Here is a 72,089-nt window from a genome sequence, read left to right as displayed (position 1 = left end):
ATTAAAAAAGAAAATCCCATGGAATTTAAGGGTACAAAACAAGATGTTCTAAAAGTCTTAGTACAGTTTTAAGCTACCAAGACTTCTAGGACACCCTGTACTGTAAACTTAAGAAATTGATTTCTGGGTCAAAGATAAAAGTGTGACAGTGTTGCACGTTAGAAAGTTCTACTCCTAGAGTATACTTTTCAAAGACAATTTCCAAAGGGTAAAAGCTACAAGGCTGATTTTGATTTGACACAAATAACTAAGATGTTCAAAAATGGAAATCAGTTATATCAGATAATGAAATCTCCCTCTTTGAAGTATTCAAGCAGAGGCTGGATGACCATCTGCCAAATAAAAGATGTAAGATTAAAAGGGTGGCTTAAGAGTCCCCAATCTAGTATACCTGCCTTCATTTCACAGGTGAAAAATGGAAGCCCTAATTCTAAATTATCCATGGTTAGAGAGGCCCTAACTCAGCACTTTTTAACTAACAACCATGATTTCAGCACAACTCAGCAGAATGGGGATTCCCATTATAATCTTTTCCAAAATTAGGCTAGTCCAGTCATCAAGAGCTCATGGACACCACAATTTTCTCTTCTAAACTAATATCAATGGTTAGAAATATTAAAGAAAAAAAACAAACCTAATTTAGCTTATTCTTTCCTGCTAGAGCCTATTTAGAAGTAACTGGACTATCTATACATAAACATGAAGTTCAATGTTCAAATGATTATATTTAATTTTTTTTTTTACCGTGTAAATATAGCATTGTCCTTCTGATCCAAAACAATGATAATATCTCCTGGCTCAAGTCCTGGTTCCTGGTCACCTTCACCATGGAATGTTATCTTCTGACCATCTTTCATACCTAAAATAATACATTTTATGTTGGTCCTGAAACAATTCTAGAACACCAAAAAAAAAATTTTGGAGGGGGAGTGGAGGTGCAGGGGGAATAGAAGTCCCAAGACTTATCAGCTTACACACAACTATATTTGTAAGTTTCCTAAGGAAAGAAACCAAGTCTCTCTACTTGTTAACTTCATACTGTAATACCGGATACAATACTGGTTTAATTAGAAACTGCCAAAGATGTGGTACAGATTACATAGGACAGTTTCTGCTTCATGTACTGCAATAATAACTTAATATAAAAATGAGAAAATTCATTAATAGTTTTTCAATCTAGTCTAAATGCTTTGTTGTCTATAAATGCCTGATCGTTTCATAAGGTAGCAGTAAACACTTTCTACTATACTTTTAAAGTATCATTGGAAATTACTACCTGGCAATGAATACCTAAACTAATTTTCTAGAGCATTTCAAATTAAGTCTGTTAGAGTCAATCAAAGGTATTTAACTAAATTTCCAATAGCCAATAGGTGAGGTGGGTTGTGAACTCAGATTTTCATTTTTTTTTCCCTTCCTTCTTGGAGGCAATCAGGGTTAAGTGACTTACCAAGAGTCACACAGCTGTTAAGTGTCTGAGGCCAGATTTGAACTCCAGGGTTGGTGTTCTATTCCTGGAACTCAAATTTTTCTGACCAGTTGCCTATCCATGACACCAATGGTGTCAACGAGAAAGGGATTCCTGCAGGATGCATGTGGACTTAGTAAAACACACATGAACATTCTGTTGTATTGTATTTTTACTCGTTTTGTTAAACATTTCCCAATCATATTTTAATCCGATTTGGCTGTGTGAATTTGACACTTCTGCACTAGGCCACATAGGCTTGAGCTGTGTGACACAAAACTGTTACTGCTTTGATTCTAGTAGTACCCCATTCTGGCTACAGAAAAAGCTAGGTGAATAGATCTCCCTCTGTGTCCACATTTTTAATTGTCTAATTACTTAATTACAAAATAAAGCTGAGGAAGAGGCTGAGATCCAATGAACCCCTACTGCAATTCAGTACAGTAAAACCAATCACTTTAACAACTTGCAATTAACAGGACAAAGATATATTTTTGTGCCCTCCACATTTTTAATACACATTAAATCCACAACATTAATTTCTTCTTAAGAAGAAAAAAATAGGTCATATCCTTTTCTATTGAAAACTTGGGCACAAAGGCCAAAAAATGTTTTACTCAATTAAAGGACAATTCTGTAGTATGTCAATGAAAGTTTTTAGGCCTTAAATACTGTAGTAGAATACTACAGAAATCCTTTCCTTGATCTAATTATACGATTTATATGAATTTGAATAAAGGCATACGTTACCTGTTTTAAAGAAATTACAGGTTTGCTTGCCATTCCAGTTTTTCTCCTAGATTCAGGCATTATTAATTTTTAAAAGGCCAAACATACTCAATTCATCCACTTTTAGACTTCCAGATATTTCTTTCTCTGCTTACCAACCAAACCGAAATCTACTGATAAGCATCCTATAAACATCACTCTAACTATAGTATCTATACTTTCAGAATAATATGATTACTATGAGGTATTTATTAAAATGGTTCCTTTCACTCTGAAAAGACTAAGCATATACACTTTGTAAATGATTTATCTATACAGTATATTCACAATCATAAGGTGACTGAATATAATTGGAACATGGGTTTCTTTTTAAAATGTGGCAAGTAATTAAAGGTTAAAATAAAAAAAAATCACTCAAGATACTTACCTTTGTCAATATGAACCTCCAGGATCTTCTTCTCTCTAACAATTTTCCTTCCATTACAGCTTTTACATCTATCTTTAGGGCTGATTCGTTCCCCATGCCCTTGGCATTCCATGCAAACTGATTGAATTTGCTGAACCATTCCAGGTCCTATCTGATGAATTCTTATTTGCATTCCAGTACCTCTGCAATTGGGACAGCATTCTACAGCTCCTTTCTTACCACCCCGTCCTGAACCACAGAAAAATTAAAATTTCAATAACTGAAGTAAGTTTATAATACAGAGTTGAGTATTAAAGGTACATACCAACACACCGCAAAACATCATCTTCTTACAGTGAGCTATCACAAACAGGAATATCTAGAAAGCTGAAGATATAAGTAAGGTACAGGCTTACCTACAAATGAGTGAAAAAGCATTTATTAAGCACTTACTATGTGCTAAGCACCCTGATAAAGACTGGAGTTAAGACAATTCCTTCTGTCAAGACATTCACATTCTAATTGGTGTGAGAAATAGCAAAAATAGTTCAGCTACATAATGAAAAGGCTATTGATAAGAATAGCAATGTCAATGTGGGGGGAGGCTACAGGGTGAAGCAGGAAAGATGGCAAGGCTTAGCTCCACTTACCAGGATTGAAGTTCTATCACCCTATTTATCCAAGCTAATGGGCCTTATCTACCTCTCAGGTCAGAGGGTACAAGGGGAGCCCAGAGCATGTGTTATGAGCACAAGTGCCAGTGCCTACTCCTACTCTTTTCTACCCTGAATTCTTACCTATCTACAAATAGCTTAACTGTAAAAAGGTTTTACAATGACAGACCTAGCCTTCTACCATTTCCTACTTCCTTCCCTCCCTCACTTTCCCTATGCCCCACTTTTCTCCCACCACTGTGCCATCCATATATAATCTGGCTATACTTCATTTTGGAACTAACAGAAAACTGAAGCTTCTCACTTGAATCTTTAAGTTTAATCTGGAGAAATGAGCAGGTGGAAGTGAAATATCTCTTCTCTACCAGGATTCCTATCCCAGCAGGCCTTCCTAGATGTAAGGATGATAAAACAATCTCATCTAATCCTCCACAAGTCCTTTCATCTAAGCCAACTCCTCCTTCTCAGAAGAGTCTCAATCTGTTTATTTCAATTTCCTGCTCGTACCCTCTAAAAATTTCTGTTGATTAGATGCACTATCTCTGATGCGAGATGGCAAACATCTTGGTACTGCACCCAAGCCTAGAAGTCCTGTAATTCTCTGAGAGTAACACAACTGAGGATCTCAAAGTGAAAATAAGGTTTTTAAAATAGGAATTTGTAATTATGTTGTAAGACTATACAGAAAGATTTTTAAACATACCTTCACATTTATCACAAATTACATTCTTTTGCAAAGCCAGTTTTCTTGTTGCACCATTATATAAATCTTCTAAGGTCACCGACAACTGATGAACAACATTTTTACCTGCAATCAAGTAGTGAACAGCTTTATTCAAGTATCTATACGTATCAGTTATAAATTCCAGTTTGTGCTATGTAACTTAATATAACCAATCTTTAAAAGTTGATTCCATTGTGTATCCTCTGTATATTATTAATACTGGACACCTTCACCCTACAAGTACTATTTTCTTCAAAACTGGGAATCTGTGGGGGAAGAGCTGATATTGTAAGAAAGCCAGTTTCAAACAACTGTTTTAAGAGGGCACAAAGGAAGCAGCACATTACTTTCAACCTCTTACTTCCTGGACTCCAGTCTCTTTTTTAGCTTTTAAGATTTGTCACATGTGAAAGGGGATACAACATGTGGGATTACATATTTGAAAGTTCAAGCCAAAGCTAGGAACACATTTAACAATAAAATTCCTTTTTACTAGCACATTTGAAAATTTTTAATCCCATCCTGAACTTTATTTATTACAGATAATCTTTTGTCTCTTGAATTTTTAAGGTGGTACACAGAGTTACCAGACTTCTAATTAGGAAGAGGAAAATCTGAATTCTACCTCAGACACTTACTGGTTATATGGCCCCTCATTTGAACTCTTAAAGACAGCTTCTTCTATAAAACAGTGATAAAATAACTTTTTCACAGGGTTGTGAGGATAAGAATATAGGCAAAGCACTTCACAAACCTATATAAACATTATATTTTAAGTCAAGGTATTCCATGGACAAGTTAGTTTGGGAAAAGCTGCTCTATGTTGGAGACCACTGTTCAAATCAACATACATCATGTATTTTTATTTTATAGCATTTACAACACATTTTTATTTTAAATAATTATAAAGTTGCATATTTTCTTCTGATACAAGGTTGGGAAAATAATTCACATGAAAAAGACATACTTCCAGGAAGCCACTATTTGGTAACTTCTAAAGTAAGTGTTAATAACCTTAAACAGAAGTAGAATGCCCAAATTACTAACTGTTGAGCTTAACTCTGCTCCCAGCCACCCCACCCTCCCCCCACCCCTTACCTTATAACTATTTGTCTTCTTTCTGCATTCTGAAGACAAAACATACTGACATTTATACGCTAGAGAGAGCTCTCAAATATCGTACAGACTAGGCCTATTCTTCCCCTAGGCTCTAGAGATTCATTTTCATATGATATTGTTTTACTACAGAGATCACAATGAGTGCTAATTTATTTTTATTTAGATGCTCTTCAAATGTGGTTTCCGGAACTAGAGAATGTTCAAGCTGTGATCTGACTAGCATCAAGACCAAGACTATCTTTCCAGTGAACTAGAGACTATGCTTCTAATTAATACAGCCCAAAGTTAACTTGGCATATCACATGTTTATTAAACTGTGTCCAAAATCTCATGGGCTTTTTCCCCCCCAAGAAAAACTGCTCTCAAACCAAATCTCCCCATTCCTCACTTAACTGGAGTTTTGAGTCTTACACTTAATCACTGTTACATTTCATCCTGTCTCAATGTCACCCCCTAATACTAAATTAGAATGTATTTTGCTTTTTTAAAATGGAGTACACAAGCGCAGCAAGGTGTCGAAGTGAATAGAGCACTGGCCCTGGAGTCAGGAGGATCCAAGTTCAAATCCTGTCTTCAACCAGACACTTGACACTTACTAGCTATGTGACCCTGGGCAAGTCACTTAACCCTAACTGCCTTGCCAAAGGGGGGATATATATATATATAGATATAGATATATATATATAGAGATATATATATAGATATATATATATATACATACACACACACACACACACACACACATATATATGACTAGAATAATGAAATAAGAGACAAAAGAAATAATGGATCATAGAACACTGAACCTAAAGATGTTAACATCTAGAACAATCCCCTTACTTTACCAAGGAAAGTGAGTTTTAACTAGCCAAAGGCTACAGTTTTAAACTAGCCAAAGGCCCCACCAGACTCAACACTAGATTTTCCATAAATTTAAACAATGAACTACAACTTTCTGGAAAAATCCATTTAGAACTCACAGTTCATCACAACTAAAATCTGCACCTTCCATGATAATTTAATTTAAGAGATAAAAGTAATGAGGTCAACTGCTGTTTTTGATCAGTAAGAATTAACTAAACAGAAAAACAAAAAATCCTGTGAGAAAATTACCAGGCCACCTTAAGAGTCAACAGCTTAGATTAGGTGACTTGCCCATTACCAAGTATGAGGTGGAATCTGAATGTAGGTCTTCCTGACTACAAAAATCCAGCTCTACATATCACAATACCCTGGTCTCTACAAGCCTATTTCCCAAGTATAAAATGAGAGAGATGGATTAAATGAACCTAGGTCCCTTTCAAATCTAAATTCTACTAAGCTCCAAAGAGTTATACTGTAAGTGTGAAGAGCAAGTTAAAAGAGCCTAAAAGAGAACCAATACCCAAATAAGTGAGGCTATAAGAACTTACTCAAGCTCAATGAGTTCTTCAAGTCACCAGGCCTGGAAAAAATACACATCAACGTACTGAAAATACATAAGAGATAGAATACTGAACAATCTTCCATGATCTTTGAAAAATAAATCAAGATAATGGAGAGTGGGAGATACTAAAAATACTGAATACTCCAATTTTCAATGAGGACCTTTAATTCTTCCAATTTTAAGTCATAGTGATTTAATAATTTGTTTTAAATTGGAGTAAAGACATGGTTTCTGAGCATTTATAAAAGGAATTTGTTATCACCCAAGTGTCAACAGTTTTGTCAACAAACTACATTAGATGACAACTACCCTTTTCAAAAGGGTTTTAATAGATTTTTATCAAGGTGATGTCTACGAAATTATCCTCATCTATTATTTCTGGATTTCAGCAAGGCATTTTGACAAAAATTGCTCCATATTTCATTGTGGACAAATTGTGAGATGAGCTATATGGCAAATAATTGGGTAGAATTTACATTCAATGATATGGGCTAAATAAGAAATATGAATATAATAGAATATTACTGATATGAGAAATAGTTGAAATGGGACAGCTTGGGAAGAAACTGGAAAGACCGAGAACTGACGCAAAGTAATTTGAGCTTAGAACTAGAAAAATTTATACAACAGCCACAACACTCAGTATAGGGAAAAATGAAGACTTTTAGAACTCTGATTGATACAATGAAAATAGAACTCTGATTGATACAATGAAAATGAATGATAAGCTCCCAAATCCAGAGGACTGAGGATGACTCCTACTCCTACCCTCCCTACTATAGGGGATGCAAACGCAGCAAGACACAGACACACGTTTTACACATGGACAATGCTAGGAATTTCTTTTGGTGGACTATGCGTGTTTTGAGGGGTTTTTTTTTCCTTTTTAAAAAAAATTAATCAATGAAGGGCAACAATGGGGAGGTAACAGCAAAAGTTTACAAAAAACCTCAATGACTAAACTCAGAGTAGTGATTAATGGATCAGTCAAATTGGAGGGAATTCTCTAGTTAAGTAAGCACCACAACAGCATTTTCTTTTGCCTTGTTCTATTCAAAATATTGTCAATGGCTTAAAAATGGTATGCTTTTCAAATTGCAGATGACATAAAGCCAACAGAAAGGGTAATTCAAGTCAAGTAACATCAGGAATCCCTCAAAAGTATAGACAAAGCCAGTAAGACTGGATACCAAGGATCAACCACCACGGAGGTTTGTTTTTTTTAACCTACAAATATGCACAGGGTAGGTGAGGAGTGCCTATTTATCAAGTTAAAGTGTTCATTTTTTTTTAAAGGCAATTGGGGTTAAGTGACCCAGGGTCACATAGCTAGTAAGTGTCAAGTGTTTGCTTTGACGCCACATTTGAATTCAGATCCTCCTGACTTAAGGGCTGGTGCTCTATCCACTTAGCCACCTAGCTGCCCCAAAGTGTTCATGTTTTAATGAGCTTCAAGTACAACAAAGTCGGTGTAACATTGCAATCACACACTGCTATACTTATAAACTTCTGAAGCTTAACAATCAGCTCTCCCAATTAGTGCCACCTTGTTCTTATCCTTGTTTTAGATTGGCAAAACCTTACCTCTCCGTTCCCTTTGCATTCTTCCACCTCCTCCAAAAAACATATCAAAGATATCCATTGGAGAACCAAAGCCACCACCAGAACCACCCTCTTTGATGGCTTGTTCTCCACCTTTGTCATATAAATCTCTCTTCTTTGCATCAGAAAGCACTTCATAAGCTTGAGAAATCTGCTTGAACTATTAAAAAAAGAAAAAAGGCCATATTGTAAAGTAAGTTCTTTTAAGAAGATTTAGCCAACATATTGAAAATCTAAGTTCTATTCATTTCACATTTAATACATATTTATGTAAAACTATCTACAGCTATGTAAACAACAGCAAAACATAAATAAGTTCAGACTAGGACCTGCAATATAAACAGGACAATTGTTATCAAAGTTAATTATCAAAGGATTTTTTCTTTCATTCTATCTTTAGTATTAAATAGTAAGAATTTTTAAAAAGTAAAAAATACTTGCCTTTTCTCCTTCATTTGGATTCTTATCTGGGTGATATTTTAAGGCTAATTTTCTATATGCCTTTTTTAGTTCTTCCTGGGAGGCATTGGGCTTTACCCCCAAAACATCATAATAAGTAGTTTCCTTCACCATTTTTTATAGCCTGCAATTAAAAACACAACTTTAAGGTACCTTTCAATTTGAAGTTTCACCTTAAAATCAATTGAGACCACCAAATCAGATTATACATTTCAGAATGTTATAACCAAGCCAACATCCAACCTTTGAACTAAAAATCTGGCCACATATTATAAACTTACATAATGGAAAATATCGATTTAATCTAACACATAGGCAAAACCCAAAGGCTTTTAACTATCATTCCAATCTTCCTATCCTATTATTTCACTCTTACCAAAGCTTTCTCACTTTTTTTTCTATCCCACACCCTGAGGAAATGTGTGGTTATAAAGTAAAAAGTGAGGTGTAAATAAACTGGAGGCTTTGAACAATCGAGGGCTTGCTACACGACCTCATATTACCCAATATCCACTAAAAAAAAAAATCTTGTCCCTCATAGATTTGTTTTCTTACACCTTTGTCCTCCCTCTCCCTTCAGGTATCCAGTGAAACTAGACTCTTGTCTAAGCCCCGAAGGAGACACAATCACAGGGCTTCACCGTATCCTCCCCCCTCCCCCAATTCTCTTCCTCCTCATCCCCACACCTCCCTGCTTTCCTTCAAGACCCAGCTAAAATCAATCTTTTATAAGAAGCTTCTTCAGATCCCCTTCAACTATAGTGCCTTTTCTCCATTTATTATCTCAAATTTATCCCGACTGTATCCTATTTATACACAATTTGTATGTTGTCTCCCCCATTACATTTCCATCTCCTTGAGAGCAGGGACCACTCTTTTTCCTTTCTCTGTTTGCACAGTACCAGGCATATAGCAGGTGTTTAATATTGCTGCACTCCTGATGAAAACGGATGTTTAAAGACCAATGGTTTCCGCGGTGGCCACAGTTTAATCTTGTGCAATTTATTCATGTCACCTGACCGCCTTACCTATCAAGCCACGAGGGTTTCGGGGTTTTAAAAAAAAAAAAAACAAAAAACAGCCCCAACGGCAGGAGCACACGGGAGAGTCTTTCCATCTCCCCTCTTGGCAAGGCCCGGGGGAGGCGGAGGCGAGTCCGTATCCCTTCGGATCTTCTCCTCCTCCACCTCCCAAGACTTCCCAGCAGAAGCCCTTCCAGGAGCGCCCTCCCTGAGATGATCATCTCCACGTAGCTATCCATGTGTGTGCCGTCTCCCCCATGTGAACGGGAGCTCCCGGGGGAGCAGGGATTTGCGGGTTTTTTCCTCCATTCTCGGTATCCCCGGCGCTCAGCGCTGTGCACGGCACATAGTAGGGCCTAAATCAACGCGTTGCTGACCCGACTGGGGGTCACCGCCTCTCTAGGGTGTTCTGGAGCCTGGGGGAGAGGGGGGCTGGGAGGAGATGAAGCGTTCACCCCCCCCCCCACCACAACGGAGGATTCCTCCAAGGGGAGGCTGGGGGGGCGGGGACGCGCCCGCAGAGGGGAGCGCGCACGCAGCGCCCCCGTACCCCGGCAAATAGGTGCGCTGGCCCCTCCCCCCCGCACGAACCGAGGAGACCGGGGTGGGGGGAGGGGAAGGAGAGGATGGAGGAAAGCGAACGACATCGCGGAAAGATGGAGGAGGGTCGGAGGGTCGGGGGAGGCGGAGGAGACGCGAGGGAGGACGCCAAGCCCATTGTCTAGCGCTCAGGCTGCAGAGCGGGGGCGACACCCCTCGGAAATCTGGGGCACCGGCCCCCGCTCCCTCGAGAGGGGTGCCAACGGCCTCCCCGGGTCTCGAAGGCGCTACGGCTGCTCACCTCCGACGGGGCTGGGGGTGGGGAGCTGGGGTGAGGGAGAAGGGATGGACTTACCGGGGAGCGACGCTCGCGGTACACCCGGTGTCGAAATGCCCGTCCGGGGTGGGGTGAGAGAGGACTGCCCAGCAGCCGGTTGGGATGTTGGGGGATGGAGTGGAAAAAGAGAGGACTGGGGGAGGGGGGCGCGAGTTCTAGTGCGTTGAGCTCGGGCAGTGCCAGCAGCTGCCCTCCGCTTCTCGCCGAGTTTTCTGGAAAGTTCCGCTCGCGGCGTCGCATCCGGCGAGTTTTGTAGCGGAGCGGGGGTGCGTCATCCCAGGAAGTCCCGCCCCTCGCTGCTCCTCCTCCTCTCCGCTTCTCCCCCTCCCTGTCGGCGGTTTCCTGGGTAACCAGGAGGGGCGGGGGCTGGACTCCGGAATATTCTAACCCGGGGAGGAGATGGAGGCGATGTTGGAGGTTGCGCGGCTGCGGGCGCTGGGGAGGCCCCTGCTCAGTCATGCTGTCTAGGGCCCCAGGAGACCGAAAGTTCTCGGCCCCATCACTCCCCCACCTCTTGGGGCCCGGGGAGCCTCGCTGGGGACTGGTTGAACCAATGAATGGCGGCAAGAGCGCCTGGCCCGGAGAGAGCGGGCTGGGGATCCCCGGGGCCGCGGTCCAGGGTGGTCGTGGGTCCTCTGCCCCTGGGCAGCTCTCCAGCTCGGGACGCTAGAGGTTGAATAATGGCTTCCAGATCCTTCCATAAGCTTCCCCATTTCTTCTGATTTTATCATGCCAAAGCCTCCAGGTCTCTAGGTCTTAGTAAGGATTCTCATTCCCTTATTTTTCAGTCGGGAAAATTGATATTAAGGGAGATCCGAACATTTCTGCTAAAGAGATAGAAGTATGTTAGAAAAATTGTATAAATTTGAAAAAGTGAGATTAGCAAGCAAATTTCAGTAGACAAGAAACACCTACTGGGGCAAAGCACCAGGGAATTTTGGCGTTAATAGGGATGGGATTCCAGATTTGTGGTCTCATAAGTTTGGAAACTCCTGATGTAGAAACTCTTTCCACCTACTATATATTTTGAGTGAGTTCACGTGGGATGTTTGCCTTCTCAACGGATGGGGGAGGGGCAGGGGAGAATTTGAAACAAATTTTTTTTTAAATGTTACAAAAAATTTAATGGAATTGGGAAATATTTAATGGGATAAATTAAAATGTTTAAAAAAAAAGAGGAAAGAAAGAAATTCTCTCCACTTGGGCGGTTTGGCAGCCTATCTGTAATTTTAAATCTTGGAGGGTTCCCTGGGGGCACTGAGAGGTTAAGTGATCACATGATCACACACTGGTGTTAGAGGTAATATTTGAATACTGGTCCTAAGGATTCCGAGGCTAGTTCATTATTCATTACACTATAAAGCCTTTTGGACATTTGAAAGAAAAAAAAATTTTAAAAACATAGCTAAGCACAGCTTCCCTGCTGATGTGTTGGCCATGCTGTTGTGCTGGTCAAGCCTGACAGCTACTCCTGTCCCCTTCTTGGCTTTTGTACTTAAGCCATCGGGTAGCTAAGTCAATGAGTTAGCCAAAGATACTGAAGAAATTGAGCTAAGTTCTCCCAGCCAATTAATTCTAAGGCTGCTTTTAAGGAAAAATTAGCCTAAACTACAAGGCAGATTGCTCCTACCAGGCCACTTCTTAGAGGTCCCAATGTCCTAAAGGTCTTGACCTTCAACCACCTAAATGGCTTTAGGACTCCTACTAGACAAACTAATCTCAAAGATGTGAAAGGCCTGGTGTAGGAAAGTTACCAGAGGGAAACCTTGGGTAAATAAAAACTAAAAAAGAGAAAAAAAGACAAACAAAAAGTCCTGTGTAAGTAAGGAGTAAGTCCCAATTCTTAATGAATTGGTTTGTGGGGAGGATAATGTAAATCTTTGCATTTCAGTGTGTCCATTGATCATAGACAGGAAAAGTGGAAAAGTAACAGGAACATCTAGGCCACAGCATGGATATTTCTAATACATTCACTGATCCTCCTCACAGTTCTGGGTCATTTGTAGGAAAGTAGCTAACTCTTCCAGTGCAAACTTAGTGCTAGTGTTGATAATGAAATCATCTCTGTACCACTACCCTCTCAGTTCCCCAGGTCATTATGTCATCTTCCTCCCTGGGACACTGTTGTATAGGGCAAGGGGGCAGAATACCAAATCTATGCACCTTTTGGGGCCTATGCTGAGGAGCTGCTCTCTTCTTCCTTGATGGCTGGATAAAAACTCCCTTTTTGCCATTCCAGGATTGCTAACTCAAGAATGCCCTTTCTTCCAGGCAAATTACACATTCACCTTCATGTGGTTCAAAAGAAAGGCACTTCCCAACAATATCACTTCTTCATCTCCCAAGGACTTTCCAAGAAGGATTTGTCTGAACTGTCCCTGGGAAAAGAAGACTTGCAAATTGAGGGGGAGTTGGAGGTAAATGGAGCCTTTTGAGGGGGTAGGAACTTTGAGAGTAGGGACTCTGAGCTGGGGATGGAATAAGGAAAGGTCAGAGAGGGTCAACCAGAACTATATCCAAATGTTATCTGTCCTCGTCTTCCTGGAAGCTAAATCTGAGAAACTTCTGGACTTTAGAACCCCTTCCTTCCTAAGATGACAGTGATTTGATAACTTCTGAGAAGTATGGCACTCAGCTCTCTTAGGTTATGATGATAAAGTTGTACAATGCTCACTGGACTCTTACCATCCCTTCAAGCTATTATCCTATGTCTCTCCTCCCTTTTTCAGACACAGTTCTTCAAAAAGCCTTGCACATAGAGGTACTATTCCTGGCAAGCCGAAGGGTTACCTTATTATCAGAGACTTATTGAAGGAGGAAATAATGGGGCAAGATGAAGGAAGATGAGGGTTGAAGAAAAGGAGTTGTTGTTGAATAACCTTAATTTTTTCAGTGATGATGAGTTGAGATCCTCAGCAAAGAAGGTGGAGATGGAGGAAGGCACCAGAAGATATGAGGGTTTAGTACAGCTGCTGTGGAGAGTGGGATGGAGAGTTGATTAGGGAGGGGTAGAATGATCACCTTGCTGCAGTGAGGGTCTAGTTGAGATTATATAACACATTTATATTGGAACTGATATGGTCTTATGATTTCCTACAGTTCTAGTTAGCAGTACATGAATAGGAGGGAATGAGGAACAATGTAGAAGTGACCCAAGGTTGGGTTTTGGCAAAGTGTTGTCAATGGTAGGACAAAGGGCAAGGGACTCAAGATTATAGAGTTGAATCGTACACTGAGGGGTTTAGATAATGAAAAGAGGAGAAAGTAGCTGATGAAAAGGTAATAATCTGTGAAAGGACTTGGAATTGAGGGAATGAAGGCTATAGTGAGGATAAAAATGTGGAAATACATAGGGAAAAATAGAATATTATGGATTATGATCAGACAGAAGAATTTTGGAGTTAAAGAATTTAGAAGTGGAACACTTGTGGGTGATGGCAAGATCAAGAGCATGATCATTTCTTTGGGCAGGAAGCTCAGGAAGAATGGCAGGAATAAAACATGTGAAGTGAGTAGATTGAAAACAATGGAATTAAGGGTATTTGAGAGACCATCAATATGTATATTAAAGTCCCCTAATAGGAATGTAAGAGTTGGGGTATTGAGAAATTATGAACCAGGAACTGAATTTATTGAAGAAGAAGAATGATGTCCTAGAGTGCATTAGATAACAGCCATCAAGATTTGGATTGGGGGGGATAAATCTGGAAATCATGAACCTCAGAGGAGGAGATCCTGCTGAGTGACAGTGATAGAAGTAGAGTCTAGAACTGGAGAGGGAAACAGAGTCAACAAGTGGAACTCAGGTCTCAGTACCATGAGATGGAAGGAGTAATAAAATCAGAGTTTTATATGAAAGGAAGACTGTTAAATAAGGAGCAAATATGTCAGAGAGCATAGTGCAAAGAGGTGGTAAATATGAAGACACTGTAGCTTACGTTGAGGTGTGTGGGCAAAAGCAAGCAGGCACTTGGGGATAAGTTGCAGGGTTTATATATTGGCAATGTGCTGGAGAAGGCCCTTGGGGGAGGGGTTTGGAGGTTGCTGGAAAAGGTTCTGGAAGCCAAGAAAGCTGGCAGGTCTTTGGTGAAGTCTTGTCCTGGGTGGATTGGCTGAGCCAGGTAATAGGAGAAAGCTCAGAAGAAGGTTAAAAGCCAAAGTCAGGAAGCTGGTGGTGTAATCTTGGGGGGTGCGGGAGGGGATGCTAGCTGCTGCAAGATACATGTTAAGACACAAGGCTCACATACAGTAATAATGATTGTTGTGATAATAACATATTGCCCCAATGGTTTCTCTTACTAGTTGACTGACTGACTAGGTCTAGGAGATGATAATGATTTATATGCTTTTTTTTCCTCTCCCTTGGGAATTCTGGGTTTCCCTTTCCCCCCTTTCACCAAAAGAGAAAAAAAGTCTCCTGTCTCTTTAAAGGCAAAAAACCCTCCCAAACTCTCCATCATTAAATAACACTAGTCAATGATGGTGACTACCATTTTTTAAAATATCAAGGGTAATAAATTCATAAGCAACAAAAAGACAATAATCATTTAAGCAACAATTCATTTGGAATGCCAGTCCCTGCATAGGAAGTGATAGAGAACAGAATAGGCCTTCCCCCTTCATTTTTCTCCTTGAGAAGGGAAAACAGATAGTGAATACTTCCAATACTGAATAGATCATAGAAACCTACCACAGACAGAGGAGGAGAAAAGGAAGGTGAGAGGGATTCAGTGTATGTATATATGGCTTACCAGCTCTCCGCAACCTACCACTTCCTCTGGCTTTGTTTGAAACTGTCCCCATACCTTGGGCTTCCCAACATCCTTGTTGGGTCTCTTTTAGGTCAATGGTAGTGTACATTTATACTATTTTTCTGCCTGAATATTCTGGAGGCAATACCTTCCCTGACAGATTCCCATCATTGTAGTGCTGCCTCTTTGCTCTAACACCTCCAAAGCTTGGCCAAAATAGATTTGTCATTTCCTCCTTCCTAGCATTCTCAACTTACTCCAATATGAAACGTCAGAGGTCCTGTAAACTCTGGCTAAAAGGCCTCTTGGTTGCCATGGTTACTCTCCACATCTTGGGTCCCCCAGGCAACACTGGCTACACTGGCAAAATAAGTAGGAGATAAAAGCTCTCTGTTGAGAGGTAGGGGAGGGGTTGAGATGAAAAGGTTTGAAATGATCTAGGAGAGGATAATGGTAAATCGATCAGTAGGGAATAAAAATATTGACCTGTCACAGTTAAGGACCAAGTGTTGAGATCAGACAGCATAAATTTATAGTGGATTCAACTATGGGGCCCAGGACCAAGGAAATTGTCCAACAGCATTCAGCAGCACAGGAATAGGAACAGAGAAGGAAGGAAGATAGATGATTGACTGATAGATTATAAAATAGAGAATTTATTAAGTATTTTTTATGTACTGGGCACTGTGCTAAGTCCTGGGGATACAAATACAAAAACAGTGCCAGTCCTCAAGAAACTATACTCTAATTGGGGGATGGAGAGATGCATATAATAAAGAGGAGCATGGGTGGGGTACAGGAGATGTCTAGGAAGTAGCTAGAGGGCTTTGTACTGGGTAAAATAAAGTAAAAGCTCACATAGATTGGAGTTCAAAGTTGTAATGGGGGAGTTAAAGACAGTGGCAGGACATTAGATAACAGAAGATGGTCTAGTGATGAGAGTAACTCTGTTAGTTTATTAGATATGAGTGGAAATAGGACAAAGGGATAAGGAACTAAAAGTTAAGAGTTGTAAGAGGCTGATGATAAAATGAAATTGTTATCATGAAGACCTGGGGTCAAATCCCTCCTAAGATGTTTCTAGCAACGTGATCCTAGAGCAGTCAAAGTCTTCATGCTTTCGTTTCCTGACAGTAAAATGAAGGGGCTGACTTCAAAGGCCTCTAAGACCACTCATGGCTTGAAATCAATGATCCTAATAGGCACTATCCCCCTGCCTCCCCTTTTACAAGAGAAAGGCGTAGGAAGACCTAATTTAGCAGATAAAGAAACTGAGGCCCATAATATATGCCTTGTCCAGTCATGCAGATATAGCAACTGGTAGAACTGGGATCCGTGTCCCGGATCCCCCAAGGAAAGATCAGCTCGCTTTCCCACTCCCTCCCCTTTCTGTTTCTGAAGCTGAACACTTGTGTTCACATAAGGAGCGACCGGAAGGCCGGACGCCGCGACCCGTCGGCCATGGGCCCCTCCCGCCCCGGGGGTCCGGCGCGGCTGCGTCTTCAGGGCGTGGCCAACGCCGGGGCGCGGTGGCAGCTTCGGGCTGGCTGCTACAGAGGCGTGGCTGCGAAAAAACAGCCATCGGCCATGCCCTCGTTGTTCACGCGGGAGGGATTTTTAAAACCTCTCCGAAAGTGCCAGGAGCTCGGGCTCGAAGAGAAAAGTGAAGAGCCCGGAAATTAAGGGCTCGGGCTCCGCGGGGCAGCGCCCTGGGCGGGGCCAGCCTCGAGACAAAAACGGCCAATCTCCCCTCGGTCACCCTCCAACCGCTCCGAGGATTGGCCGAGAGCGCAACAAAGGACAAGGGGCGGGACCGCCCTTCCCGGCCAATCCCGTGTGGCGAACGCTGTGATCGCTTCCGCGTGACGTCATTTCAGTGCGCGCGTGCTGGGGGGAGGGGATCCGGAATGACACCCGAAGTGCCTGATGGGGAAGGCTGTGCTGCTTTCCTGGGAACGGTTTCATTTAACATCCGAGAGGTGAACCCCCTGCGCGTCGTGGCCTTGGATGGCAGAGTCTGGGCGGGAGGAGGCCTCGTCTCACGGTGGTCACCCACGTGCGTGGGGGGGCGGGGCGTTCGTTACTTCCTTAGGAGATGGGGGAGGAGGCGCAGGGAGAGTGGTCCTGCTGGTGCAGCCGAGGGCCGGGGCCCTCTTATCTCTGGAGCGCCTGTTACACCAGATCCGTCTGGGGAACACTAAAAAAATATCGCTTGTCTTCCGGCTTTTGCTGGAATAGAACGAACATGATTGCTTCACCTGTGTATAATCAATCAGCCAGTACTTTTAGAATCTTAGAATTGGAATTAAAATCAGCGAACATTTATTGTTAACCTACTCTGTGGCTACCAAAGGGGGGGGGTGAGGAAGACAGTGCATACTATCCAAAGAAGTTTACAATCTTGTACTGCCTGTTTTTTTGTTTGTTTGTTTGTTTTGGCTAGGCAGTGGGGTTAAGTGACTTGCCCAGGGTCACACAGCTAGTACGTGTTATGTGTCTGAGGCCGAATTTGAACTCGAGTCCACCTGAATCCAGGGCCGGTGCTCTATCCACGGCGCCACCTAGCTGCCCCTAGTACTACTGCCTGTTAGGACACATACAAGAGAGGGCAATGATCTAAATTGTTATGTGATAGTTGTATAGGAGAAATACAAACAGTATTAGGAGAAAGCAATCAGCAGATATTTATGAAGCACCTACAGTGCTGAAAAAGGAAGGGCCATGAAGGAAGGAAAAGATTTCAGCAGTTGGAGAAGGAGATTTACATCATTCTAAATATAGGGAGTGGTGAGTTCTAAAGGAGCAAAGAAAGGCAGGATATGATTGAATATCTGCACAACCTGGTTAGGCAAGCGTACTCCCCTTGAATAGTGTGTTTCAAGGATTATAGCCTGAGAAAACTTCAAAGGAACTAGGTTCCTAGCCTAAAGATTTTGTATTTTATTCTGCTAACAAGGGGGAGCTCTTAATATCTTAACAGGAGAGGAACTTGATGGTCATCTAGTTTTTGGAAGTGGTTGCTGTTTGAACAGTTCAAGTGATAGGGAGCTCACTACTTTATAAATAAGTCATTGATCATTTTGAGATAATAGCTGTATTTGTTAATAAGGGCTTTGGGGATATAAAAGGACTGTGATAGCACTGTACAGTAAAGAAATGTTTAAGTAAATGTTAAGTGACCTGGTCTCTACTCCTAAGGAGCTTACACTCTTATTAGGGGAAAAGAGTATTATACTCTGAGAAACAGTTTTAGAAAACAACATGACTATATAGTTAAAAGTAAAATTCATCAGGGAAAGGCTCATAGAACAGATGAGACATAAAGGATCAATAAGATTTGGACAGACATTTCATTTGAGTATGTAGCCAGGATTGATATAGGAAGGATCCATAGAGATCATTACTAAACTCCTTCATTTTACCTTTAAGTAAACCAGTTCCCAAAGTAGTTGAATCATTTGCTCAAGATCACTCACACAAGTAAATTGAAGAGTTTGGATTAGAATCCAGGTTTTCTGACATCAAATTTAGTACTGTATGGGAGCTGAGGTTGGTGAGTCCATATTATGTAGTGTTTTGAGTGCTAAAGTGAGGAGTTTAAACTTAATCAAGAATTGGCTACCTCCTTGGGACACATACTTTGAGAGGACAAGAGTTTTGAAGAGAGAGACTTGCTAATTTTGGAGTTTGGTGGATTTGGAGAGGCCATAAAAAATAAGAAATTAGGGCAGGAAAAGCCAGACAGCTAGTCAGTCTGAGTAGATAACTATTCACGCTGTGTTGCCATTCATCTTGCATGCTCCAGGCCATTAGTTGTGGTAAAGAACTTGAGATTTTGGAAAACCTGAAGGCAGAATAAGAACTCTAGTCTTCTTGAAGATAGGAGATAAAGGGGCAGGATTTAAGAGATGAAAAAAGTGAGAGAGTTTCAAGGATGAATTTTGCAGTTTTGACTGGTACCCTAGGTCCTTCATGCCACAGATACTCAGGCATATCCTTTGCTTGCTTTTGACATCAGTGAGCAATGCTAGTGGAACAGCGGAAGGATAAAATTAATATGATGGCAGTATGCAAGAGAGATTTGAGAAGGTACTAGGTGCAGGAAAATCTATTTAAATGAAATAGCCTGTTGACTAGGGTGGTAGCATTTGAAGTATAGAAAAAGGGAAGACTGAAATAACTTTCAAAAGAAGAATCCACAAAACTTTCTGTGAGATGGAAGATAGCTGAGGGAGGGGAAAAAAAAATCTAGTTTTCAAGCTCAGGTGACTGGAAGAATGTGGTATTTTAACAGAAATAGACAAGTTTAGATTAGGAGCTATTTTGAAGGGAAAGCAGATAATTATGAAGTGAATTTGAGGTAAATGGTTAGGCATTCAAACAAGTATTATGAAAATAGGAATTTGGGAACTCAGAGAAAGGTCTGTGCTCAAGATGTTCAGTCAATTGCTTACCTTCTTTGGAACTCAGTTTCTACAGTCTCAGTTCAAATTCCAGATCCGCCACCTACTACCTTTGCAGGTTTTTGAAGATTATTTTCAAAATTGCCAGTTGAAGGATGAGAATTAATAAAATTTTCTGAAAGAATATAGAGTGGAAAATTGAGGACCTGATTGAATGTCCATGTTTAGGAGATGGAAGGATCATAGATTTAAAACTTGAAGAGAGTTCAGAGGTCATTTGGACCAACTGCCTCATTTAAGAAAATTAAGGCCCAGAGAGAGTAGAGGATTTAGCCAAGGTCATACAGGTGTTAAGGGGAGAGCTGCACTGAGGACCAAGAGAAGGAGGAGAAGAGAGGAGAGGGGATATGGAGAGGAGAACTGAAGGAAGAGAGAATGGTTGAATACAAAAGGAGAGGCGGAAGGATAGCATCATGGTCATATGGTCCAATGAAGTGAAAGAGAGTGAGGACCCACAGAGTTGTTGAAAATTTGGCAGATTGGGGAAAGGGAAAGGAACAAGCATGTATTAAGCGCCTACTATGTGTCAGGCACTTTACTAAACTCATTACAATTATTATTTCATTTGATCCTCACAACAACCCTAGGAGGTAGGCTCTATTATTATCTCCATTTTACAGTTGAGAGAACTGAGGCAGATAGAAATTAAGTGACTTGTCCAGGGTCACTTACCTGGGAAGTATCTGAGACTGGATTTGAACCCAAGTCCTCCTGTCTCCAATCCCAGCACTTCACAGTATCACCTAGCTGTTCTAATTAGAAAGTCTCTGGTGATCTATGCAAGTATTATTTCCAGTAGAGTGGTTGGAAATGACAAAGTGAGGAAGAGTGTCTATGATTTGTTAAATGAACAGATAGAGAAATGAATGCCTAATTTTTGACAGTACTCCTGTAAGGTGTTCAATCATGAAAGGAAGAACAGAAATAGTATGGTTTCTTAGAGGACTACGTAGGGCCAAGTGAAGGTTTTTTGTTTTGTTTTGCTTTTTTAGGGAGGGAAGACCTGTGCATCTTTGAAGACAAAAGAAAGGAGCCTGTGTAGTGAGAAGGATTGGAGATGTGTGACAGAAAAGGCATGATGAAATTAAGGATATAGAACAGGAAGGGCATCTAGTTCAGCCCCCTCATTTTATAATTGAAACTGAGACCCAGAGTGGTTAAGTGACTTGCCCAAATCACAAAGTGGCTAAACTAAGATTTGTATCCAGGGCCTCTAATTTCAAATCCTTTACTCTACTTTATCAGTCTGCATGCATGATTATACCTAGTTTTTCTGGGTAGGTGATTTCTGGCTGTAATCCTAGCTCCTTTGCCTTCCAGAATATCTTATTCCAAGTCTTCTGCTCCTTTAATGTGGAAGCTGCTAAAACTTGTGCGTTATCCTCACTGTGGCTCCATGATATTTGAATTATTTCTTTCTGGCTGCTTTCAATATTTTCTCCTTGACCTGGTTGCTCTGGAATTTAGCTGTATCAATTGACTTTTCCTTTCACTTGAACACTTAAAAGTCCATTGTAGAGTTATTAACTGGCCTAATTTCAATGTTGTGTCTCAGGGAATAGGGAGGCCTCAGAAGGAAAAAGAGGTGGGGAATAGCCAGTCGGAATAGCAGTTAGAACATACATTAATCAATTAAGTTCAATGTCTTATTATATGGGCATACCCCAAAACAACTATAAGAGTAACATCAAAGATCACTGATCATAGATCACTATAACAGATATAATAATAATGAAAAAGTTTGAAATATTGAGAGAATTACCAAAATGTAACAGAGACCCAATAAGAGCACATGCTGTTTGTAAAAATGGTGCCAGGAGACTTGCTCAAGGCAGGGTTACCACAAACCTTTGGTTTGTAAGAAAACACAATTTCTTTAAAGCGCAGTAAAGCAAAGTATAATAAAATAATGTATGTCTATAAGTTAATTTTTTGTCTCTTGATTTATATGCTTTCATTTCCTGTTTTTCAGTAAGGCTGGACTACTTAGCAAAAGGAAGAAGAAAGAGAGGATAAAAACTTGGAATAGTAGCATTGTTCACTTAGTAGTCTGTTTCCTTTTGTAACTGTGAATGGAGAAAATTTTTGTACATAATGAAGGAACAAAAATTTTATCTTTTTGTTGCAATTGATTATGTTTAGATAGGTTTAATTATCAAGCATAACATTATTAAATAGTTAAGTACTTTGATGCCATTATGATACCAGTATGATGAGCATTACATATTCATGTTTTATTGCTGGGCCACTCTTTTTCCAATGAAAATTATTCATTTTACTCCTGCCATTTTTAAAATTTTTAATGCCAATATTTGGATCCCACTTCTTCCTGTTCAACCCCCTCTTGCATCTTATTAACATATTAATCTCCTGTGTAGCTTTAGTCTCTCTACCTTTCCTTCTTCCTTTCTGCCTTTAAATGTATTCTTGTTTTCCCTATCAAGGAAAACCTATACTTAAGTCTTCTATTTCTTGTCTCCCTTTCATATTAAAGTTCTCAAGTTGAGTGCTGAATACTTACAACTTTCATTTCCTTATTGCCAAAACTCTTTATCTTTTGCATCCTGGCTTCCATTTTCAATATCTCATTGATACCACTTTCTCTAAGGGGGTCATCAGTGACTTCTTCCTAGCAAGATCTGATGATTTTTCCTTGTTTCTAGCCAAATATAGCAGAGATTGGGTATGAGCACCACTTTCTTTATCTCTCCCTGGCACCATTAGCCATTTCTTGTAACAAAAGGAAAATATTCCCCTTGCTTCTCATGTTTTTTTTCTCCTTCATTAACCCTTTGTTTGTCTTTTGCTCCCTTACTATGAAATACTTCAGAACTTAAGAAGTTTGCCCCCTATTCTTCCCTTAGTTATCTGCTTTGGAAAACTTCATCCGTTTTTAAGACTACCAAATCTACATATCTAGCTCTAACCTGTGTTGTTAGATTCCAAGTTTCCAGCTACATATAATTCATTTCCACTTGGATAGCCTGATTCACTTGAAACTTAGTAGCATGTTGAAAACAGAATTGATCCCTGCCCCCTTCAAAACTGCTATCTCTTCTTTAATTCTATTACTACTGTCAAACTGAGCATTTTTGTGATTACTCTGATTCGATGCTGCCTAGTAATGAAATCTATATCACTTCTTATCTCCTTTCCTTGTTCTTTAGACAGTAGGCAAATGCAATCAGGACATAGTCAAGATTTTACCTTATTGCCATTTGCTTTAAGGTATCATCTTCAGCAACACATTATATCTAAATACAGTAATCATTTGCGTTATCATCTAATTCATTCTTATTGGATACCTGTTATATGCAAAATATATTATTTTCCTGCTCCCTAGACTCACAGTTTCTGAGTTATATTTGACTCTCTCCCTTATGTCTAATGTTTTACCACATCTTATTCATTTTTCTTTTGATATCTCTTAAGACTTTCCCTCACGCCTGGGTTATTGAGGTAGCCATCTTGTTGATCTCTCTTCCTCCAGGTTCCTCCTTTCTTAACCATCCTGCATACAGCTGTTGGAATAGCATTCCTCAAAAACTTTACATCCTGACATTCCATGTAATGATTCCCTACTGCCAGGATTTCGGATCTAAACTCCTGTCTTCTCTAGCCTCATCTTTTGTAGATCCCTAATTTAGCCCCTTTGTTTTAGTCAAACTAACCCATTTGCTATCCACTGTATGAACCTTGCTCTGGGCCTTGATAACTCTGGGTCTTGACACATGCCATTTCATTCATATGGAATTCATGTGTTTTTCCCCTACCAATTCATGTATCTTTAGGCCTACGTTTAGGAAGCCTTCTCTGACCATTTCCACATACCACTTAATTTCTCTATTGTGTCTACATACAAAATCCAAATTTTGCATAGTGCCTGCAATATAACATACTCATTTTGTATTTTATTATGCTATACTTATAAATAGAATGATTTTTTAAAAAAGATAATTGATTTTTAGCCATTTTTTGGACACAGGACTTCGTGAGAATGGATTTTACCAGCTAGATCTCTTGTAGAGTGTTGGTATTGGTAGCCCAGGTAATATTAAGTATTGTTTGTTGCTTGGAGGGGAGGTATATCAAGGATTAGAGTCTTGCCTCAGCCTCTTATGAGTATGTCATATTAGACTTTCAATTTCTTTTGCTATTTTCCAGCTTGTTATCTTAGGTCAGTGATGCAGGAATGCTGGCTAGTGAAGCAGGACAACTGCCACCAACGAATCAGACTGCCACATTTAGAAGCAGTAGTGATAGGACGTGGTCCAGAGACCAAGATAACCGATAAGAAATGTTCACGACAACAAGGTAAGTAGTGGCTACAACTAGTGTAAAGAGATTCTTATATCACCTGATGACGGCAGGGTCAGGTTGAGAAGTATCAAGTTAAGAAGAGTTGATAGTGTTGGAAAATCCTGTGCTGGCTTCCAAAAGAGTACCCAGTTGTGGAGCTTTTTCACATGTGCCTGGTTACAGTTTATTCCCAGTTCCATAAGCGTAGGGATGTGGCACTTTTCCTTTATCCCATGATTATGGGACTGATTTCAGTTGCCCCTTCCCTTAAAGACAGATAAAGACATAGGTTTCAGATTCCCATTGTGATGAAAAAGATGAGCTATAAGGTGACCACAGGCTGTAAATGAGCATAGGAGGTTGAGTAAATAATGACTAAGGTGGGTGGGGGTCTTAGCTCTTGAGATTGTATCCTTTGCTACCTAGTTTCTAACCTCATCAATTGACTTAAATTGCCCTCTTTAAAGTAACAGTCTTTACACAAATTTTTTAAAATTTCATTTAACAAAAATCTATTTTCTTTCCTTTTTATCTTTGTTCCCTTCATTGAAAAAGAAAGAAAAACAAAACCATTATAATAAATCTTTATAGTCAAGCAAAACAAATTCCTGCATTGGCTATGTTTAGAAATGTCTTGTTTATGGCTTCATCTGCACCCTGATTCTATCACTTCCTATCAGGAAATAGATACTTTGGTTGGTCGTGAGTCCTCTGGAATTACAGTTGATCATTGTATCGATCAAAGTTATTAAGTCTTTCAAAGTTCAGCATCAATGTGGCAAGCCTCTGAGAACTGAGGAATATCAGGAGAACTGAACCAACCCAGGTCAGAAATGAGGCAAAGCAAAACCCCCAGACCTTTTCCACATGGATTGTTGTTGAGCTGTGCCTCCCCTGTCTTGTACTTATGAAACTGATTTTTGAACCAAAGGATAGGATGTTACCTGTATTATTTCTCTTAAATTTTATCCTGTTAGGAGATCCAAACTGTAGAAGACATTGAAAACCATGCAAAGAGCTCCAAATGTTATTACCAGAGAAGTAATAGAACCAAATATGCAAATGACAGATGAATCTGACAGCAGTCTGTAGGATGGATTAGTAAGTGGAGACTGGAGGTGGAAAGACCTGTAAGGAGACTATTGCAATAGTCTATGTGGGTAGTAATTAGGTCTTATACTTCACATGTGTCAAACATTTATTAAGCATTTACTCTGGGCCAGGTACCGTTTGGAAAACAAGAGGTGTGATTAAGGTGAAAAAGACTTCAGACATGTATGTATCTCAGGGCACTGGTCACTGTCAGGCCTCTGGGGTCACTCTCTCTCCTGGATCATGCAAACCTGCATCTCACAGCAAGGCAGCATCAACCTGTCGAGGGGTGAGATGAGCCAAGTTCCACTCTTTATTGAGGGCAGATGACCTGCAGAGGATTTTGAGAGTTTTGCCAGGACAGCTTGTTAAACAAGTCTGCCTCCCATGGTGTTGGTTTCCCAGTACCGTTAGTCTTGCTGTCAAGTGCTAATGACATGCCCATCAACTACCTGTTCCCAAATCCTTATCTCGAGTCCTGAGCATCCCTACTTCTCCCTACACCACCTTGTACCCAGTTTGCCCATCTTTCAGGTTTTTCTGATCTGTGCTGGAGATTGTGTTGGAAACAGGAGGGGAAGGGGATTGAGGGCACTCTCCCCAGTGAGAGGAGCAGCAATGCCTCTTTCTTAGTAGTGTGGGACAGAAGGAAGAGAGGGATTGGGGGATGATGCTGGGAAGTTGAGGAAGGGCACTCCCAGTGACTCCAGTGTTCTCAGCCATGTTTAAAATGCTATTTGGAGTGTGGGGAGCCTAAGGAGAGGGGAAAGGGTTTGGACCAGCCCTTGTGGAATTGAAACTAGAAACAGTGATGAGAAGGCCCTGTGGCTGCCTCCACAGAGAAGCTTCTGGGCAACACCAAAGCATTGTAAGAAATAGCTGATGTATGCTGATAGTGATCCAGTGACCAGCTCATCCTGATCGTTAGCAGTGAGTATACAGCAGCAGTAAAGGATGGACAGATTCTCAGGACATTCTCTGATGAGCTAACAGCCTACACAAGAGAGCCCTTGTCATTTCTTTTGAATCCATCTATGGTACTAGTTTGCTTAAAAACTAGAGATAAACCTTTTGCTTTAAGCAGACACATTGTGTTGTGATGTACTAGAAAGAGGGCTTAGAGTCAGCTAACGATGTCTGAATCTCAGTTCTGTCATTACTTATCTGTATGACCTTGAGCAAGTTACTCTTGACCTCTCTGGGCCTCATCTGTAAGAAAAATAAAGCTGGCTTATATATAGCACTTTATACTTGTTAATTTATTGGAGCCTCACAACAACCCTCTGAGGTAGGTTCTCTCTTTTTCCTCATTTTACAGATAAGAAAACTAAGGCCAAGAGAGTTTAATGACTTGCCAGAAGTCACATAGCTAGTTTGAAGAGTTAGTGAGATCAAACTCGGGTCTTCTGGCTTTCAAGTACAGCACTCCAACTTGGGATAGGACCAGGTGAGCTCGAAGGGAGCTTCCATCTCTAAAGCTCGGGTCCTATGATCTCATCAAATGATCCAGGGGGCTGGCAGTGAGTCTTATTAATAAGGTGATGCTCCGTGGAGACTGCATGTGTACTATTCATAAATAAGGTACAAAATCAATACCTTCTCACTCCATGACCTCTCAGTAGAGGGAAGAATCAATCATTTGACAGTCCCATAGACACCCACTGGACACTACTTCTCCACTAAAGATCTTAACAACTGATAAGAAGTGTGCCATAATATTTTTATGATATGTAGTAGCCTATTCTCTGAACCATTTCTTTCCTTAGGTTTCAGTATTAAACATTTTACATACCTCTTTCATTACTGGAAACCAATGGTATATCCTGAGATTTGGATAAATGAAAAACGTAGTTTCAGAGAAATATTAGCAGTAGATGACATGAGTGTTTATAATGCTAATTACCTGCCTCAAAATTGTGAGATTCTGGAACAGATTATTCTGTTCTTCACGTTGTTTTTCTGTGCCATGGAGTACGTAGGCTTTTTCAGTAGAGAATAACAATGTCCCATTTATGGTAGAACCTCAGGGTTCTAGAATCAAAGGTTTGGTTTTTTTAAAGGAACACTGCTGTCTTATGGGATTTCCTTAACCTGGGGAAATTTGGCCAAGTGCTACAAACACTGCTAGGCCCCTGAATGGAAAAGTATTTGTTAATCACTAACTGTGTACAAAGTACTGTACTAAGTGCTGGGGATACAAATAGAAAAGTAGGACAGTTGCTACCCTCAAGGAGCTTACATTCTAATAGGAGGAGTCAACATTCATTGGAGGCTTCAGCTTTAGGATAGATAGGAAGGCTCTGTAGAGTACCAAACCACATGGTAATAATTTTAATTTGATGTTGATGAAAACCATGTCTGTTTCTGAGGTTGAACATTTGATAGTGCCAGAGACTTTGGAAAGAACTTTCTTTTCTCAGTTTTTAGTAGCTGTGGCTGCTAAGGAAGGCAGCACTTGTAATAGCAGTTGCCAGGCTGCATCTCCATATGGGTGGCTTCCATGAATGATGGCTTCAGGAACTGGATTGGAAGCAGAGTCAGTGTTCTAGGGGTTGATGCTATTCCTCAGGTTTTTGGGTATAGGTTCCTGGGCTTTATCTGTTAGGGTATGAGAATAGGTAGTGGCACAATGAAATCAACAGAGCATTGTTTTTCATTGGAGCAGCCTTTTGTTACCCTGAAAAACTGTCATGTAAGCTTTTGGGCCTATGTCTCTTGGGTCCTTCAGCCAACATTATAAATTCTGAAGCTGTCTACTTGTGCCAACATTAAAAAGACTTCAAAAGACTTATGGAGGCCTTAAGAAAATGGTGATTGTGCAGGCTTCCCATTTGGGAGGTGATTTGGGGAAGCCTTATGGGACCACATTGAGTCATGTTTCATGTCCAGTGCTTTTGATTTAAGTTTTGTTGCCCTTTGGAGTTGCCTTCATTTATATAATTGTAGTATTGAAGGTCGCTGAGAATAGGACCTGGAGCAGGGGAGTTCCCAGTGCCCTAATATAGTGTCTTTCACTTGGCTTTCTTAAGATTTTCCTTTTTCTTTCCTCCAGGAAGAGTAGGAAAAACTTGCATTTTTAGAGTATTAATTTTCTTTTTTAATCTTTTTCAGTACAGTTGAAAGCGGAATGCAATAAGGGTTATGTCAAAGTAAAGCAGGTACGTGATTGGTTTCCTTGGGTTTATTTAGCATTTTGTTTTTGTTAAATCTTTTTAAATTTAATTTTTTTTATTAACTAGTTTTGTTTTAACAAATTATACAGAATCCCAGGGTCCTCAGTATTGAATCCCTTACAGTATACAAGCCCTTAAAATAATTAAAGAAAACAATATAAAACAGTAAGCCAATAGTACCTACAACCTTAGACTTTGGTTATTTTTCATTTCGTTATAAGAAAGATTAGTTTCATAAATTAGTACTAACATTGTCCAGTGCTTTTGATTTAAGTTTTGTTGCCCTTTGGAGTTGCCTTCATTTATATAATTGTAGTATTGAAAGTCACTGAGAATAAGACCTGGAGCAGGGGAGTTCCCAGTGCCCTAATATAGTGTCTTTCACTTGGTTTTTTTAAATATTTGTTGAATTGAATATGGTTCTGCTTTGTTCATTCTGTTCTCCTAATATGCTTTACCATCAAACAATCATTTATTAAGTACTTTGCCAGGCACTGGATTATGTTCTAAGGATTCAGATATATAGAATGACACCATCCCTACCCCCAAGGTGCTTGCATTTTACATGTTCACACATTGATACATGTTCACAGATAAGAAAGTTATAGAATGTATGTAAGATAATTACACAGTGATTTGGGGGAGTGGGGGACACATAAGGGAGATCAGGAAAGCCTTTTGAAGGAGGTGGCCCTTGGTCAGAGCTTTAAGGAAAACTCAAGATTCTAAGTGGTGCAGGTGAATAGGAGAAGATTCTAGGCCAGAGGGACAGACAGACAGATAGCCTGTGCAAAAGCACAGAGGTAGTGTGTGGTGATCCGCAAATTGACCAGTTTGTCTGGAGCCTGCCAGTGTGTGAAGGGTAGTAATGTGTAATCAACAAGAAAGATAGCCTGGGGTCAGATTGTGAAGGGTTTTAAATACCAAACAGGGGGGTTTGTGTTTATCCCAAAGGGTAATGGGGAGCCATTGAAGCTTTTTTTCAAGAGGGGAGTCAGTCCTAACAGTAAATCAAACCAAAGTATGAATTCTTTGTTCTATTATGAAGAAACGCTTTCCCTTCAGGGTGGTTAGAATTGCATGTGTATGTGGAATGGATGGTAAGCTAGAAAAGTCTTGAGGCGAACCCTTTATTAGTGGTATGGAAGAGGATGTTGGCTGGATCTAGAGAAAGTAAAGGGAGCTGGTAGCGAATAAGGTAGGGAGGTGAATCGGCCAAGTTGCTTATTGGTCTGACCTAGGCTTGCAAACATGGTAGGTAAATGTACCAGTTCTGTTCTGTACTCTTGAGGTTTGTTTTATTTTATATTATTTTCCTTAGTTGCCAGTAAATTTCTCTTTAAGAATCCAGCCTCTCGGAGTGTGTCTTGGATAAGCTAAGGGGAAAAAAAGGGGTGGCTGTACTGAAGCTCGAAGCATATTAATGATGACAGTGGAGAGACGAAGAAGGGCTTGCCACCCTAATAACTCTTGGTATCCCAGCCAATAAGGATAGAATATGGGAAAAGAAGAAAACTTCGCAAAGTCCTATTTTCCTATAGTAGTCTTAGTTCGGCTACATTTAAAAGTTTCTCCTTTGGTGCAAAAAGATTTTGGATTTCAAATAACCATCTTAAAAACGAACTTCTGGAAGCCATTCCTCTAATTAGGGGCTTCTATTAACAGAGGAGAGCACATATGCATGTGCCCCTAAAAATCCTTTCCATTTTTGCTGCACTGCATCAGATTTGCTTAAGCTTCTTGGCAAAGAAAAGACTTCTTTTACCTTAATCTGAACCCTGAGTTGGACATTCTCCCAGTCATTGGACATAGCCCCAGAACATTTAATATGCCTCTCACTCTGTCCAAGCCAAGCAGTTTATTTGGCTAGGGAAGGCAGTATTGTAAGCTAGTTCCCCGTACCTGGGAAACAGTAGTTATTTCCTAAGTGTTGTGTAATCCTGAAGAAGAAGCCCCATCCTTTCCTTACCATCCACCTCCCCGCTTCTCCATCTCTGCCCCCTCAGTTTTCTCTTTGTTATGCTCAGAGGCTGTTCGAATAGACTGCAATATGAGAATAAGAGACAGTTCCCTAAAGTCAGGTTATCATGTTTCTAATAAAATCTGTGAGTTAAGAATATGGCAAGTATACCCGTAAATGTAAAGCACTATATAAATGTATGTTGTCACTCTTATTCTCTAGGAAGTTGTTTGAAATTTACCCTAACTGCATTGGTCCATCTGCTAGTTATTTCTCACTTTAAATTATTTTCCTTCAATACCCTTTCTACCACCCTTACATCCTGCTGGTTTTTGTTGTTGGTTTTGTTTCTTTTTTTTTAACCTGATCTATGACTTCATCAGTGTAGGGAGCTCCAGGTAAAAAAATTCTTCTACCAATACAGATTGGCACCTACTCTTCAACTTCTAGTCTTAGAGAATTCCTGGGGACATTAAGAGGCCAAATGACCAGTGGCACACAGCCAGTACATGTAAGAAGTGGGACTTGACCTCAGCCCTTCCTGATTCCAAGGCTAACTATCAATCCACTCTGCTATGCTCTTTCTCCTCCTCTCTTCCTTCCTAAATATCAGAGAGTCCTGTCTTATGTCCACTCTTATTCTTATTTCTTGGTCTTCCTTATCTGTTGGATCAGGATCTATGTTGAAATATAGCAGCATGTGATACCTGGCTTTTTTTTTTTTTTAAGCTTATCTCCATCTCTTTTCCTGGAAGGTAAGGGAGTTGTCCTAGAAGGACTACAGTTCTGAGGACAAGTAAAAAACTGAAATAACCTCAGGTAGCAGTTGGTTTTAGATAGAGGCCCTTTCAGATTTAAACTAATAAATTTTAAATCAACAAGTCTTTCCCTTCCTTTTTGTATCCTCCCTGTTGCCTATCCTCTTTCCTTTTTTGATATAAACTTTGATTTCTAGGGAGTAGCTCTATAACTTTAGTTTTGTTTTTTGTTTTTTGTTTTTTTAAATAAAAGTTCATTGTTTAGGTTTAGAAATTTTTTCTTCTTCTCTCTATTGTCAGAAAGTTCTGGTAAATGCAACACAGGTATATTTGTATCTCTTAGGAAACTCCCAGTGTTTCTTTCTTTCATAGATGGGAGTCAATCCAACCAGTGTTGACTCAGTAATTATTGGGAAAGACCAGGAGGCAACGCTAAAGCCAGGACAGATTCTCTACATTGTGAATGAACTTTACCCTTACACTGTACAATTTGTAGAAGAAACTGAGACACCCGTCCTAGGAAGAGAAAGGAAGAGGAAGAGGTCTGGTGACAATAACCAGAATGAAAAGGGTGAGGACAATAAAGCAGAAAAGGTGGTGGAAATGGAGCCCTTGGACCATTCAGAGCGTACTTCAATTCATAAGCCAAGCAACGCCAAATCTACCGAAGCCCTCAAAAAAGGTGACAGTACTTCCAGCAAAAAGGTGAATGGATAGAGGTAACTTGATAGTGATGACAAGAATGTTACTTGCTCATGGCAAGAAAATCTTTGGGTTTTTCCCTCTAATTGTGAAAATAAGTATTTTTTTCCCATGAAGATTAAACATGGGAGTGGAGATTTTATTTTTATTTGTTCTGTGGATACAGTTTGTTTTGACATAGGCACATCCCAGCAAAAACACAAAGCCCCCGCAAAATACATTCTAAAAGAATGAAAGAAAACCACCTGATAGTGATTTTTATGATAGCACATCGCCTCTTCCACTTTTTAAGCATCCCATTTATTAATGGAAAGAAAGGATGTATGCTTTATTGTCCGTTGTATTTGAGCTGTTTTGTTGCTGTTCAGCATCGTGTTCATTTATGTTATTGCTATTATATCTAATGTTCTTTTGGCTCTGCTTTCTTCATTTGGCACACTTCATGCAAAGCTGCCCATGTTTTTCTAAATTCTTATTTGTTGTTTCTTACAACACAGTATTCCATTATCTTCATAAACTACAATTTCCTTAGCCATTCCCCAGATGTTGGTCACATGATTGTTTTAAAAAAAATTTTATTGATGTTTTCTGTTTCTTACATCACCATGGTATCCCGTGTGTCTCTCCCCCTCTTGAGAGCCATCCTCTATGACAGATAGCATTTTTTAGAGAGAGAGGGGAAAAAAAAGTCAGCATAACTGATCGATACAGTGAGAAAGTCTGAAAACATGTTCAATGTGTAACACCTGTGAACTTTCCATTTCCATAAAGGGGTGGGTTGAAGGTGTCTTCTCATAATCTCTTCATTTGAGTCCCTCTTGATCATTATAATTTTGTTGCATTTACTTTTGACTTTCTGGTATGTAGTTGTTCTTTCCATTTACATTGTTGTAGTTACTGTGAATATTGTTTTCTTGGCTCTGCTCATATAGATCTTTCCATGCTTCTCTTTTTATCATTTCTTACACCACTTATCTATTACATTCTTGTACTATAGTTTTTTTAGCCATTCCCCAGTTAATGGGCATCTATTTTGTTTCCGATTTTCAAAAAAAGGTGCTGCTATAAATATTTTGGAGTTTATGCGGACTTAAGACCATTAATGGAATCTCTGGTTCAAAGTGTATGGAATCACTTTATTTGCATAATTCCAAATTGCTTTTCAAAATGGTCGTACCATTAACTTAACAACTCCACCAGCATGTATTAGTGTGCCTATCTTTCCACAACCCCTCCAGCATTGACTGTTGTTATTTTTTGTCATTTTGCCCATTTGCAGGGTGTGAGGTGAAACCTCAGGGTTGTTTTGATTTTATTTCTTTTATTATTAGTGATTTGGAGCCTTCTTCCATGTTGTGGAATATTTTGCAATTCTTCTTTTGAGAACTACTTATTCATATCCTTTGACTGTTTATCTATTGGGGAATGGCTATTAGCCATATATATTAATCATTTATATATTAGATACCAAACTTTTAGCCAAGATATTTGATACAAAGATTTTTTCCCCATTTGACCACTTTCTTTTCCTAGAAGCATCAATGTTGTCTGTGAAGAAGCTTTTCAATTTCATGAGTTCACAGTTTTAAAAAAATTCTTTAAAATAATTTTTATTAAATAAAAATTAAAATAGTGTTTATTGAGAGTACTTATTTTTGTATAGCTTATATTTCTCAGTGTATCTCTCCCTTTTCCCTCCCAAAGAGCCATTTCTTAAAAAAAGAAGAAAAAGTAACCAGCACCTAGAAAAAAGAACACCTGACATTATATACCATGTCCATACCCATGATACTTCATTTTAGTCACTTAGCGTGATTACAAGTTGATTTTCAGCATAGTTGGCCCAATTCACAGCTCTACCACAAATGCATTAGTAGATCATGTAGTTTGTTTACAGAGTTTTGCCATTACAAATAGTGTTGCCATGAATATTTTTATCACAGTTCTTTTCTTGTTGTCAGTTACCATCTTGGGATATAAACCCAGTAGCATTGCTTGGGTCAGAGGGTATGATTGATTTAGAAACTTTTCTTTCATAATTCCAAATTGTTTTTCAGAGCAGTTGGTTCAAGTTACAGTTGAGCAATAATGAATTAGCAGGTCTAGTTCCCCATAGTCCTTTCACCATTGGATTTTTACATCTTTTACCAGTCTTTAGACATTTGATGGGTATGAGGTGATCTCTCAGAATTTTTTTAAATTTGCATTTATCCGATTATCAGGGATTTTGAACAGTCTATTGGAGGGTGGTTTGCTTTTCTTTTGAAATTTTTCATATCCTTTGAAATGGTCAGGTTTAAAAACAGGATAATGGCATAATTGAAGTTTCCATTTTACATAGAATTTCAGATTTTTTTTTCATAAGGTATTATATACTATTAAGATTAGTTTAAAATGTGTTAATAAATTTTGTTTAGATTCAACAGGTTCTTCTTTTTTTTAAATTAATTTATTTTGATTTATCAACAATCACTTCCATAAGCTTTTGAGTTTTAAATTTTTCTTCCCCTCTCTCCCCACAATGGCACGCAATCTGATATGTTGTTTAAATGTGGGAATTTAACGAGAAAGAAAATAATATTTGTGATTGCTAATTTTTACCTTTTTATGAACATAAATGAGAAGCTTTTGTGACAGAAGAATGCTTACTGGTAGAACAGACTAGAAATCCAGTGTTTACTAGAAATTTGCTAACAGACAAACTTGTGTTGTTGTGAGGAAGGAAAGGTCTTTGTAAACCCTGTTATTATGATCTAATGTGAACATAGTCCTCTTTTATACCATAGACATCTTTTGGACATTGGAGTCAAGGTTTGAAGATTTCTATGCATGACCCCAAAATGCAGGTAAGATGAAGCACTATATTTGAAATATTTTTAATTCTTTTCAGAAATAACCAACTCTCAAGGCCATATCTATACTACCAGTGGAATAGAGTGGTGAGAAAAGTGAGTTTTCCAGGTCTGTAGAACTTCTTAGAGGAAAAGCTGTTCCCTTGGCGTATTTTGTGTGTGTGTGTATGCGCACGCGCATGAGCGTGCACACACATCACATACCTTAAGAACCCTATTAAGAAAGTTGTATGTTAATATATCATGATGCATGTTTAAAGAGCCAGTCATTGCATTTTGACTATTAATGGAATTTTTTATGTTGGTTGTCTTCCGTGTGAATAATAACAAAACATTTTTTATAAAGGGCTTCCAGATTTGTTTTAATTTAGAAAATTTTATCTTATTTTTATTAATGCTTTTTGTTTTTATATCACATTCATTTCAGAATACATTCCTCCTCTGCTTAGACACCTATCTCTTGTAGCAAAGATTTTTTCAAAAGAGGGAAAACAGTTCTTCAAAGCTAATAAACACGTTTCCCTTGCAACTCTTCTCTAGGGCCCACCTTGTTCATTGTTATCACAGAATGTTGTTTCATTTTGTATTATTTCAATTTATATTGTATACATAACGACTAGATTATTGTAAATGGAAAGGACAGATTCATTTTAAATTGCATTCCTATAGTGAAAAACTTTTTGACTCTGGCGTGTGTGTGTGCGCGTGCGCGCGCTCGCGCCCCGACACCCGCGCACACAAACAGAAAGTCCCTCTCCTTAGAAAGCTACTTTTTAGTGATCTTGAGTCCACCCCACCCAGGGTCTTAGAGGGGACTGGAGTCGTATGTGAGAGGCTAACATGGAGAGGTAACATGTCGATTGGCTCCAGGCAGAATCCACTAGTAAATGAGAAATCGTGTTTCTTTGTGTTATGTTTTTGTATTCTTTGTATTCTCTTCTCTTCACTAGGTTTACAAAGATGACCAGGTGGTTGTGATTAATGACAAATATCCCAAAGCTCGACACCACTGGCTTGTGTTACCATGGATCTCCCTTTCCACCTTGAAGAATCTAAACCAGCAACATGAAGAGCTTCTCAAACATATGCATGCCATAGGAGAAAAGATGATTGAAGAGTGTGTGGATTCTAAGCACCTGCAGTTTCGGCTGGGTTATCACGCTGTTCCTAGCATGAGGTAAGACTTTCCTATAGTGCTGGGTACCATTTAGTTCAACTGAATATTGTACCATCAGGATGAGTTTCTGATCCCTGGCTACAGTTTAGGCGTATTTAGTGTCAGCTTTTTGAGAATTAGCCCCACTAAGTAGAGAGAGAGCCCCATCACTAATATTCTGGCCATTTGGTGATGAATTATTTGGTCATGGCAACCCGTAAAACAGAAATATGCAAAATGGGACACTCCCTGTGCAGCCCTTTCTGATTCTACAATGAGAGGAGTAGAATTGCAGCAGAGGAGTCACAGGGCGTGAAGAATTTCTCTATTCGTAGACCATTTATAAACTTTAACTCAGCTATGGGTACTCTCAATGTGAGATCCTTAACCAGTGACCAGTGAGTGAACATATTCCAGAAAAATTGAATTCAATTCAGTAAACATTTATTAAGCACCTGCTATGTGCCAGGCACTGTGCTAAGTGCTGGGGATACACATAAGAAAAAGACAGACCCTGCCCTCCAGGAGCTTGCAATCTGATGGGGGGAAGACAGCACGAAAAGGAAGGCTTCAAAGGTGGGAGGAGACAGCAGGCAGTACTCAGCACAAGGGCATCTTATTCCATGAAGTTGAAGCAGGGCAGATATGCAGGTGCAAAGCAGAGTCAGCTGGAAGTTCAGTTTCTGCTCTTTATAAAGGAAGACTTTGGGAGGAGTTTGATCCTCTGCCCTCGAACCCTGCAAGCAGAGGCAATAGAGGAGGCACCATGATGGTGAGCGAATTTTGTCAGTCTGGATGCTTTCACCAAAGGCAAAACTGGAAGTTGGAAGGGGAACCCCTAACCTCTCCTCAGAGAGGCAAATAAAGGATTTGACAGAGTTGGTTTTGTTGGGTATCCAGAGACAATAATCCACATTCCATGGGATGTTTGGTCATCTCACATTGCCATACTTATCATAAACATCCGAATGAAAATACTTGTAGGGGGCAGCTAGGTGACGCAGTGGATAGAGCACTGACTCTGGAGTCAGGAGGAACTGAGTTCAAATCCAGCCTCAGACCAAACACTTGACACTTACTAGCTGTGTGACCCTGGGCAAGTCACTTAACCCCAATTGCCTCACCCCACATCCCCACCGCCCAAAAAAAAAGAAAGAAAAAGAAAATACTTTATTTTATGTACCATCATCTGTTGCAGAGGATGAGAGTCTACACAGAACTCAGTAAGACCTACTAAAGTATGTGAGCATATACTTGGCTACACAGTGACTTCAATGCCAAGATGGGATGGGGGTGGATGGCAGGAAAACGTTGTCAAATATGGCTCGGGAATAAGAAGCGGAGTCCCTGTGCAGGGAGTAAGCTTTGTCTCCTGCTGCTTTGACAGGCCAGGGCCCCTCCCTCTCTTCCCGAGCTGGCTTTCTGTTCCCTGGCCTCTCCACTCACAACACCTGGGAGTTCTTGGCAGTCTTCTTGGGCAGTTTTGGACCAGAGGGAATCATTGCTGCTTCTCTTTGGGTTTTTTCATCATTATTCCTTCTGGTTCATCTTTACAACTTCATTGGAGTATTTGAAGGAGAGCTGAGTCCCTCCAGGTCTGACGGGGTGAAGAACCTGCGGCCTCGAGGCCGCATGTGGCCCTGAGGGTCCTCAAGTGCAGCCCTTTGACTGAATCCACACTTTACAGAGCAAATCCCCTTCAGAAAAGGATTTGTTCTGCAGAACTTGGACTCAGCCTTCTGACTGAGGGGATTTGTTCTGTGAAGTTTGGATTCAGTCAAAGGGCTGCACCTGAGGACCTACAAGGCCACTTGTGGTCTCGAGGCTGCAGGTTCCCCACCCCTGTATCTAGGACCTTTCCCATTTCCACCTTGCCTAGAAATACACTAAGCGTCTTCTGCTCCTGGAGCACTCTGCTCTCTCATCTCTGCCTCTTATTTTCTGTGACTTCTTTCACAATTTAATTCCAACTTCCGCAGGAGCTCTTTCTCAATCCCCTCAGCTGCCCAGAGGAGCTTTTCCTCTTAGATTGCTTTGTGTCTGCCAGGTATATAGCTGTTTACATGTTGCCTTTCCCATTGGAATGGAAGCTTCTTGAGATTAGTGACTAATTTTTGTTTTTCTTTGTCTCCACAGCTTAGCATAGTGCCGGTCAATTAGTGTGTGCTTAATAGGTGGTTGTTGACTGATCTCTCTTCTGAAATTATGGTCATTACATATCTCTTCTGAAATTATGGTCATTACACTGATCAGAGTTCTGAATTTTTTCAGTTTTCCTTTATATTATTGTGGTTAGAATAGTATACGTTATTTTGATTCTGCTTATTTCTTTCAACATCAGTTCATAAATGTCTTCCTGGGGCAGCTAGGTGGCGCAGTGGATAAAGCACCGACCTTGAACTCAGGAGGACCTGAGTTCAAATGCAGCCTCAGACCAGACACTTGACACTAGCTGTGTGACCCTGGGCAAGTCACTAAACCCCAATTGCCTCACACACACACAAAAAAATCTTCCTAAGTGTCTCTGAATTCTTCATATTCATCAGTTTTTTATAGCACAATAGTATTCATGCTGATTTTAAAGAAACCATTGAAGTACTAGAAAATAATGAGGAAGTTAGGTGGTATAGTAGGTAGAGGATTGGATTTGGAATCAGGAAGATTTGAAGTTTGAGTCCTTCCTCAAACACAAGCTGTGTGATGCTGAACAAATCACTTTTCTCAGCCATAGCTTCTTCATCTAGAAAATGTGGATAATAATAACAGCACCCACTTCACAGGGTTGTTGTGAAAATTAAATGAGATAACATATGCAAAGTGTTTTCCAAACATAGTCGTCATTTTAAACTTCTTAAAACTGCACTTAAAACAACTTTTTCTTCATCATTTTTTCACCCTTTCCCCCATGTAGCCACGTGCATCTTCATGTTATCAGTCAGGATTTTGATTCTCCTTGCCTCAAGAATAAAAAACACTGGAATTCTTTCAATACAGACTACTTCATTGAGTCACAAGGTAAACAACTTTTCTTTCTTTTTTTTTTTTTTTAAAAACATTTGTTTGATTTTCCTATTTTATTATATCCCTGAATTAAGTCATAATATAGATCTCCCCCTACTAAGAACATCTTCTGATTTCTCTGGATAAACTATCATAACAACCCCCACGGACTGTCCAGATATTTGGGTTGGTCTTGAATTTTTTGAATGTTTGAAAGAAATGAACCATCTGCTGGGAGGTGGACTTCTTTCATTACACAGATCTGGCAGGTGTGGAGTAGCTGTTACATTTTGTTTGGAAAGAGGTAACCGATACTCACTCAGCAGATTTTCTGCAGCCTGTCAGTGGTCGTCTCTCTCTTCTGTCACATTGTTAGCTAGATCCTTTTGGAGGTAATACTGCTAGCAGGGAAGAGGTATTCATAAGTTTCTGAGGTTAACTTGATCTGTGGTTGCATATAAATGTCTGTGGATTTACTGTTGTTTTGCTTTTCTTAGATATTTTCTCTGTCACTAGGATGGATAATCAAAAATTGGCTGTAGTTTGAATAGTGTACCAGAAGGGAAATAACATTTATGGTTAGAGTAGAAAGATCGTTAGTCACATGAACTCTAGAGCAGAGCCAGTTCAGGAAAGCTCAATCCCTTTTCAGACTGTTCCTTCTTTTTTCTTATCCTTCCAATCTGAAAGGAAGACTTTTTGGTACTTCATTTTTCTTCTTGTTTAGAATTTAAGCCTTGCTTCAGTGAGGGTGGAAGAAATTATTATTATATATTGTCCTCTGCTCTTGAGATCATTTGCCCAGAGGTCAGCCTTCTCCCATCATCGTCTTATATGACTCAGATGCCTTCCCCCACTATCTCCTCCTTCTCCCCTCTCCCAAGTAGCGATGTGCCCCTTCTCATTGCCAGGTCAAACCCATTTACGTGGATAAATGATCCCGGTCACTTTTTCCAACAGATTTCCACCTCTTATTAGCCCCACAATTTCTCCCCCTCTACTGCCTATAAACATGCCTATGTCTCCCTTATCCTCAAAAAACCCTCACTTAATATTTCCATCACCAATAACTATTGTCCCATATTTCTTTTCTTTTTTTGTGGCTAAACTCAGTGAGAAGGCTGCTTACAATTCATACGTTCACTCTCTTTCCTCTCTCTTTTCTCTCACTGTCTTCTTAACTCTGTAGTCTGGCTTTCAGCCTCATCATTGCACTAAAACTACTCTCTTCAAAGTTACTGATGTTCTTTTAATTGCCAAATCTAGTGACCTCTTCTCATTCTTCCCCTCCTGACCTCTTTGCAGTCTTTGACACTGCTAGTCAACCTCTTCTTCCTGAAACTCTTTTCTCTCTAAGTTCTTATGACACTGCTTTCTCCTGGTTTTCCTCCTACCTCTCTGACCATTCCTAAGTCTCCTTTGCTGGATCTGTATCCAGGTCACACCCTCCACTGTGGGTATTTACCAGGGCTCTGTCTTGGTTTTCTTCCTCTACTCTTTTACATGGTGATCTCATTGGCTTCCGTAGGTTCGATTATCATCTCCATGTAGATGATTCTCAGAAATACACACACACACACACACACACAATTTATTGGACATTTTGTGCTGGATATCTCCTAGACAATTTAAACTCAACATGTCCAAAATTGAACTCATTATCTTTCCCACTAAATCCTCCCCTCTTCCTAACTTCCCTATTACTCTTGAGGACACCACGTTCCTCCCAGGGGAAAGGAAGGGAACGAGCATTTGTTAAGCACCTACTGTGTGCCAGGGACTATGCTAAGCGCTTTACAGATATTTTCTCTTTTGGTCCTCACAACAACCCTGGGAATTAGATACTATTGTTATTCCCATTTTACAGTCCAGAAAACAGCTTTTAAATAATTTGCCCAGGGTCACACAGCTGGTAAGTATCTGAGATAGATTTGAACTCAAGTCGTCCTGACTCCTGCTCAGTGCTCTGTCCACTGTACCGCCTAGCTGCCATGTGACTCCATGACTCTGCACTCTCCCTCCCCCATAGCCATTCTGTTTTTAAATCCTGTTGATTCTACCTTTGTAATATCTCAGGTATTTGCCTCCCTCTCTCCTCTGACCCTGCTGCTAACCATGGTACAAGCTCTCATCGCCTCAGCCTAAACTGAGTCTGCAGGTGGGGTCTCCCTGCCATGAATCTCTTCCCACTCCAGTCTCTTCTCCACTTAGCAATCAAAGTGATCTTCCTAAGGTACAAGTTTGACCACGTCACCCCTCTCTTCAATAAACTCCATTGGCTCCTTATCACTTCCAGTATCACATATAAAATCCTCTGGCTTTTATAACCCTCCAAACTTGACCTCTTCCTACCTTTGCAGTCTTCTTACGTGTTACTCTGTGACCCAGTGATGTGGGCCTTTCCATCCCCCACCTCAGGGCATTTTCACTGGCTATCTCCCATACTGGGATGCTCTCCCTCCCTTCCCTCGTTCTAGACTAAAATCTCACCTTCTGTAAGAAACTTTTCCCACTGAGATTACTTAGAATTTATCATATAATTTTTGTACATAGTCATTTACGCGTTATCTCCCCCATCTGATTGTAGCTCATTGAAGTCAGGGACACTTCTTGCTTTACTCTGTATCCTCAGCACTCAGTATAATTCCTGGCACATAGGAAGCACTTAATAATTGCTTGCTGACTTGAGTTGACTACCTTGTCCCTTACTACAAGCTTTGCATTGAAAAGGTTGCAATTAGGAACTGTCTTTTGCCCAATTCTTAGGACATTAAAAAAGTTTTTAACTGATATCTTTTTGTATTTTGCATCACTACGACATCTTCCAATATCCTTTTCTCTCTTCCCTCCCAGAGAGCCATTCCATATAACAATATTTTTTAAAAAAGAAAAGATAAAAATCAGCAAAACCAATCAATACATCAAAGTCTGAAAACATGCAATGTTCCATACCCATGGACCTTCCAACTCTATAAAGTGATGGGACAGGAATTTTCTTATATTTCTCCTGCAGGGTCAAACTTGTTCTTTGTAATTTTGCAACATTCACTTTTCATTGTTTTGTGGTGGTTCTTTCCCTTTATATTGTTGTCATTGTACATATTGTTTTCTTTTTTTTTCCTATTTTAAAATTTAATTTTATTTATTTGTCTTTAAATTTTATTTATTTTTAACACTTTTAAAAAATTTTGAGTTCCGAATTCTTTCCCTCCCTCCAGCACTTCCAACAACAGTTGAGAAGGCAAGCAGTATATCAATTATATATCTACATCCACTTAAAACCAGAGCTCAAGAGCTTCTACTGATGGTTTCCTTTTCTTGTCAGATAGAGGCAACAATTAGTTCAAAGCAAAGGCATTCAATGGGGGGGAAAAACCCATAGTAAGAAAAGTTGCAATGGAACATTCTTTACTTATAAAATAGGGTATAATCTTGCACAGAACATACACCATCTGGTATGCAAAGAAATCATTCTTTATTTTTTTTCATTTTATTTTATTTTTAATTTTTAGGCAGTTGGGGTTAAGTGACTTGCCCGAGGTCACACAGCTAGGAAGTGTCCACTGCACCACCTAGCTGCCCCAAAATCATTCTTTAGAGGCACATATGTAGGGAGCATGGCCAGGGCAGATGAGTGGTTGGGTAATTCACACTTCTACCCTCTAGCATCTTTCTTACGGTGATGTCATTTCACCGCTTTTCCTGGTTCTATTCCTCTCTGGGTGTGATCTCTTTGTTTTTCTGCTTATCTCTGCTGGCTTTATGATGATTACTGATCATGTAGTTTTAGCTGGGTACCACTTAGCTGGTCTTGTGATTGCTACTGGGTGTGGTAGTCTTTGCTGCGTGTAGTCACTTTTGGGCATTGTTTCCCGCTACCAACTTCTGGGCTCAGTTACTTGCTATCCATCTTGGCTCCAGTCTGCTGGAGAATAGTGGCTAGCAGCTTGGGTGTAGCCTTTTGATTGAATCCAAGTTTTATAGAACAAGTCCTTTTATTAAGGGGATTTGTTCTGTGAAGTTTGGATTCAGTGAAAGGGCTGCACTTGAGGACCTAGAGGGCCACATGTAGCCTTGAGGCTGCAGGTTCTCCACCCCGGCTCTCAGTAAGGGTAGACTGATAATTCTACAGCCATAGCCATTGCATCTAGCTAACAAAAACCCTTTTGCGTGCTGTCAGGTTAAGATTAAGTTTTCCTTTTAACTCCCATGTCTGAAAGAGATGGTAGCACTCTGTTACAGAGCATTATCTAATATAGAGTTAGATATTTCCAACACACTTTCTGGTTTAGCACACAAATAAATTTGAGTCAAAGCAAAAGGTAAGCTAAGGTTAATTGTTCTCTATTTTCCTAGTCCTCATTCTTGCCTTTGGCATCCATATTTGTGGCCCAGTAGCTTTGGTATTGTATTTTGGCTAGCAAACAAAAAACAAAAAAACCTTTCTCCTTCTTTGCATGTAAAGAAAAAAATAGACTGGGATGGCAGATTTCAAGTCTAGGGTTTTGTAGAGTTGTCTAGGATACTTTAATCATACTATAAGAGTTAGAGTTACTGACTAGAGGAGTCCATACCACTGGCCAGAGAGGAGATAGAGATGAGGTAGGACTCTTTTCTGCCAAAGTCAGGACAACACCTGACAGGTTAAGGTGGCAATGATTATGTTTTGTGTTGTTTTTTAATTTTTTTACAGCCAAAGACAAGGTTTATTAGAACATCCATTGAATTGGGCAGACTTCTCAGGAGTCTGAACATTAGTAAGCTATTGGCTAGATTGTAAGAATCTAAGCAGTGGCTAGATTATAAGAATCTAAGCATCTTAATGGAGACAAGATAGACCTTATATACAGAAAGACTGTGGGAGGGATCCAGGAGTGGTCAAGTAGTCTATGAGGTAATATCTAGGAGTGGCCAAGTAGTCAATGAGGTAATAGAATTCTGGGGAAATGGAGCCTAGGTGAGACCAAGGGTGGGATGTGGCCTGGGGCCATAGGGAGGCAAGACAATGGAGGGCCAGACTAGGTCTAGGATAACAGAATTGGGGGATTGGGGGATTGGGTGTAGCCAAAACTACCTGGAATCATGGCCTCAGGGGAATGCCAGAGGTCTCCTTGATTAAGTGGGAGAATTCAAGGACAGTCCAAAGGTTTTCTAGGGCCCATAGACAAATGGAGCCCAAATTGGGACAAAGGCCTCACTTTGGGCCCATACCCCATCATTCCCCCCTCAAAGAAATGGGACCCAAATTCTTTTGGGGTAAAAGGCAATGGTCTCAGCTTCTGAAACTGCTTCCTGCTGGCAAGGGGCGTAGAGCTGTCCCTGCCTCAAGGGGGTCCCAAAGAGAGGTTGACTGGAACCGAGCACAGGCTGCATCCAGGGAACGATGGGGGGACATTGGCTGGTACTCGCTGTTACCAACTGTAGGTGAATGGCCTGTAGTCTGGAAGACACAAATCTGACAGAAAAGACTGCAGGGCCCATATATAAAGCGGGGGCTAGATTTAGGGCCCAACTTTGAGAGGAAAAAACATCCTTAGCTCTGTTTGGATTCAGATAATTCAATTTTCCAACCATGCAATATCAAACCCACCTCATAGCCAGACTCAGGAATAGCCAGGTGGGTAACATTCTCTTTCAAAGGAACATAATGGGGAAACTGAGCCAGGAGGATCCCATCTTAGACTGAAGCTAAAATTGTCCTCTCAGCTTTTCCTGATGCTGACTTCCCACCAGTATCACCTTCTCTGAGTAGCTTGTGGCATTTCTCTCAGATGGAGGATTATTGATTATCGATGGATTATGACCCATCAGACAACTCAAAATAAAATCCTATGAGCTTTTACCTCAAACAGCAAGTTTTACTAATCAGAGCTTAGGAAAAACTTGTCCAGGATTTACATCTCAAACTTAAATTTGTCCGGTGTGAAAAGCCAATCATTAGAAATTCCTATACACTTGCAAATTCTCAGCAAGCCATACATAACCCAAACAAACTTTTTGGCTAGTTTACACGTTAAAACAATAACCAACAATAGCTAAATTATTTTAGTGGTAACCAAATTATGAAAAGTTGCTTGACATAACTGATACAGAAAGTTCACCAATTTGAAACTTGAAACAAACCCATTACCAATCAGATGACTTCAGTTTTGTTAAATGCACTTCCAAATTACTTTACACAGAGAATCAGCATCTCATCATTAACAGTTAAAACTACAAATTTAAAAGAGCATGCTTACCCAAGTTCAGAGGCCAGTTTCTTTACCTTGAGCAGGATGTGCTGAACCTGGGTGATGCTTCCAGGCAAAGGTTGCCCTAGAGGCCTAGGCCATTGCCTTGGGGGGAGGGGCACACTAGGTGGGGGAGGGTGAAATCAAAAGTGCGGGGTAAAGGGTGAAACTCTCTTCTCCTATGAGTAGGATTAACAGATACCCTCTTGACTCAAGGGAAGGGAGTGAGAGAAAGGAGTGACCAGGGTTGTAAGGAGTAGTTTCAAAATTCCTTAATGATCAAGCACAAAACTTCCAGAATCTGCCAAGATACTTTTAGCTGTTCTAACTTTCCCTGTAACCTCCTTGAAGGGGGATTCAGAGGTGCAGAAGGAAGGGAGTAAGCAAGCCTCAGGGAACCAAAAAGCAGCTACAGTTTTTCCCCAATCCTCTAGCACCAAGAAAACTGATGGAATTGGGCATATACTTCCGGGTAGGGCGTCCGTCCTTGTCCTCTGTGCTGCAGAAAGTGTACCCAGGTTCATGGCCTCAAACTGACCCAGTGGACCAAGAACCTGAGAGTGTCAGGCCGAGTGCAAGACAGCCTCGTAACTGTCTGTCTGAAAAGCACCTCTGAGCCTTGGTGCTTAGAGAGCAACCCCAACTGCAGAGCAAGAAAGGGAGGGAGAGGAGGCTTACATACCTTCCAGTCATGGCTGGAGAAGAACTTGGGGTTAGGCAGTTTCCCCGTACGGGTCACCAAAATGATGCGGTTTAGGGGTCCTGGGACCCCAAAATCACATCATGCGGATCCTGCCCGAAAGAATTCGAACCAAGCCTTCTTTCAGCCAAAGACAAGGTTAATTAGAACATCCATCATATTGGGCAGACCCTTAAGGAGTCTGAACATTAGTAAGCTATTGGCTAGATTATAAGAATCTAAGCCTAATTTTTATTTTTAGTTTTCAGCATTCACTTCCATAAGGTTTTGAGTTTTACATTTTCTCCCCTTCTTTTTCTTCCCCCCTCCCCAAGATGGTGTGCAATCTAATATAAGTTCTACTTATACATTCATATTAAGCATATTTTCACATTAGTCATGACGTATAGAATTAGAATTAATAGGAGGAACCCTGAGAAAGAAGAAATAAAACAACAAAAGATAAAGAGAGCAAATAGTATGCTTCCATCTGCATTCAGACTCCATGGTTCTTTTTCTGAATGTGGATAGCATTTTCCATCATGAGTCTTTTGAAGTTGTCTTAGATCTTTGCATTGCTGAGAAGAGCCAAATCTATCAAAGTCAGTCATCACACAGTGTAGCTATTACTGTGTACAATGTTCTCCTGGTTCTGCTCATTTCACTCAGCATCAGTTCATATAAGTCTTTCCAGGTTTTTCTAAAGTCTGCCTGCTCATCATTTCTTTTATAGCACAATAGTATTCCATTACATTCATATACCACCACTTGTTCAGCCATTCCCCAGTTGATGGGCATCCCCTCAATTTCCAATTCTTTGCTACCACAAAAGGAGCTGCTATAAATATTTTTGTACATGTGGGTCCATTTCATGTTTTTATGATCTCTTTGGGATGCAAACTTAGAAGTGGTGTTACTGGATCAAAGAGTATGCACAATTTTGTAGCCCTTTGGGCATAGTTCCAGATTGCTCTCCAAAATGGCTAGATCAGTTCACAACTCCACCAATAATGCATTAGTGTTCCAATTTTCCCACATCTTCTCCCATTTTGTTTTCTTGTCTCTGCTTACTTCACTTTGCATCAGTTCATGTAAGACTTTCCATGCCTCTCTTTATTCATCATATTCATTTTTTTTTACAGCTCAGTAATATTCCATTACGTTTATGTACCATAATTTGTTTAGCTATTCCTCAGTCAGTGGATATCTACTTCATTACTAATTCTTTGCTACCACGAAAAGTGCTGCTATAAATATTTTGGTGTCAATGAGGACTTTGTTCTTATCAGTGACCTCCTTGGGGTATAAATCTAGTAATAGCCTTTCTGGGTCAAAGGGAATTAATTTTCGTAATTCCAAATTGCCTTCCAAAATGGTTGTAATGATTCACAGCTCCATCAGCACTGAAGTGAGGTGTGTCTTTTCATATTCCCTCCAACATTGATTATTTCTGACTTTTGTCATGTTTGCCAGTTGTCAGGGTATGAAGTAAAACCTCAGGGTTGTTTTGTTGCCTATCTTTTATTATTAGTGATTTTTAAGATTTTTTTCAATTTCTTAGTCGCTTGCACTTTTTCTTTTGAAAACTGTTCATATCTTTTGAAACCTTTATGGAAAGCCATTGGGGAATGGCTTTTAGATAGATACATAGATAGATGGGCTGATAATTATTTTTCTCATATGGCTGTTTCCATTCTTATTGTAGATGCATTAATTTTGTTTGTTCAGAAGCTTTTGTTTCATGTAATCAAAATTATTTCAACATCTGTAATTTTGTCTCTCTCCTGTTTGGTCAAAGATGTATGTTCTGTGTAGGGTATTTTAATGTACAGTAACATAATATATCATAATGAAATTTCATCTCCTGCAGTAGAAGACATGAAAGTGTAGAAGCAAGCCAGGTTTATTTTTTTCTTATGTGAAATCTAGTATCCACTGAGTAGATTCCAAAAAAATGACACTATACTTAGAAGTTACTTAGTTCAGTTACCTGAACCTCTTCTGTTTATCCTATTGAGAGTAGTCTAAATCTCTCTTTTTTCCCTCTACAGATGTAATAAAAATGATCCAGAAAGATGGAAAAGTGACTGTTCCAGAAGGAACATCTGACCTTTTGAAGCTACCACTGCGTTGTCATATATGCAAGGAGCAGCAGCCCACCATCCCCCAGTTGAAAGATCATCTCAGGAAACATGGACCAAAGTGATTTTGTTAAACTTATCACTTTTAAGAAATAGAAGAACTAGTACTTGTTTAATTAAAATGAATCATTTTTTAAAATGCCATGCCTTATTCTTCCCACCATGAAAGTGGATGTTTAGTCACATTTCCAGGTTAAGAATTTACATATGCCAATAATGGATTGAGATCAGCTAGGTGTTGCAGTAGATAGAGCACTAGGCCTGGAGTCCGGAAGATCTGAGTCCAGATCTGGCCTCAAGTACTTATTAGCTGTGTGATCTTGAGAAAGTCATTTAACCCCCATTTGCTTTAGTTCCTCATCTGTAAAATGAGGACACACTGGAGAAGGAAATGGCAAACTGATCCAGGATCTTTACCAAGAAAACCCCACAGTCTTTGTCCATGGGGTCACAAAGAATTGGATATGACTGAACAACAACAACAAATAATGGGTCATCTGTTGTATGTGAATATGATACTCCAAGTCATTTAGACATACATTTTAAAAATTGTTTTTCTAGTAGTAAGGATAGTAAAATTACTTGCCCATAATCAATACAGTCAAGTATTGACAGAGCAGAAACTTCAGGTCTGGTGTTATTTCTGCTACGTTGTACTTCCTCAGGAGCAAAGTAAAGCCAAGTGACCTACAACCTTGGCTTCTTTAATATCACATTCTAACAAACCACTGATATCGACTTTTCAAGTTAGGGCTGTATTATATGTTTTCTCTATTAATGATTCAGGAGACTCAAGTGCTACTCTTGGAGATGGGAAGAGCTAGGTCCACATCTCACATTGAATCTTTGGCACCATTGACAAGGCAATTAATGCTTCCAAGCTTCGGGTGACTCCACAAATACATATTGCAGATGTTTGTTAGATCACTAATTATTGACTATATTAATAACAGATATTATTTATTAAGATGTTCATTATTAAGGGCCTTTTGAAGCAATTTATGTTGGTCTGCTTTAGGAAAGTGTTTGTTCAGACTCTAAGGAAAATTTAAATGTAATCTGGAGGAAATGGATTTGTAAATTTTAACAGTCTTAGAACATAAGTAGTTGAGACTTCCAGAAGGTCAGATCAGAAGCATGGGAAGTTCTGAATCACTGAAAGTTAGTCATTGCAAGAAGAATGTGTGTAGAACCAAATAACTTCTTTTTTTCTTAGATAAATAAAAATATGGAGGCGGCATTAACTCCCATAGAGTCTAGACTAATTTTTGTAGTTTCTCACCTTTAAAAATAACGAAAAAATGAAGTTCTTGATAGAGACATGTAAAACTATTTTGGGCTGCAGTTTTTTTTAATTGAGTCTGCTGGATTTTTTTAAATCTCAGCAATATTTGCCAGTGACTAAGCCTGATCATATAATTGCTATTGAGTATTCAGAAAAACCTAATTAGGGAAATTCACTTTCCATTAATACAGCAACTTAAATAAAAATCAGTAGCTGGTCTCCCTAAGATAAAGTTAGTTCAAAGTTAACTCTCATATTGTGTATACTTTTAAGACTTGGTTGATGTCTAGTTGTTACTCAACTTCTTTCTTTTAAAAAATTTTTTTTGTTACAAGTGATGGCCTGTTGAGTGGGGAAGGGAAGAACAACATCACTGGAAATGAAATGATACAGTACTATAACATATCAATAAAGATTTTTTTTAAAAAGAAAAAGTTTCTTCAGCAAAGATCCCCATTAAACCAGGATGCCTTTCACAGCTGCACAAGTTGCTGCTCTAATTACTCTTTCCAGTATCACCTTCCCTTTGAATGTGCTCAGCGTTGGTGAGGGAAGGTGGTTACATATCCTACCATGGAGAAAAATATTTTTTAACAAAATACAAACTTGTGTTTGACAGAGAGGAGGGATAGAAGAGGCGACACCATTGTGCCGGGAGGAGCTAAAGACTATCTCAGATTTTTCTCTTCTGACCCTCTTCCACTTGGTCAAGCACCACTGCGTGCTTCCCTGCCCCCTCCGGCCACGGTTGACAGCATTACTGATTCTTGTATGCTCTCTCCGACTTTGGCCTAACCATTTCTTGTGTCCTTGACCTCCTTATTTGATGTGTCATTCCCCTGGATTCTGATCTCCATGTTTAGAAACGTGATCTTGTTTCCATATTGCTTTCTTTCCCTTAACAATTGAGTTTGGCATTCCTGACCCAATTCTAGTATTCTAGTCTCCAGTTAACACCGGCTAGAAGAGCTAAGTAAGGTGAGCCTCTGACCCTTCCTTTGGCATTATCACGAGGTAGCGGCCCTTTCCCTAATACGGGAGAACCCTTAACTGTCCTTGACACAGAGACGACTGTTTTTTCTGGTCAAGAATTCAAAAATAAACAGGTAGTTGGACTTGCCCTGCCGATTGCTATACTTTCTTCCAGGAAACAGAAAGAACTATACCTGGAAAAACTGAGAAGGGATTGCCAGCAGAGCTCTGTTCAAGTGTTTTTGTGAGCTAGTCCCCAGATTTAGATTTTTAATACACTTGAATGGCTTGAGGAAGGAAACAATCGAATTTATTAAGTACCTACTATGTGTTAAGCACTGTGCTGAGTGCTTTACAAACATCTCATTTAATCCTCAACCCTGGGAGACAGATGCTATTATGATCCCCATTTTACAATTGAGGAAACTGAGGCAGTGGTTAAATAACTTGCCCAGGGTCATATGGCTAGCATGTGTCTAAGGCTGGATTTGAACTTGGGTCTTCTCAACACCACGGCCGGCACTCTAGCCACTGTACCACCTGACTCAAGAATAGGGGCTGCCTCATAGGTGTGACTTTGGAATGGCTAATGAAGAGGTGGTGTGTTACACTGTAAAGGCTGATGTGGAGTTAAGGTCTGTGTCCGAATTCCAACTCTGCTTATATACCTCTGTATCTTTAGGCAAGTAACTTAACCTCTTGGAGACCTCAGTTTCCTTGATTATAAAACAAGGACATTGGCCCTTTCTATCTCTAAATCTCGCTAGTCCTTTCTAGCCCTAAATCTATGACACTTTGCCTTGTTTCCCCCTTGCCAGAAGGTCTTTTAGCGATCCAGCTGCTCATGGCACTTATATACACCCATCTGATACTAGATACAGAGGGGAGTACTTTTGAATGTGAAGAGGCCAGTTTCTGGTTAGCCTGGTGAGCCTCACTGAGTCCAGCCCTGAGTTTCGGGTACACATGACTCAGAGAGGAGAATAAAGATCTGCTTGCTCAGTTCACTTGGCCAGACTCTTTACCGTGGCAAGAGCAAAAAAGATGTTGCCAGCCAAGTGTGCTTTCTTTGAAGGGTCCTGGTGACTCCACAGACAGCTGTCCCCAGAAGCCTGTACAGGCGTGGTGGCCAGGAAATGAACCCTGCCTGCAAGGATAGGAGGTGACATTTTGGCAGAGGGATTTGGTATTCCCTGGAACACAGTGAGTAATCCCTGGATATTCCCTTCCCAGGCCAGAAGGGAAATGCTGTTCTGTACTGGTGCAGTCCAACTATGGAATCATACAAACCTACATCTGGGATATGCGATCTAGGGTCAGAGATTTAGAGGTGTAAGGGACGTGAAAGGATGTCTTGTCCAACCTTATTTTCTAGATGAAATAACAGGCTATGAGGAGATCCTTTGATTTAGTTTAAGAGGACACACAGGTATTAAATGATCCCAAGACTCAAAATGTAGCATTCTTCCTACTTTATTCTCCTCTTCATTTTCTCCCCTCCAAATCTGTCCTCCTAATACTCTGTCATCACACTATGGGCCTTTGGAGTTTTTTTCAGTAGCCACCAATTTCCTGAATGGTCTTCCTTCCCCCCCAATACCAATTCAGAGTTGTAATGAAACAGTACATTTTTATTAAAAAGAAATCAGTCCCTGTATAAAAATATGCTTGCTCCATTGACAATCCCTGAAGTGGCCCCTGTCTGTGGTCACTATTGCAAAGCTATCAAGGCCTTGACTTAGACTTATAGTTATCACTCAAGGGGCTGGTTGAACTTCTGCCAGAGAATTTCCCCTGTGCTTTAAGGTCTGTTAATCTATAGTGGTTTGAGGTGCCTGCCTACCTGAACTACAAGGCCACTAAGGGGCAGTAGAGGCACAGGAACTAGTTTCTGTTGAGTTCAAAATAGCATCTTGGATTTCCAAACCCTTGTTTTGAATATAAATATAATTTTATTAAAGAAATAGAGGTTAGCTTCCTTTTAAATGTGATCAGATTTTCAACCTGGTGCATTTTGCATACATCTACATATGTGAAAAGACTATATCTGCACGAGGGGTGATGTAGTGCCAGAGCTGCTTGGGGGAGAGAGAGAAGCTTGTGGCTTAAGAGATTGTTCAGGAGAGATTCAGAGAGAGAGAGGAAAACAACTTTGTAAGCTGCAGACAAGTTGGGGGAACCAACTCCAACATGTCCTTGATTTCTAGCTTGCCTCTTAACAACTCAGAGAAAACTTCTCCTTGGGTGACATTAGGCCTTCTTTTTTGGTTGGAGCTGAGGCCTTATCTTGCTCCCATCTAAAGAGCTTAATCACATGTGCATCTTTCAATATATTCTAATTTGGATAATTTCTCTGATTTCTGTTTTCTTGGATAAATGGGTTCACTTGTGATTCATCTATTTGTAGTGGTCTTTTATGGAACCAGCATTTGGTGAGAAGGGGTGAAGGATGTCAACTTAGAGCTTTCATACTTAAAGAGTGACTAGGGAAGTGGGTTTTATTCTGAACCTGTTGTACCCATAGACCAGCAATAGTTGGGGGTGGGAGGGTGTGGGGAGAGTTCAATATCCCTCCTGGAGATAGGGGAGGGAAGGAGCCAGCAGCCAGGCATGTTCCTTCTAGTCCCCTCAAGGTAGAAATCACAGCCTCCCTTGGGGACTGGCAGACCACATTTCAGAGATATCAATTCATGCTACCCATGAGCTATGCATCTATACATTTAGACATATGTATCTTACATGGGCACAGCTGTCGTACATTTTTTAAAAGTTGATAACCTTTGTTTTTTCTGTCTTCATTTCTTAATATACCTTCTTCCTGCCCCGTGAAGTTTTCTTTATTAAAAAGATTTAGGAGTAGCTAGGTGGTGCAGTGGATAGAGCACCTGCCCAGGGGTCAGGAGGACCTGAGTTCAAATCCAGTGACTCTGGGCAAGTCACTTAACCCCAATTGCCTCACGTAAAAAAAAAAAAAAGATTTAAAAAGAAAGGGGAAAAAAATGATCATGAGCCATGATCAGTCCAACTCTTTCATTGTTCTTGGATGGGAGCTGTCATTCTGTTTCCCAATGGTTCCATTCACCCTCCCTGTAACTTTCTGAACCAAAGTGTTCCTCCCTACCCATCACTCCCCTTTGTTATTTTGCCCATTAGGATGTAAAGGCAAGGGCAGGGGGCACGCCCCTGTAATCCCACCTATTGAGGAGGCTGAGAATGGACCAGATGGCTTTATAATCAAACATTTGAAGAGCATCTAATCCCTATGCTGCATAAATAGTTTTCAAAGATAGAGAAGCAAGCATTTTGTGGATCCACAAAACAGTAGAATACTTGTTTTCTACAAACCCCTCCAACCTAAAAACTACAAAAACCAGAAAAAGGACCCTCAGATAAGAGCATAACTAAAGTTGAACCCACAAGATAAGGACCACCACACAAAGTGAAAGCTTCATGAAATAACATTAGAGGACTGAAATACCATACACAGAATTTCAGTGAGAAAGGTTCTCAGAGGTTTATCTATTCTAACTTGAACAGGAATTCCTAATACAACATGCCCAAGTAGTTTGAAGACCTCCAATAAGGGGGAGCCTCGCCCATTCCACTTTTGGATGTCTGTAATTGTTAGTAAAATTTTCTTAGATCAAACCTAAATAATTCTTTGCAACTGTCACCCATGGCTCCTAGTTTTGGCCTTTGAGGCAAATATTGCAATTCGATTCAACAAATAATTAGAATACTATTTGCCAGGCATTGTAGATACAAGGTCAAGTAGTCCCTGCTCTCAGGCCTCATCTTGGTAAGTTCAAATATGGCTTCAGAAACTTACTAGCTGTGTGACACTGGCCAAGTCACTTCATCCTGTTTGCCTTAGTTTCCTCATCTGCAAAATGAACTGGAGAAGGAAATGGCAAACCATTCCAGTATATAAAACTCCAAATAAAGTCATAGAGAGTTGGACGCAACTGAACAAAAATGAGCTAAACCCCAGGGATACAAACAAGAAAAGACAGTCCCTACCCTCAGGGAGCTTACAATCAATCTGATGCGGTTTAGGGGTTCAGGGGTGCTAGGACCCCAAAATCATGACACCCAGGTCCTGCCCGAAAGAATTCGACCCAAGCCTTCTTTCGGCCAAAAACAAGGTTTATTAGAACATCATATTGGGCAGACTCTTAAGAAGTCTGAACATGAGTAAGCAATGGTTAGATTATAAGAATCTGAGCATCTTAATGGAGACAAGATGGACCTTATATACAGAAAGACTGTGGAAGGGATCTAGGAGTGGCCAAGTAGTTTGGGGTGACTGGAGGAGGGGTCTAAGGAGATCTGGATGGGAGTGGCCAGTAAACTGGGGTGAACAGAACTCCTGGGACCTGGACAATGGAGCCTAGCTAGGATTAAGTGAGCCATGGGGAGGTAAAACAATGGAGGGGAGATTGGATGTACCCACAATGAAAGACCAGTTGATGGGATTATAGCCTCAGGGGAACACCAGAGATGTGACCATGTGGGAAAGTCCAGGGTTTTTCCTTTCTGGGGACCAGATCCCAACCCCATCAAATCCTTCTACAGATTTAAATAACATAGAAAAACATCAGTACTTAAACAGCCCAACGATCAACAAAGGAAAAGTTTGCAAAATTATACCAATGGAACTTGTGAGGCAGCACTCACCAGAAAAAAATTAACTGTATATTTACAGCCTATTTAAAAACAAATTTCTCTAGGATCTCACAGTCTGATTTCTCAAAAATCAAAAATCTGGAGCAGAGAATCTCTCTAGTGAACCAACAAAAGCAAACAGTTCCTCAAGGGCATCTTCATGTTAAAACTGAGCACGCCCAGAGAAGCCTAGGTTATATATATTTTATATTTACTTATTATGTACATATTGTTTTGTTAGTGCTATGCCTGGAGTCAGGAAGACCTGAGTTCAAATCCACTCTGAGACACTTACTATGTGACTCTGGGCAAGTCATTTAACCTCTGCCTGTTTCCTCAACTGTAAAATGGAGATAATAGCAGCACCCGCTCTCAAAGTTTTTGCAAGTATCAAATGAGAACACATTTATAAAGCACTTAGCATCCTGCCTGGCACAAAAGAGACACCTAATAAATGCTTTTTCCTTCCTCTCCTGCCCTCAGTTCTTTTTTGTACTTAGACAGTATGGACACCTCCCCAAACTCGGTTTTGAACCCTCAAGACCTAAGAAAGGCCTAAAACCTGGATTGACCAATCAGGAGAGACACTTTGGCCCATTCTGAGCTTTGCTCAGAATGCTTTGCATGCTCTGGCATAACAGACATGTTTTGCTTTGCTCTCTGAGTGAACTCAAAATGCTCCTTCCTGTGTCAGCAACTACAGGGCCGGATGAAGCTGACCAGGAGCATTCTTCTGTTTATGTCCACCAAGGACAAGATGCCTTGACCCAAACACCATCTTGAACAGTGGGACTTTTCATATCTTGATATTCTATAGACATGTGTTATGTTATGTTATATTATGTCATGTTAATGATAGGAGAAGCACAGGCATCCTGGATCTATAATTTCAATTGACAGTGACATTCTCCTATCTTCTTGTATTTACAATCTATCCAATTAAGAAATTCTTTTCTCATATTATGGTTAACACATATGGAGACTATAGTTTTGACTGATATAGGCGTCCTGAGCCAGGAAGGGAGGGAGGGGTGAGAGGGAATTGCTCTGAAGATATAAGATCCCCTTTGTCTGTCCATGCTTGAGTTCACGGTCTACAATGAACTCCCACGTGTATCTCTATATGCATGTTCTGCAAGCTTTGAGAGAAATAAACATACACACGCAGCCAAACTTTGTTGTCTTTCTAAGAATGAACTCAGTAATGGTTGACAATAGACTTAAACTATTTTCCTTTTGTGAAAGCAAAATGCCCTACAACTATGAGGCTTGTGCCTCAAATCCCTAAGTCGTTCATATTCTTTGCTCCTATTCTAACTGAGCCTACTTTTCTTCTTGTTCTGGTATGTGAGTTTGTAATTCCATTTAGATTGCCCTGGCAGTGGCAAGGATCCATGGGGGACTGTCGAGTGACTTAAAGGACCCAGAGGAAATTGCTTGGACTTTGGGAGATTGCCTATGTTAGAAGGACCCCCAGAGAATTTTAGTCTGCCCTATGTAGAAAGAGACACTTTTAATCATTGGAAGAGTTTCCACCAAGGATAGTTTTCTTATTTGAGAAAGGAACAGCTTTTAAGAATTTGGATGCTGACTTCCGCTTCTGGGAGCCAAGATGGCGGAGTAAAAAGGTAGTCGCTCTTACCCTCCCCTATCAACCTCTGAAAACCCTGAAAATATCACCCCAGAAAAAACCGTGGAACAGCTGAGCCAGAAGAAAGATGGGGTGCAGCAGTGCTGTAGCCCAGGTAGCGAGAGGGATTAACGGGAAAGGCCCCTCTTACCCTGGGGAAAGGGGAGCAGTACGGAACCGGGAGTTGCCCAGCCAGCTAGTGGAAAGACCCACTTTAACACACCAGGAGGAGATTCTGGTGCCTTGGCATTCTACAGCAAACAGGTCTCCCAGTGCCTCAGCAAAAATAAGGGAAGCAGCACTACGAAGGGCCCCAGGTGGATAAGCACCCTGCAGCATTTGTCTGAAAGGAGCTGAAGAAAGCAACCTAGAGTTGCCCGAAAATTCCAGCCTTGTTGATTCCAGCCCAACACCAGGTAAGCTGTCAGAACCCTACAGCCTCCAACTGCCAACCAGGAGGAGATCCCAAAGCCCAGGTGGTCAAGCAGGCAAACGCCAACAGCTGGACCTCCAAGTGCCTCAGTGAGGGTAGGGGAACCAGTGGAAATCAGCTCAGAAAACCAACAGGTGCCTCGGCATTCTACAACAAGGAAGTCTCCCAGTGCCTCAACAGAACTAAGAGAGGCAGCACTGCAAGGGGCCCCAGGTAGATAAACACCCGGCAGCATCCATCTAAAAGGAGTTAAAGCTAAGGAAAGGAAAAGCAGGCAACCTAGATTGCCTGAAAGTCCCAGCCTTGCTGACTCCAGCCCAACACCAGGTAAGCTGCCAGAACCCTACAGCCTCCAGTGGCCAACATAAGAGGCCCAAGCATACAAAGTCAGTGACCAACACCTAGGCTCCCAACACAAGAAGCTTGGGTCAGTGCCCTCTGCTACCCAGCAGGAGAGCATAATCTCTTTAAAAGGCCAGGGAATAAAGAAACCCCATGAGTAAAAAGAAACATACGATAGATTCACATTATGAGAAGAGTGAAGATCAAGACAGAAATTCTGAAGAAGACAACATTGTCATCAAACCCACATCTGCAACATCAAAAGGGAATATGAACTGGTCTGAAGCCCAAAAAGCCTTCTTAGAAGAGCTCAAGAAGGATTTTAAAAGTCAAATGAGGGAGGTAGAGGAGTCCTTAAAAAGTACAATTGGCCAATTGGAAAAAAAGTACACTGAAGAAAACAAGTCCCTTAAAAATACAATTGACCAATTGGACAAGAAAGTAAAAAATCTAACAGAAGAAAACAATATGTTAAAAATTAGAATTGAACAAATGGAAACTAATGACTCTATGAGAGAGCAAGAATCAGTCAAACAGAAACCAAAAAATGAAAAAATAGATGAAAACGTAAAATGCCTCATGGGTGAAACAGCTGACCTGGAAAATTGATCCAGGAAAGACAATTTAAAAATCATAGGCCTACCTGAAAATCATGATGAAAAAAAGAGCCTGGACAATACCCTTCAGGAAATCATAAAGGAAAACTGCCCTGAAGTCCTAGAACCTGAAGGTGAAATAACTATAGAAAGAATCCACTGCTCCCCACCTGAAAGAGATCCCAAATTGAAAATGCCAAGGAATATAATAGCTAAATTCCCAAATCACCAGATTAAAGAGAAATTACTTCAAGCAGCCAGAAAGAAACAATTTAAATATCATGGAACCACAGTCAGGATTACACAGGACCTTGCAGCCTCTACATTAAAAGACTGTAGGGCATGGAACATGATATTTCGTAAGGCAAAGGAGCTTGGAAGGCAGCCAAGGATTAACTACCCAGCAAAATTGAGCATGATTTTTCAGGGAAGGAGATGGATATTCAATGAAATAGGGGACTTCCAGACCTTCCTGATAAAAAGACCAGAGCTCAACAAAAAATTTGATCTTCAAGTACAAGATTCAAGAGAGACGTAAAAAGGTAAATGGGACAGAAAGATACAATATGTTGTCAATAAGGGCAAAATGTTTACATCCCTACAAGGGAAGATGACACTTGCAACTCTTGAGAACTGTATTGTTATTGTACCATGTTAAAGGAGTATACATAAAGGGGGTGAATATAAGTTGACTTTGATGTAATGATAAAAAAAATTTAATGAAGTGGATTAAATGGATCCAAGTAAGTGGATTAGTCTGAGCTAAGAAAATGTACTGAGAAAGGAGGAGGCAGACAAGGGTAAATTACATTATAGGAAAAGACACAAAAACCTATTAGAGTAGAGGCAAAGAAGGGAGGGAGATGAGCATTGTTTGAACCTTACTCTTATCAGATTTGGCTCAAGAAGGGAATAACATAATCAGTTAGGTATAGAAATCTAACTTGCACTATAGGCAGTAGGAGGGAAAAGGGGAAAGAAAAGGGAGGGAGGATAGAAGTGAGGGAAGAAGCAGTAAGGGTAAAAGGGAAGAAAAGGGAAAGGGATAATAGTAGGGAGATGGGACTGAAGGAGGCGGTGGTCAAAAGCAAAACACTAGTGAGGAGGGGAAAGGAGAAAGGAGAAAGAAAAGCAAAAATAGGGGGAATAAAGGATGGAGAAAAAGACACAGATAGTAATCATAAATGTGAATGTGAATGAGATGAACTCTCCCATAAAACATAGCAGAGTGGATTAAAAACCGTAATCCTACAATATGTTGTTTACAGGAAACACATTTGAAAAAGAGTGCCATATACAGGGTAAAGGTAAAAGGCTGGAGCAAAATATATTATGCTTCAGCTGAAGTAAAAAAAAAGCAGGGGTAGCAATCCTGATCCTAGACAAAGCAAAAGCAAAAATAGATCTTATCAAAAGAGATAAGGAAGGAAACTACATCCTGCTAAAAGGCACCATAGACAATGAAGTAATATCATTACTAAACATATATGCACCAAATGGTATAGCATCCAAATTCTTAGAGGAGAAGTTCAGGGAGTTACAGGAAGAAATAGACAGCAAAACTATACTAGTGGGGAACCTCAACCTCCCCCTCTCTGAGCTAGATAAATCTAACCACAAGATAAACAAGAAAGAAGTTAAGGAGGTGAATAAAACATTAGAAAAGTTAGGTATGATAGACCTCTGGAGAAAACTGAATGAAGATAGAAAGGAATATACGTTTTTCTCGGTGGTACATGGCACATACACAAAAATTGACCATGTACTAGGACATAAAAACCTCACAATCCAATGCAAAAAGGCAGAAATATTAAATGCATCCTTTTCAGATCATGATGCAATAAAAAGTATATGTAATAAAGGGCCATGGAAAGATAGACTTAAAAATAATTGGAAACTAAATAATCTAATCCTAAAAAATGATTGGGTCAAACAACAAATCATAGAAACAATCAATAATTTCATTCAAGAGAATGACAATAATGAGACAACATACCAAAACTTTTGGGATGCAGTAAAAGCAGTTCTTAGGGGAAGTTTTATGTCTCTAAATGCTTACATACATAAAATAGAAAAAGAGGAGATCAATGAATTGGGCATACAACTAAAAAAACTAGAAAAAGAACAAATTAAAAATCCTCAATTAAATACCAAATTAGAAATATTGAAAACCAAAGGAAAAATTAAGAAAATTGAAATTAAGAAAACTATTGAACTAATAAATAAAACTAAGAGCTGGTTTTATGAAAAAGTCAATAAAATAGATAAACCTTTGGTTAATCTAATTAAAAAGAAAGAAAGAAGAAAACCAAATTACTAGTATCAAGAATGAAAAGGGTGAAACTACCACCAAGGAAGAGGAAATTAAAACAACAATTAGGAATTATTTTGCCCAACTATATGCCAACAAATTTGACAATCTTAGTGAAATGGAAACATTTACAAAAATATAAATTGCCCGGATTAACAGAAGAGGAAGTAAAATACTTAAATAACCCCATCTCAGAAAAAGAAATTGAACAAGCCATTGATGAACTCCCTAGGAGAAAGGAATAACGCCACATTGACCCTAGGTCTCAAATTCCTGTGGGGAGGTATCATGTGACACAGAAAGCTCAGTGTGCACCAGATTTCTGTTCCAGACAGAAGCCAATTTTCTTTGTCTTTGCTCTTTTTCTTCTGGATTGAGAAAAGTTCTAAAAGGCTAATGAAGCTAAACAAGAAGAGATATTTGAAAAACTTTGTAAAATGCTTATATTTTGTTGACTTATTTAGAGAACTTTGTGAAATGATCCTCATTCTGTGAATCTGCAAAACTTTGTATTTAGAAAAAATTGTGATTTTTCATTATGGGAGAAATATCTCTTCCCTGATTTCACGTGGTGGGTAAGTGCTGCCAAATACATATTTACCACAACACAAATTAGGGAGGTAAAAGCCTAGGTTTTATTATTATGTTCAAGAATAAGTTCAGGCCTCAGAGAAAATCTGAACAATTTTGAGGATTCTGACAAGGCTTTTTATAGGCAAAGTTATGTTAAGAATAACAGAGAAATAATTCATTTACATATTGTAGTCTCGTACATTCCTCTTGGGCCATAAAAGTTAACGAGAAGATAGATCTATAATCCCATACTTCCTTCAATGTCATAAAAGTTGAACAAATTTAGTTAAGAGCCATCATCTCATACATCCTGTAAGGAAACAAACCTCATTAAGCAAACTCTATAGGTAAAGTAAGTCAGGTTACAGATTAAACTACATTTAGAGGATTCATAATAGGCTGATTGAGGAGAAAGAGTTATATGTCTCTAAGGAGTGACAGACAACTGGGATTCTTTCTCTGGCTTCTAAGGAATACCTAAGTAAATGTTTACATCTCATTTGTTCAGGTGAGGTTAATATTAAGACAGATTTTGAGTTGACCAAAGACTGTAGGATGAATAATTCCGAGTCCCAAATTAAGTAAAAAATTCCCATAACAGTATACGTAGGATTGTATGATAATGTAACATTGGCTGTTGGGAGACATTACTGTATGGCGCTGAAGAAGCAAGTGAAAGGACATTGCTTATGCCTTCTCAGAGACCAGAGAAAACTGTTCTGAATTTGGGACTAGGACTGTGGAAAAAAGCACCATGATAGCAAATTTCAAACAGGAGGAAGTGTGTAACCTGGGATTCTGAGCATGCCCGGTTCATGTACCATGCAGACAAGCTGAGGGGCCTATGCAACATGTCCTGTTTTCCTGGCATGGAACCTGCTACATCCCCTACCTTCACATGGATAGGGATAGCTTCCTTTAGTAGGCTGCCTGTGGCTTTTAAAATGGCAAGACTCAGCCATTGCCCTCTTGTCCAGCTGCTCTTCTGCTGCCTTTTTCTCGGCTGTGCTCTTTTCCATGACTCCTTCTATTTGCACCCACCGTGGATGCCATGAATTGAACCAAGGAGAAGGGAAGACATGCTTTTCCCTGCACCCCATCTTTTTCCCCAGCTCTGAGAAATGGATCTGGTGGTGTTTGTTTCTGTTCTGTTATTTATCCTCGGTTTCAGGTCTTGGATCCTCACTGACAAGGGGGTTCAAATCATGGTGACCCTGAAACAGGTGGGATGGTACAACCAGCCAGCCATGAAAGGAAGCCCTGAGAAGCTAAGGTGCCTGGAAGGTGGGCCCGAGATGGGGTGGGGTGAACTTAAAACTAGGGACTGCCTATGCAAAGACACAGAATTGGGGATGCATTATGGCTCCCACTTGGTGTCCCCACATGTAACCCGTCTTGGGTGCAGGCAGCACGTATGATCTCACAGGCTTGTGCTTTAAGGTCAAGCTGTGGAGGTCCTTGCCTGATTCCACCCCATTTACCTTGCAAGAGGAAGCAGTCAATGATTCTGTCCAATAACACTAAGGAAAGTTAGAACAGTAGAATAGGAGGCTGTGGATGAAAGACAAGAATGCAGAGCCAGTTGGAGGAGAAAGAGCTTCCATTGTTTGACTGGTTTCACCTTCACAGAACATGTCCCTCCCAGGTTAAGCTTATCACCTCTAATCTCATCACTGAACTGCTGACTCCAGCCTTGACAGCACCTTCCTCATCCTCTCCCCTCTGGCTGGAGGCTGAAGGACCAAACTCCTCCCAATGCCTTCCTTCGTAGAAGGTAGAAAGTGGACTTGTCAATTCACTCCACTGTGGCTTCAACTCCATTGAACAAGATGCCCCCAAGTACTAGCTAGATACCCCTGGTCTCTCCCCTTTCCCTCTTTCCTGCCTCGTTTTGTGTGTTGTCACCCCACATTTGATTGTAAGCTCCTTGAGGGCAGGGACTATCTTTTTATTAACTGTATCCCCAGCACTTAGTATAGTACTTGGCACATGGTAAGCACTTAATAAATGTCTCCCCACATTTGATTGTATGCTCCTTGAGGGCAGGGACTATCTTTTTATTAACTGTAACCCCAGCACTAAGTATAGTACCTGGCACATGGTAAGCATTTAATAAATGTTTTTTGGATATTGGACTAGAAGCCCAGCTTTGGTCAGTCCCACTCCCTGAATTTGCTCTGGGCAAAAGCTTGCTGGCCTTGAGCCTCTTCCCCTGTTTCTCTTCTCTCCTCACATCACTTCCTCTCTCCCCCCCACCCCAAGTCTGGGCAGTGGTGAAAAGGGAGTGGGTCCAAAGAGTGAGACAATGTCTGAAAGATCAAAAGACCAAAAGAGAAAAGCTATATGGAAACCTAGCTCTAAAGTGCATAAACCAGAGGAACTCATGACAGAAAAATTTAGAATTCAAAGAAAAAGTGTCACTGATGAAGGAAAATGAACCAAAATTCCTTGATGAAGAAGAATTACATATAAATCATGAAAGAAGCAAGAAACTACACAATAGTTCAAAAGAGGGGGGAAAAAGTTTTAAAAGAAGATTTTAGGAATGAGGTTGATTTGAAATCCAAGATCTTAACAGTTCTAAAGAAGAAAAACAACAAGATAGAAAAAAATAGAAAGCATGATGGAGAATCTATCTAAAGAAATAGTCTCTGAAAGAGAGTGACAGATCTGGATAACAAAAGCAGGAGAAAATTTGGCAGAAGAGAAGCAACAGGCTTCAACTCTTAAAAGAACAGAAATTCTTTTTTTAAATGCATTTTATTATCTTTTGTTTCTACATCACGAAATTTCTCTCAGTAATTCTTCCTTTCCCATATAATAAAATATATTTTTTAAAAGAAAGAAACAGAGGAAGAAGGGGAAAATATCAAGACCAATCCATCAAAAAAGTCTAAAAATATATGTAATGTTCTAACCCCATAGATCTCCCACTTCTACAATGGAATAGGCCGAGGGAGTGTTCTCCTATCTCTCCTTTGAAGCCATACTTGTTCTTTGTAATTTTGTCAAGTCTCTTTTTATTGTTTTGTAGGTATTATTTCTGTTTACATTGTTGAAATCATCATGTATAGTTTTGTCATCTCTTCTTACTTCACTCTGTTCATGTACAACTTTCCATGATTCTCTTCATTTACCATAGCCATTGTTTCTTACAGCACAGTAACGTTCTGTTACATTCATGAACCACCATTTGTTTAGCCATTTCTTAATCAATAGGCATCTATTTTGTTACTACAAAATAGTTCTTTGCTACTACAAAAATACTGCTCTAAATATTTTGGTTCATATGGGAACTTTCTTCTTATTGAATAACCAGCTTTGGGAACTAAACCTAACAATAGACTTTCTAGAACAAAGAGAATAGGCATTTTAGGAACTTGGTTTGCATAATTCCAAAATGCTTTGAAAAATGATTATATTGATTCACAGCTCCACCAGTAAACTAGTAGTGTGCCTATCTTTTCACAGTCCTTCCAACACTGATTATTCTTATCCTTTTTCATCTTTGCCAATTTACTGGTCATGAGATGAAACCTCAGGATTGTTTTGATTTGCATTTCTTTTATTGTTAATAACTTGAAACATTCTTTTATACAGTTGTTAATAGTTTGCAATTTTTTTTTGAGAACTCACATCCTTTGACCACTTATCTATTGAGGAATGGCTTTTAGTCATGTGTGTGTGTGTATATATATACATGTATGTGTAGCTGATGTGTGTATGGTCTCTATATGTCTTGGATACTAAACCCTTATCCCACTTGACCAGTTCTCTTCTTATCCTCAATGTATTATTTTTATGCAGAAGCTTTTCTGTTTTATATAATCAAAGTTATTTGTTTTATCTTTTGTAATTGCCTCTAGTCCTTGTTTGGTTAAGAATACATCTATCTATACCTATGAGAAGTATATGATCAGTTTCTGATCTTTAACATTATGATCATGTATCCATTTTGAATTTATGGTGGGATATGACACAAGATATTGGCCTAAGCCTAATTTCCACCAGACTACTAACCAGTTTTACCAGTAGTTTTTATTCAAATAGGGAGTTCTTTTCTAAGTGATTTATGTTTTGAGGTTGATTGAACACTGAGTAATTTAATTCCATTGTTTCTGATTCTCTCTTATCTAGTTGGTTCCATTGACCTACTTCTCTAATTTTTAACCCAATAACAAGTAGTTTTTATAGCTGTTGATCTATAATATAGGTTGAAGTCTAGGCAAATCATTAGATTTAAGTGCAACTAGGCAGCTCTTTAAGACTATAAAGTTAAAGAGAAGGTGTTGACCATATAAGTATTGGAAGCTTGATATATATGACCACTGGAATCATAGGTCAAGTCTTTGTCCTTGTCCTTATTCATGAATGTTTGATAGACTTCACTTGGAAATCCAACTACTCCTTTTTTTCCCCAAAAAACTTTGGGAGTTGCTTTCTGGTCTGTTCATTTTCTTGTTTTGATATCCTGTGTATTTTACATATTTATACTTGTATATTTGTCTCAGACTCAAACTTTCTGTGAGATAAACATGATCCAGATTTCCAAACCATGGAAGAAAAAAACTGAAAAAGATATCTATAGGCTAATATCAATAATTAATAATTATGCAAAAAAATTAAAGTACTAACAAAGAAATTGCAACATCTTTAAAAATCAAACAAGAAATTAGAGATCACAAAAGACAAAGAGTTTTGATTATATAAAATTCAAAAGCTTTTTTCACAAATAAAATTGATATGAGATGAAAAACTGTTACGTGGTGGAAAAAATCTTTGCATCAAATTATTCCCAATAAAAGTCTGAAATTTAAGAGGTACAGATTATCCTAGACTGAGTCATTTCCCAATAGATAAGTTGTCAAGACATATGAACGTGCATATTTCAGAAAGAGAGGGCAAAAGATCAACAACCACATGAAAAAACAAGAGAAATGAAAATTAAAACAAGGTTTGGCTCCAAACTGGAGAAGGGGTAAAGATGACAAAAAACAAAACAAAACAGTAAATGCTAGAGGGACTTCAAGAAGATAGACACATTAATATCTTGTTGTCAGAGCAGTGAATTAATCTAACCATTACAGAAAACAATTTTAAATTGTGACAGATAAGTCACTCACCTTGACCCTGCGATTCCATTGCTGAGTGTGTACCCCAGAAAGGTCAAAACCAAAGTCAAAGATCAAAACCAAGGTGTGCGCACCTCCCCCCGTGCCAAATACAGGGCACGTACCAAAAGGTCGTATATATCGTTACTTTTATGGTAGCAAAGGCAACTAGAGGGAAAAATAGGTCCTATTAATTAGGAAATTACTGAACAAATTTTGTTATATGAATGTAATGAACTGTAAGAAATGTTGAAAATGAGACATTCATGGGAAGATTTGTGAATGGTTACAGAGCAATGAAAACAAAATCAAGAGAACAGTATACACAATGATCACACTAATGTAAATGACAACAGCATGCAGAATTCAGATGAAATGAAATGACAAATCCTGGCTCCCAAAGACAAATGATTATTCACGCTTCCCTCCTGTTGGAGTTGATAGATGATAGACTACAGTTGTGCAATGTGGCGTACACTGATATGTGACTTTGCTTAACTTTTTCCTTGTTATACAAAGGAGAATTCTATTGGGCCATGTGCATGGTGGTATTATTATGAAATGACAATGGGTGCATCAATAAAACCTTTTAAAATATGGTGTTTGAGTTATATTTCATTCAAATCTTCTGGGGGGTGGAGAGTGAGAAAAGGACCTGGACAGATGAATCATGCAGTGTATAGTGCTATAAAATGGGAGCTGTCTATCTTATGAGGTTTCTCAGACAGCAGAAGAAGCATATCTACACTTGAGCATGAAAAAAAAAAAAGCAACTGAAATAATTAGAGCAGCTTTAGGAAGGAGGCAGGGCAAACCCACAAGGTCAGATAAGAATAATTTGTTTCAGTCTAACAGTAATGTCCTTCACAATGGTGGGAAGCCCTCTTCATCTCATCTTCCAATCTGTCAATTGGGTGTACACTTTGAGTTGTTTTCCCAGGAGCAATGATGAATTTCCCTGGTCTGTCCATATTCTCTCACCCAGCACCTCATCTTGACCATATAACAAACATGTTTTTTTTTTCTTTTTGATGAGGCAATTGGGGTTAAGTGACTTGCCCGAGGTCACACAGCTAGTAAGTGTGAAATGTCTGAGGTCTGATTTGAATTCAGGTCCTCCTGACTCCAAGGCCGGAGCTTTATCTACTGCACCGCCTAGCTGCCCCCACAACAAATATTTCTGAGTTTCCTAAACGGATTTTGGAGCTCAATCTGTGGCTGTGATATGTTGGGGGTATGTAGGAAGATCACAGGTACCTGTGGTGATCTATACAACTATTCTGCCCTCTTTGGTTTTATTGCTTTTCCAATATTTGGGGTGGAGGTAGGGACAGAAGGTCTGAAGCAAATAGCAACTGACATAATTTCTAAAACTTTTGTTCTGAATCATGAACACTAACACACCCACTCATAGCTGACACACTCTTCATAGGGACTGCTGATGGCTAAAGCAAAATGGAGTCTTTTTTTGTTTTTTTAATGGAGTCTTCCTGGAAAAGTTCCCCATATTTATTCTTTCTGCTCTTTGTAGTCTGACTCACCCTTCCGAACATTACTTCCAGCTTCTAAATGTTTCTTTTCTTTCTTCCTTGGCTGATCACATCCTGTGTCTCATATCTGGTTTCTCCTCAAGAGGTTCATGGTGTACTGTGTGTTTACATTCCTAGCAGCTTGTGTACCTTGATTTTCAGCCAACTTTGATAACATTTCACAAGCATTTGGGCTAATTCCCATTTTCCCTTGCTGCAGTCTATTTGGCTAATTGCTCATTATCCCAAATCACACAGTTTCCTTGCCATGATGAATTTATCCTTTTCTTTCTTCTGACACCAGTGCAATGCATAGCGCATAGTAGGCATTTAATACATGTTTGTTGAATTGAATGGGATAATTCTGTCCATTTCTGTTAAAGCATAAATGAACATAGATGATTTGACGTTGATTAGCTGAAGAGTAACCAGGATGATGAAGGGTCCTTAGATCATGGCATATGGAAGGAAGGAAATAATAACTAACATTTATCTAGGACTTACTATGTGCCAAGCAGTGTGCTAAATGCTTTACAACTATCTCATTTGAGGCAGATGCTATTATGATCCCCCTTTCTCATCTGAGGAAACTGAAGCAGACTGACATTAAAGAACTTTCCCAGGGTCATAAAGCTGGTAAATGTCTGAGGTTAGATTTGAACTCTGGGTCTTCCTGACTCCAGGCCTAGCACTCTAACCACTAGACCACCAACCTGCCTCTTGGCAATGGGATTTAGTAGACTATCTTTCTCAGTCTGGAGAGAAAAGATTGGAATCTAAACTTCAGAGAGAGAGAGAGAGAGAATTAGTCTGGCTACTTCAGACAGAATCACCCGGGCCAGATGCCACCTATGGTGGCAAGCTGGCTACTCTCTGGATGGTGATCTACCTGCAGAGGGAAAGGAATTTTGTATTCACACAGCAGGGATAGAGTGAGCATGGATACCTTGTCTCCATGTTGCCATGGATAAGTTGTCGTCACCACCACCAAGTTGTACGCTGTATTCCTGTTACTTGAAGGGGATTGACTGTGGAAGAGAGGATTCCCTGAACCTCTTCCCCTAAAGACAAAAGAAACACCTTGGTATCTGAGGTACTTTGAGCCTTGGAGTGGTGGTTGTAGCACACTGGGGTCTTTTAGTCTAGGATTGTTGACATGCTGCTTCAGAAACCTCACAAGTCGTACACTAGAAATAATGGAAATTATGGTCAGGGTTGGCCTAGAACCACCTAGCTGAACTATAGTGGCTGAACTGACCTCTCTAGTTTCCCTCAAGAAGGATACCCCAAACGTAGGCACGGGGCATAATAAGCCTATACAAAATTACTCTTTCTGCTCTTTCTCAGTTTGGGAGTTAATAGTAATGACCACACCTTATATTCTGGTACTGGGGTACTTATTTCAATATTTTAATGAATCTGTGATCTTATTGATATGGGCACTACCTCCAACAGTGCAGCTCAGAACCCATCCATGCCCCTTTCTGCAATTCAGCTTGTATCCATGTCTTCCCACGAGTTCTCCACAGTAAGTCTACCAGTCATGTTAGGGGCCTTTCTCTAGGCTTCTTTACATTATTACATACTGTGGAATTTGAGAGCTGTTCATCAGCCATATTTCATTTTAACCCCGGGAATCATCTATCTTCTGGTCATCCATATCTCTGCTGACTTTCATGTCACTTCTCTTGTTTGATTTTGGTTGATAATGAGTTGCAGCTTCCACACACCCACCATGTGCCTCTCCACTATCCTTTGGAAGATTTTCAACTTTAATTCTTTGGAGACTATGACTTTCTATGACTCACGGCAATAGAGCATCTCTGGGAAAAGATTGTTGTTAAAAAGATGAGCCTTTTGATAGGGAGAAAATTTGGAACTCAAATCTTATGGAAGTGATTGTTGAAAACTAAAAATAAATAAATAAATTTATTATTTAAAAAAAAAAAAGGATGAGCCTTTGTTTCAGGGAGAAGCTTGGGGTCTTTAAAGAAACATTGCAGTTTTCCAAAGGTAATCTAGGCCATTCTTTTTTTTGTTTGTTCAATTCAAGTCCGTTGTCTGTGTCATCGTCACTGTCATCGTCCATTTACATCTGTCTAAGATAGCAGACTATTGGATCAACTCAATGAGTTATCCATTCAACTGAATATCCTAGATAAGGGTAAGAATATTAATAATTGTTTTTGCCAATTGTACTTAGTGTGCCTCACAAATCTTACATGCATCTGCTGTTTACATAGATAACAAAGTAGCTTGGCTACTGGCAGTTGCCAATGCCATTGCTACCACCCTTGCTTTTGAGAGGACTGGGAATAGATAACCAATTAGGGATTGTTATGGTGTTGACTTCTCTGGTGGAGCCCATTAAGAAGAAGTGATTATTGCCGTGAAGACTGGTTTAATTTCTATGTAGGTTTCTGAATCAAGTCATTGGGTTAGGAACAATCTAGGGGCTATGATGTAGATTTGGAGGGGAGGTACTATCTCATTCAGATTTGTGCCAAAAAATGATTCTTCTACATACCTATCAGAAGCTATAAGAGGAGCTAATATCATTTTAAGTCTTATATTTGTTGCTATTTTTCCTTTATATATCACTTTTTAAAATTTTTATATATCATTTTCATTTTCAAATATAGACACCCTCCATCACCCATCCAGAGAGCCAGCCTTTGTAACAAAGATTTTGAAGGAAAGGAAAAAGAGCATATCTTCAAAACCAACCAACACATCAACTGTGTCTGGTAGTATATGTAATATTTCATACCCATAGTCCCTTATCTCTGCAAAAACGGAAGGGAGTTGCATTTTTTCCCACTCTTCTCAGGGACCAAACTTGGCCACTATACTTATACAGCATAAGATTTCAATTTTCTTTTCCATTTCCATTGTTATAGTCATTGTGTATATTGTTTCCTGGTTGTGCTTTCTTTACTCTGCATTCTTTCATATGTCTTCATGCTACTCTGAATTATTCATATTTATCATTTCTTGTGGCGCAGCAATATTCCATCATTCATGTACTATGTATATAAATTGTAATTATAAAGTCATTCCCCAATTGATGAGCATGTACTTAACTTCCAATTTCTGTTATCACAAAATGTGCTGCCATGAATATTTGGGTGTATATGTGACCTTCCTGTCTGCCTTTGACTTTCTTGGGGTCTCTATGCCTAGCACAGTGGAATCTCTGGGTCTTAAAGACTATGGATATTTAGTTACTTTATTTTTTTTGGCAGTGTTCCAAATTATCCTAACTTTTTCTTCTAAACCTGTGATTTCCTTGAGGTAGGTAACTCCCAGTATGAGGATTCCCCCTACTAATTTATAGTCTTAAAGAGATGCTTGAAAAGCTGACAGCTTAAGTGACTTGCCCAGAGTCTCACAGACAGTATGTGTCAGAAATAGGACTTAAAAATGGGTCTTTCTCACCCTGAGGCCAGCTCCATACATTAAGCTATACCGCCTTGTCGCTAATATAGTTTGAAAAGCTTGTCAGTTTTCATTTTCAGTGTTTTAAGGGGGCAGAGTATATATACTGTGTCTGAAAAAAAAGAATTTTTGTTCTGTTTGCTCAGTCAAACAAAAACTTCTCCAGTGATATGTAGTCATCACTTGTTAGTCAGTCAATGAACATTTGTTAAGCACCAGCTATGTGCCAGGTAACGTGCTATGCATTGGAGATACAAAGGTTGGTAAGTAACAGTCCCTGCTCTCAAAGAGCTTACAGTCTAATGTGGGAAGACAGCATGCAAACAACTGTGTATGAACAAGGTATATATGTACAGGATGTATGGGAAGTAATCAGCAGAGGGAAGATGCTGGCATTAAAGGGCATTGGGAAAGGCTTCTTCTAGGGGGTGGGATTTAGCTGGGACTGAGAAGAAGCTTGGGGAGTTATGAGGCAGAGATGAGGAGAGAGGATTTCCACCGTGGGGCACAGCCAATGAAAATGTGCAGTCTGAAGGTAGAATGTCTTGCGCAAGGAACAGAAAGGAGACCAGTGTCAGTGGATTGCAGAGGATGTGGAGAAGGGGTGTAAGGTGTAAGAAGACTGGAAAGGTAGAAGGGGCAGATTATGAAGGGCTTTAAATGCCAAGCAAAGGATTTTATATTTGATCTTCAAGATAATAGGGAGCCACTGGAGTATATTAAGTGTGTATTGGAGGACCTGGTCAGACCAGCACCCTCTGAAATGTGATTAAAAGCCTACAACCCACACCAATATTGTATTTTTAAAAATCTTAGCAATAAACACTTGTCAAGAGAAAGAGGTGCTTGCTTTTGTACCATATCATAAATGGTTAGATCCACAAGGACACCCACAACCTGAGTTCCTCATGGTCACAAAGACTTCTAGGTTTTTTTGAGCATCCAGTTTTTTCAACATACCCTCTCCTACAGAGTCTTCACCACAAAATCTCACAAGCCAAAGAAAAAGCTCAGTCCCTAGCATCCTTTCTAGGGGTAAGGCAAAACATCCTCAATAAACATAGAATATGGTGATGCAGAAGATGCAGAAGAGATCCTTGGACTCTCTTGAAAGCAAATAAGAGCTTCATTGTCTTATCATCCAAGTTTTGAATGTGTTGAAGTGATGTATACTTCTCAGCTGAAAGAAATGTTTGCTCAGAATTCTGTCAAGTACTCTGGGTCTGGGGAAAAATGAGAGCTGGGAGAGAGAGATGACTCAAGGAGAATGAGGAAAATCAAAAGTCACACGAGAAGATGCAAGAGAATTATGAGTTAGATGGCAACCGGTGCTGGAGCTTCAGGGTCATTGATTACAACCTCCTGGAGTGTGACCACATGATCACATACACAGTACATGAGTACATGAATGAATGAAGGAATGAATGAATATCCCATCTCCT

The 72,089-nt window shown here is 39.8% G+C and overlaps 2 protein-coding genes across 3 annotated transcripts in view; one reads left to right on the top strand and one right to left on the bottom strand.

Moving 5' to 3' along the window:
- LOC114040839 (dnaJ homolog subfamily A member 1) overlaps positions 1-10,736 on the bottom strand; it is a 13,566-nt gene extending 2,830 nt beyond the window's left edge. The window contains exons 1-6 of the mRNA XM_027859040.1: positions 10,525-10,736; positions 8,590-8,731; positions 8,131-8,308; positions 3,981-4,085; positions 2,625-2,852; positions 745-859 (exon numbers count right to left, since the gene is read on the bottom strand). Of these exons, the coding sequence (XP_027714841.1) occupies positions 745-859; positions 2,625-2,852; positions 3,981-4,085; positions 8,131-8,308; positions 8,590-8,721 (758 nt within the window). The 5' untranslated portion in view covers positions 8,722-8,731; positions 10,525-10,736. The remainder of the gene's footprint in view (positions 1-744; positions 860-2,624; positions 2,853-3,980; positions 4,086-8,130; positions 8,309-8,589; positions 8,732-10,524) is intronic.
- Positions 10,737-17,127: 6,391 nt separating this feature from the next.
- APTX (aprataxin) lies at positions 17,128-47,901 on the top strand. Of its 2 annotated transcripts, none has more exons than XM_027859069.1 (8): positions 17,128-17,236; positions 23,885-24,034; positions 28,223-28,269; positions 31,375-31,707; positions 34,491-34,550; positions 35,507-35,733; positions 38,624-38,727; positions 47,673-47,901. In XM_027859069.1, the coding sequence occupies exons 2-8, from the start codon at positions 23,905-23,907 to the stop codon at positions 47,825-47,827; spliced, it is 1,056 nt and encodes a 351-aa protein (XP_027714870.1). In that variant the 5' UTR covers positions 17,128-17,236; positions 23,885-23,904; the 3' UTR covers positions 47,828-47,901. The 2 variants fall into 2 exon arrangements, with proteins under 2 accessions (XP_027714870.1, XP_027714869.1); XM_027859068.1 differs by having other exon boundaries at positions 17,224-17,313.
- Positions 47,902-72,089: the final 24,188 nt, after the last annotated feature.

The sequence above is a fragment of the Vombatus ursinus genome, unplaced genomic scaffold, assembly GCF_900497805.2.
Source record: "Vombatus ursinus unplaced genomic scaffold, bare-nosed wombat genome assembly UNPS02014158.1, whole genome shotgun sequence".
In the NCBI taxonomy this organism is placed as follows: Eukaryota; Metazoa; Chordata; class Mammalia; order Diprotodontia; family Vombatidae; genus Vombatus; species Vombatus ursinus.
The sequence above is the reverse complement of the archived record's forward strand: the minus strand, read 5'-3'. Positions and strand labels throughout refer to the sequence as shown.

Bases quoted from the DNA above. Each gene is read 5' to 3' on its own strand.
- APTX (XM_027859068.1), top strand. From the start codon at position 17,265: ATGGCAGAGTCTGGGCGGGAGGAGGCCTCGTCTCACGGTGGTCACCCA. The intron at 17,314-23,884 runs GTGCGTGGGGGG...GCTATTTTCCAG, and splicing joins GTCTCACGGTGGTCACCCAC to CTTGTTATCTTAGGTCAGTG. The intron at 24,035-28,222 runs GTAAGTAGTGGC...AATCTTTTTCAG, and splicing joins GAAATGTTCACGACAACAAG to TACAGTTGAAAGCGGAATGC.